The following is a 70,237-nucleotide window of genomic DNA, read 5'->3' as shown; positions in this document are numbered from 1 at the left end:
AGGTGGAGCAGCGAAGACTTGCAAGTCTTCGAGGCCATCTAATGCATCACTTTTATCCATTTTACTATTACTAATTGAAAGTTTTTTTTCGAAGCCTCCACGTGAAGCAGTCTAGAATCTCGGTTGGATATTCTAAAAATTTAAAGAAATTCTCACAAAACTCAGAACCATCCGGTCATCAATCCGACAACTCTAATAATAAAAGTCATTTGATCTAATATCTTTTCCAATAAATTACCCACTTTTGCCATTATAAAAAATATCTGAAGTAACAACTAATTTTCGTATAAATTACCCACCTATCCGACAACTCTAATAATAAAAGTCATTTGATCTAATATCTTTTCCAATAAATTACCCACTTTTGCCATTATAAAAAATATCTGAAGTAACAACTAATTTTCGTATAAATTACCCACCTATGCTATTATAAAAATAATGCAAATAACTCACCTAAATTTTAAGGTAAATTATCTAATTCTATCATTATTAAAAGTAAAAGTAACCCCTATATTTGAATCTAAATTATATGATTAAAACAAAATATTAAAGTGCACAAACATAAAATTCTAAAATATTATTTCTATTATTATTATACTATTTATGTTATTATTTATATAAAAATAGTGCCCCCCAATATGTATCACCATGTATTCACGTACGATGTAAGAGATACGAATTCCAAGTTACAAATTGAAGCGTCCCCTCATAAGAGAAGACTTAAATGTGTTACAAACATCAGTCCCAGGAGGTTGATGACACATTTATTACATCAGATGGTTCATTACCGTACAACTCTACGCGGTAGTGAGCAGAGAAACGCCACTATCGCGAGGATTACAATCCACACACACGCAACGATATTAAAAACAAAGAGAAAATCTTCAGAGTCTTGCGCCATGCGGTATCTCCTGCGGGTGACCCTAATCCATAGGCAAGGCTGGGTGCAGGACGGTACCCCTACTCAACGTCGTCGGGTACAAAGTCGGGATCTTCTTCTGTAGAAATAAAGAATGGGGTGAGTACAAGCGTACTCAGCAAGTCCAACCACACCCACGGAGGGGGTTTAAACAGAATATCATGCACATGGTAAATCAATGATAAGGCCAGGGATTTGATTTGCGGAAAGCAATATTTTATGCAGGGTTCAATTGAAAGAAAGCATTTTCCAAAACCAGTTTTCTTTCACCGAGTAACACCAAAGGTTGATCCTCACAGGATCCAAATTTTAAGACTGCTACCAGACTCCTCATCTGTCGTAGCACACGGCACAACTGCCGGACACATTTCCAAAACAACTCACGCCAACCCATCCCAAGGTAAACACTAGTTGTGAGACCACACCGTAACTCGCCCAGTACCGTGGGCACGGACTATTCGAATAGGTTTCAACTCAGCAGAGGTGTGCAACTTTACCCACAAGCGGGGTACCGCAACTCGATTACCTTAGTGTCGGTGCAGATCCCAACAAAGCCATTACCCACCTTAGCTAGACCTGACTAGCCATCACGGGATGCACCAAGGGGTCATCGACCTTTCACCTAGGTTTAACCGGGCATAAGACACTCGGGGCTTATCCCTTTTCCTTAGTCACCCGTTGCTCTCAGCTCTCCTGATGGCTATCAGACTAACTAGTGGGATTTATGCTAAGCCGTTGCCCATACAACGGTCGAGTGGTTTGCACGATAGTGGAGTTAGGTGAGATGTAACACCAACTCGGTCCTTAGGGGTGACAAGATGGATATCTCCCTTCCTTGCTCTGCCACACAGGCACAAGCACACCAAACGGCAAATCACACAGAAATGCCATCGATCCCGTCTAAACTCATCTTTCGAAAATCCACTTTTATCCCTTCCCACACGCACACCTTTTCTTTATAAAACAAGTTGTATAAAGTAGCATGTCCTAAGCGTTCTAGTATCGATTAACGTCCAAGCAAAATCAGTCATTAATCTAGGTGGTCAAGGAATGGTTCTCACAAATCAAGGGGTGGCTATCCAACCGTGTTTTCAAGCAAGAAAAACATATGCAATTTTGTAAAACAGGCCAATGGGTTGTGTTTATAAAAACTAGGACAAAACATGCATCAAAGGATGGGATTGAACTTGCCGTCTTCGAAGCCTTCGGGGAGATCCTGGTCGAAGCACTGTCCTTCGGGCTCGGGGTCGCGAAGCTGGTCCTCGTTCACGGGCTCGCAGTACTGCTCATCAACGGGCTCTCCTTCGTTCACACCGTAGTCTACGACACGTACAAACAAACACACAATCAAGAAAAAGAAATAAATGTTTTATCGTTGAGCTCGAATCGGGAATGATTAAGATACGGAGTTTAGAGTAATGTTTTCATGTGGTTTCCTAATAGCATGGCCGAAACTAGGTTAAAAAAGGCATGGTAAAGTTTCGGGCCGATCAGAGTTCGTTTGGTGCATGAAATAATAGATTTTACAAGGGTTCAGGGGCTAGATCAGGAATCAGGGACCTAGTTGTAATCATTCTCGAGAAGGTAGGGGTCTATTTGTAATTTCTGGAAAGGTTTGGGTCATTCAGGAAAAGAGTAGGGTCCTATTTATAATTAAGTTTATGTAGTGGAGTTTTTGTTTGTAATTACCATAAAGGACAGGGTTTTATTTGAAAGAAAACCAAGGGTGGAAGGGCTCTTAATTAATTAGGAGAGAGGGGAGGGGGTTCTGGGCATATTTGCCCTTCTTCTTCCCCCTCCTCGCGACCAGAACAGGGGAGGCGGCCGGAGGCGTCGGCGGCGGCCGATTCGGCCGTTCTGGGCCACAGCGGCGGCCAGGAGCGAGGGGGAAAGGGGCAGGGAGGTGCACGGGTGTGATTCCCGGCCTCACCTTGGGCTAGGGCGGCGCGCAGAGGCGGGGCGACGGGAGCGGGCGGCAGCGGCTCTGGTGGTGCGTGGCGGCGACGCTGGCGCTAGGGAGGCGAAGCTATGGCTGGGGGGTAGAGCTGTGGGGATGGCGAGCTACGCCGGGTGCCTCTTCATAGGCGCAATAGGTCGGTGGGGGATGGGTCGCGATAGGGGAGGTCGGCCGGCGAGCGATGCGGGCGGGAGTAATGGCGGGCGGCCGTGTCGAGTTGTCGCGGAGCGGCGTGCAGCGCTCCGGGCACGTGGGTGCTGCTGTGGCCGACGTCGGCCTCGGCTCACGCCCCCCGCGTCGAGGCGGCACAGGCGACAGTGCACAACTCACTCGGCGGGCGGCGCGGCGGGGCTGGCGTCGTGCAGCGACGGGCGGCGGGGCGGCGTTCCGGGCATGTGCTTTGCGTGCGCGTGGACCGGCACGGCGGGTCGTGCGCGTGCGTGGGGCTGGCGAGCAGAGCGGCTGCGACGAGCGGCGCGCGGTGCGCACGTGGGCACGGCGAGGCGCACGTTTACGTGCACGAGGTGGGGCAGGGAGCAGCGGCGTGTGCGCGGGCACCGCGGTGTGAGCAGCGTGCGCGTGTGCCGGGTCGGTGCGCGCAATGCGGGCGGCGGTGGCGTGCGCGGGGCCGGGGGAGCGCCAGTGGCGGCCTTGGTGCGGCGGGTGCGCGCGGCCAGGCGACGCAGCTCTGGTGTGCGTGCGGGCCGGGCAGTGTGGGTGCATGCGGCCGGGAGGGGAGGCGCTCGGGGCAGGCGGCACGGGAGAGGTGGAGGGGCGGCGTGGCCGGGCGTGCGCGACAGGGGAGGGAGGGGCCGGGCAGGCCGAGCCGAGCCGTGCTCGTGGCAGAGAGAGGGAAGGGAGGAAGGGAAAAAGAAAAAGAAAAATAAGAATGGAGAAAAGAAAAGAAAATGGGAAAAAGGGGGAAAGAGAAAGAAAAAGGGGAGAGGGAAAAGAGAAAAGGGGGAGACGCGTCGGCGGCGACCACGGCGATCGGTCGCGCGTGGCCGATCGGCGTTCGGGCGGCGTGGGATGAGACAGCGGTGAGGAAAAAGAGAGAAGTACGGTCAGCGGAAAAAGTGTGGAACGATAAATGAAGTCGGGTGCCGGGACGGCGGAAAGCTCTGGGATGTTCGGCGTTTGAGCTCAACGATGAAAAGAAAATTTAAGTTTGAGCTCAACGATGAAAAAAATGATTTTTGAAAATATTTAGCGTATGATTTAATTTAGTAAATTTTGGGATGTTACAAAACCTACCCCACTTAAATTGAATCTCGTCCTCGAGATTTGGCTGGTTCCTAAAGAGATGGGGGAACTCCTTCTTCAGAGCATCTTCTCGTTCCCACGTAGCTTCCTCAACTCCGTGTCTGCTCCACTGGACTCTGCAAATTCGTACTTCAGAATTTCTTGTCCTTCTTGTGACAGTGTCCAGAATCTTGACCGGTATTTCCTGATATCGCAAGTCTGGCTGCAGATCTATTGCTTCTATTGGCACGTGTTCTGTCTCGGGTACCTTTAAACACCTTCTCAACTGCAAGACATGAAATACTGGGTGTATGTCTAATATTTCTTCTGGTAGCTCTAGACGGTACGCTACTGCTCCAACTTTCTTCAGAACTCGGTACGGTGCAATGTAATGAGGGGCCAACTTTCCTTGCACTTGAAATCTCCGAGTTCCCCGGATGGGTGAAACCTTGAGATAGACGAAGTCTCCTGGGTTGAAACTTATTTCCCGTCTTTTCTTGTCCGCGTAGCTCTTCTGTCGAGACTGGGCGGCCTTCAACTACTCGCGGATTTCTGCTACTCTTTCCTCGGCTTCCTTTATGAGTGCAGGTCCGACTAGGGCCCGTTCTCCAACTTCTGACCACATTAGGGGAGTTCTGCACTTCCTCCCGTAAAGAGCTTCGAACGGTGACATGCCTAAACTCGCTTGATAACCGTTGTTGTATGAAAATTCTGCATAAGGTAAACTCTGTTCCCAATCCTTGCCATAGGTGAGAACACATGCTCTCAACATATCCTCCATAATCTGATTCACTCTTTCTGTCTGGCCGTCTGTCTGTGGGTGATAAGCGGAGCTGAAATCTAACTTGGTGCCCATGGCTTTATGCAGACTCTTCCAAAACCTAGAGGTGAACTGGGTCCCTCTATCTGAAACAATGCGGCTGGGCACACCATGCAACTTCACAATGTTCTCCACATAGAGCTTGGCTAGCTTTTCTCCACCGTAGTTGGTCCGTACGGGTATGAAGTGAGCCGTTTTAGTGAGTCGGTCCACTATTACCCATATGGAGTCATGTCCTTTCTGGGTTCTGGGTAAACCCACTACAAAATCCATTCCTATCTCGTCCCACTTCCAAACCGGGATGGGTAGGGGTTGCAACAGCCCTGCTGGCTTCTGATGTTCGGCCTTGATTCTTTGATAAGTATCACAACGGGCGACAAACCGTGCAATATCTGCTTTCATCCCGTTCCACCAGTATTTTTGTTTTAAGTCCATATACATTTTGGTGGATCCTGGGTGAATGGAATATGCCGAGTTGTGAGCTTCATCCATGATTATTTGCCTGAAGTCTCCTTTCTGGGGCACACAAATTCTATCTTTATACCATAAGGTTCCCCTAGTATCCACCCTAAAATCTGGTGCCTTATTTTCTCCAGTCTGCCTCCGGATTTCCATCAGCCCCTGGTCCAAACTTTGTGCCTTTCTGATTCTGTCTTCTAGTGTGGATTGAACGTTCAGCACTTGGCTGGAACCTTGAGGGACAATGTGCATGTTTAATCGTGCCATTTCCTCTCGTAAATGGTCATCCTTGGACCCATAGGATTTCCGACTTAGGGCATCGGCTACTACGTTTGCTTTCCCCGGGTGGTAATGGATTTCCAAGTTATAATCCTTAACCAATTCCAGCCATCTTCTCTGTCTTAGATTCAGATCCGGCTGGGTGAAGATGTACTTCAGGCTCTTATGGTCGGTATAGATTTCGCACTTATTTCCAATCAAGTAATGCCTCCAAATTTTAAGAGCGTGCACTACGGCTGCAAGTTCTAAATCATGGGTCGGATAGTTCTGCTCATGAGGACCTGAGCTGGCGGGAAGCATATGCAACGACTTTCCCGTCTTGCATCAGTACACAACCCAACCCTTGTCGGGATGCATCACAATAGATGACAAAATCCCGATGAATATCTGGTAGGGTCAGTACTGGAGCGGTAGTCAATCTATTGCTTCAATATCTTAAAACCTCCTCTCACATGACTCTGTCCAGGTGAATTTCTTCTCCTTCTTGAGCAGCTCTGTCATGGGCCGGGCTATCTTGGAAAATCCTTCAATGAATCTCCGATAATACCCAGCTAATCCGAGAAAACTTCTGATCTCACTGATGTTGGTCGGTTGCTGCCAGTTGGAGACTGCTTCGACATTCTCTGGGTCCACTGCTACTCCTTCTGCGGTCAGAATATGACCAAGGAAAGCTACTTTCTCCAGCCAGAACTCACACTTGCTGAATTTGGCGTATAGCCTATGCACTCTCAGCTTTTCCAAAACTACTCTCAAGTGCTGCTCGTGCTCCTGAATGCTCTTCGAGTAAATAAGTATGTCATCGATGAAGACTACGACAAACTTATCTAACTCGTCCATAAACACCTTGTTCATGAGGTTCATGAAATAAGCAAGTGCATTTGTCAGTCCAAAAGACATCACTGTGAACTCAAACTGCCCGTATCGGGTGACAAAGGCCGTCTTCGGGATATCGCTTTCCCTAATCTTGAGTTGAAAATATCCGGACCTCAGATCGATCTTGGAGAAGTACTTGGCCCCTTTCAACTAATCAAAAAGGTCATCGATCCTGGGGAGGGGGTACTTGTTCTTGATAGTGACTTCATTTAGTGCCCGGTAATCCACACACAGCCTCATACTTCCATCCTTGTTCCTGACAAATAAAACTGGGACTCCCCAAGGAGACGAACTTGGCCTGATGAAGCCAATTCGTTGTAGTTCCTCTAGTTGTTTCTTTAATTCTGCCAACTCGGAGGCTGCCATCCTATAGGGTCTCTTGGCTATAGGGGCGGTTCCAGGGACAAGGTCAATAACAAACTCTACATCCCTATCCGGTGGCATACCGGGAAGTTCTTCAGGAAAGACATCTGGGTATTCATTCACTACTGGGACTTCTTCCAAGGACTTGGCTTCCATGCTAAACACCATCGGGTTCGATCCACTCTCGCGGGTATGACAGGTCACTCGGACTCCTTCCGGGTTCGTGAGGTGTACCACCTTGTCAGTACATCCTATGAGGCCATTGTGTCGACTTAACCAGTCCATTCCAAGGATCACGTCTATTCCCTTGGACTTTAGTACTACTAAGTCTGCTAAAAATTCTACCCCACTTAAATTGATTCTTACCCGTAGACAACCTAGTTGGCACTTGATGTCACCTCCAGGCGTCTGGGTTATTAGGGGTGTTTTTAGTAGTACTATAGGTATTTTGTGCTTTTCCACAAAACTCGAGGATATGAATGAGTGTGATGCTCCAGAAACAAATAATACTGTTGCAAGGGCTGAGCTGACCAGGTACTCACCGAGTACTACGCCCTGAGCTCCTTGAGCCTCCTATGCGTTGATGTGGTTGACGCGGGCTCGTCCGAATGACTGCTGGGGCTGCCTCATCTGCTGACTGTTGTTGTTGGCGTTGCTGTTGTTGCGGATGGACACTTTGTTGGCACCTAACAGGACTAGCCTTGGTCCATTCACTGTATTGGAGAAGGCTGACGTAGCAGGCTTGTTCTTGGCATAGGGGCAGTTGGCGATGAAATGTCCCGTCTCACGGCAGTTGAAGCAGGCCCTCACATTGCTGTTGTTGGTGGTGACCTGGCTTGCATTACTTTGCGGGGCCCTCATGGTGTTCTGGCTTCTGGGCTGGGTGTTAGGGGCCCGTGGTCCTGTCACTTGAGACTGAGTTCTGTACTGCATTGGGGCTTGGGACCTTGGTGCGTTGTAGCTGAAGCTTCTGGGCCTCTGGAAACATTCTTGCTGGCGGGACTTACTCTCCAGGAACTTGCGCTTGTTATCCTTTCTTTCATCAATCTTGGCCTTCTTTGTGAGGATCGCCTTGTTCATCAAAGTGTTGAAATCAGGATAGATCTGAGGGGTGAGCAGGGTCCTGAGTTCTGGGTTTAGTCCTTTCTTGAACATATCCTGCTTCTTCTCGTCGTCATTTATTTCTTCTGGTGCATAGCGAGCTAGCTCCATAAATTGGTGTGTATACTCTTCCACCGTCATACTTCCTTGCTGTAGTGCGCGGAATTCATCCGCCTTGCGCTTCATGGTGGCCGAGGGGATATGGTAGCGGCGGAACTCCTTCACGAATTCATTCCAAGTGATGGTGGAGGCATCTTTGGCAGCAGTGCAGTAATTCTCCCACCTGGCTAAGGCAGACCCGGTGAGTTGATGTGCTGCCAGCAGAACTTTATCTCTATCCTGGCACTCGAATGGCTCAAGCTTCCTCTGGATCACACGCAGCCAGTCATCTGCATCCAAAGGGTTGCTGGATCCAGCAAAGGTGCGCGGCTTGGTCCTCAGGAAGGCTGTCAGCTTATCATTCATGGTTTGTCCTCGTGGCTGCCTATTGACAAGGGCATTGGCCAGTGTTTCTAGGATGAGGGTCTGATTGTGGATTATTTGTGCCAGCTCCCCGAGGGGTGGTGGTGGTGGCAGTGGCACTTCTTGATTTTCTCCTCGGTTCTGGCTCACTTCTTGTTCATACTGAGGAGGGTTCTGTCCATTCGGCTGCACTCCTACATCAGCGACTGGAGGGTTTCGAATGCGGGAGGCCCTCATAACGCTTCGGGAAGCCATCTGTAAATTGAGTAGAGTTTTTTGTGAGATTTAGGATTAAGTTATGTTTAAGTTATTTAAATCGTTTTTTTAAAAGGCAGAATCTAACTTCTGCCGATAAGCACACAACTAATAAGCACACAAACATGGCAAACAACAAGCACAACACTTCATAACTGCAAGGGAGGGTACAACACGAGGACAAAACTAAAATGCGTACTACACGACCGGGTACAGGTTCACACTAAGGGTACAACTCAAGCCAGGGGAGCTGGGAGGGTACAACACTAGGATGGCGTCGGTCAATCTACTCGCAGGGCGAGCCTTCTTCTGGGGCGGAAGGTGCTTCCAGGGGAACAGACGACTCGCCGTCTTCTAAGTTTCCGTTCTCCAGGGGTTTGCAGCAGCTTCTCTTGCGGCGGTGGTGGTAGATCCTCCAGGGTTCTCGGGTGGGGCTTGTGGGGTTATCACGAGTGGTCCCCATCCTATGACGGGTGTCCCGAGTAGAACTTGGTCTTCCCCAATTGCCGGGACCGAGATTCCGCTTCTAGTCCATTCTTGCATATGCCGGTCTCGGGCTTGCCTAAGGCTCTCCTGAGCGACTGCTTCACTGCTAACCGCGGCTGCGGCTCTTGCCTCGGCTTGGGCAGCTCGTACCTGTTGCAGTCTCACCGCGAGCTCTGCTTGCTTGGCTCGATGGGTCTGCCCCCTCAGAATGTTGGCTTGTTCGTCAAAGAGCTGATCCAAGGCGGCTAGGTAGGTAGCCACTTGGTACAGAGGGTCCACTTCATGGTGGCGCCGTTCCAGACTTCTCATGCGTGCTTCCCAAACTGGGGTTCTGATGGCCGGTGGAAAGAACCTCATTGGCGTGGGAGCTAGGTGTTCTTCAAAAATCTGGCACAGGTAACAGAGTGCCTTCCTGATGGCCAAGGGATAAGTGTCCTGGTGCCTAAATCCCGTAGCGGTCACTCGCCATGACTGGATGTCGGGGTAGCGATCACTTCTGGCGATGACTATGATCACCCTGCAACGGAGAGTGCCATGATGCTCGTACTCTCTGTTGTAGTACCTTGGGCGTTCCGTAACGCCAAGGCTCTCCAGGGCATTGATCAACAGGCTGGGGAAGCCAGTTGCAGCTTGGCAGTCGCCCTGGGTCCATCCTTCCTCAGCCATCTGAAAACAAAGATAAGGTGAAAAACTTGCACAATTATTTGGGGTACACACAGGGAGTAGGTGATATTTATTATTACAACATGGTGGGGTACAAACTTCATGGTTACACGATTATTAGGGCAAAGGTTCTAGCTTGGGATGCTACTCCTATCATGGGGACTCTTCCTCGATCCTAAGAGGGCGCTTCTTCATTGGAAGATACTGATCCATCGTGTCATCTTCGGTCTAAGTACCTTTATCCCAGTGGGTTTCTTCGGGTTCTTCTTCTTCTGTCTGAGTACCTACATCCCAATGGGTTTCCATGGGTTCTTCTTCTTCTTCCTCTATCCATCCACCTATTCCTCTGCGAGCCTCGTACTCTCGCATTTGGGCTTGGAGGGCTGCTAGGGATTCCTCGGCGCGTGTGGCTCTTGCCTGTTGTTCTTCCAGTTCTGCCTCTTTTTCTTGCATTTGGACTTGGAGAGCGGCTAGGGAATATTCGGCGTGTACGGCTCTTGTCCGTTGTTCATCCAGCTCTTGGGTTGCCTTCTCTGCTCTGTGGACTTGTTGCTTCAGTTGTGCCGCTTGTTCGCGGTAGAGCTCATCCAGGCCGGTGAGATAGATGGATAGGTGAGAGACCGTGTCTTCTAGGTCTTCTTCTTCTCTTCCAAATCCTCTCATCCGGGCAATCCATGGGCGTCCTCTTCCTTCAGTCGGCGGGAAAAATCCCATAGGAGTCCGCTGAAGGTGATGTCTGTAGATCACGCGTAGGCATCGTAGGGCTTTTCGGGCGGCTTTTCGATAGGTGTCCGAGAAGCGGAAACCAGTGGTGGAGATGAACCAAGGGTCCACATCTGGGTAGTGGGTGCTCCTTGCCACGAAGATCATCAGGTCGCACCGAAGAGTGCCCTTGGAGTCGTACTCCCGGTAGAGAAACTCTGGTGGGTCCACAACTCCGATGCGTTCCAGGCTGAGTATCAACAACTTAGGAAGGCCGGGCTCTGCGTGACAGATTCCGCCGATCCATCCATTGTCAGCCATCTGGAACAGGGCAAGAACCAGTGGTGAGTGTTTGTGTGAAAGAAGGATCAAGGAAGGAAAAGTCCTAGTGAAAAAGGGCCAGAAAAAGGGTTTCGCTCCTAGGGTCACGTCCTACGGCCAACCTACGGCTCTGATACCACCTGAAGCGTCCCCTCATAAGAGAAGACTTAAATGTGTTATAAACATCAATCCTAGGAGGCTGATGACACATTTATTACATCAGATGGCTCATTACCGTACAACTCTACGCGATAGTGAGCAGAGAAACGCCACTATCGCGAGGATTACAATCCACACACACGCAACGATATTAAAAACAAAGAGAAAATCTTCAGAGTCTTGCGCCATGCGGTATCTCCTGCGGGTGACCCTAATCCACAGGCAAGGCTGGGTGCAGGACGGAACCCCTACTCAACGTCGTCGAGTACAAAGTCGGGATCTTCTTCTGTAGAAATAAAGAATGGGGTGAGTACAAGCGTACTCAGCAAGTCCAACCACACCCACGGAGGGGGTTTAAATAGAATATCATGCACATGGTAAATCAAGGATAAGGCCAGGGTTTGATTTGCGGAAAGCAATATTTTATGCAGGGTTCAATTGAAAGAAAGCATTTTCCAAAACCAGTTTTCTTTCACCGAGTAACACCAAAGGATGATCCTCACAGGATCCAATTTTTAAGACTGCTACCAAACTCCTCATCCGCCGTAGCACACGGCACAACTGCCGGACACATTTCCAAAACAACTCACGCCAACCCATCCCAAGGTAAACACTAGTTGTGAGACCACACCATAACTCGCCCGGTACCGTGAGCACGGACTATTCGAATAGGTTTCAACTCTACAGAGGTGTGCAACTTTACCCACAAGCAGGGTACCGCAACTCGATCACCTTAGTGTCGGTGCAGATCCCAACAAAGCCATTACCCACCTTAGCTAGACCTGACCAGCCATCACGGGATGCACCAAGGGGTCATCGACCTTTCACCTAGGTTTAACCGGGCATAAGACACTCGGGGCTTATCCCTTTTCCTTAGTCACCTGTTGCTCTCAGATCTCCTGATGGCTATCAGACTAACTAGTGGGATTTATGCTAAGCCGTTGCACATACAATGGTCGAGTGGTTTGCACGATAGTGCAGTTTGGTGAGATGTAACACCAACTCGGTCCTTAGGGGTGACAAGATGGATATCTCCCTTCCTTGCTCTGCCACACAGGCACAAGCACACCAAACGGCAAATCACACAGAAATGCCATCGATCCCGTCTAAACTCATCTTTCGAAAATCCACTTTTATCCCTTCCCACACGCACACCTTTTCTTTATAAAACAAGTTGTATAAAGTAGCATGTCCTAAGCGTTCTAGTATCGATTAACGTCCAAGCAAAATCAGACATTAATCTAGGTGGTCAAGAAATGGTTATCACAAATCAAGGGGTGGCTATCCAACCATGTTTTCATGCAAGCAAAACATATGCAATTTTGTAAAACAGGCCAATGGGTTGTGTTTATAAAAACTAGGACAAAACATGCATCAAAGGATGGGATTGAACTTGCCGTCTTCGAAGCCTTCGGGGAGATCCTGGTCGAAGCACTGTCCTTCGGGCTCGGGGTCGTGAAGCTGGTCCTCGTTCACGGGCTCGCAGTACTGCTCGTCAACGGGCTCTCCTTCGTTCACACCGTGGTCTACGACACGTACAAACAAACACACAATCAAGAAAAAGAAATAAAAGTTTTATCGTTGAGCTCGAATCGGGAATGATTAAGATACGGAGTTTGGAGTAATGTTTTCATGTGGTTTCCTAATAGCATGGCCGAAACTAGGTTAAGAAAGGCGTGGTAAAGTTTCGGGCCGGTCAGAGTTCGTTTGGTGCATGAAATAATAGATTTTACAGGGGTTCAGGGGCTAGATCAGGAATCAGGGACCTAGTTGTAATCATTCTCGAGAAGGCGGGGGTCTGTTTGTAATTTCTGGAAAGGTTTGGGTCATTCGGGAAAAGAGTAGGGTCCTATTTATAATTAAGTTTATGTAGTGGAGTTTTTGTTTGTAATTACCATAAAGGACAGGGTTTTATTTGAAAGAAAACCAAGGGTGGAAGGGCTCTTAATTAATTAGGAGAGAGGGGAGGGGGTTCTGGGCATATTTGCCCTCCTTCTTCCCCCTCCTCGCGACCAGAACAGGGGAGGCGGCCAGAGGCGTCGGCGGCGGCCGATTCGGCCGTTCTGGGCCACAGCGGCGGCCAGGAGCGAGGGGGAAAGGGGCAGGGAGGTGCACGGGTGTGATTCCCGGCCTCACCTTGGGCTAGGGCGGCGCGCAGAGGCGGGGCGACGGGAGCGGGCGGCAGCGGCTCTGGTGGTGCGTGGCGGCGACGCTGGCGCTAGGGAGGCGAAGCTATGGCTGGGGGGTAGGGCTGTGGGGATGGCGAGCTACGCCGGGTGCCTCTTCATAGGCGCAATAGGTCGGTGGGGGATGGGTCGCGATGGGGAGGTCGGCCGGCGAGCGATGCGGGCGGGAGTAATGGCGGGTGGCCGTGTCAAGTTGTCGCGGAGCGGCGTGCAGCGCTCCGGGCACGTGGGTGCTGCTGTGGCCGACGTCGGCCTCGGCTCACGCCCCCCGCGTCGAGGCGGCATAGGCGACGGCGCACAACTCACTCGGCGGGCGGCGCGGCGGGGCTGGCGTCGTGCAGCGACGGGCAGCGGGGCGGCGTTCCGGGAACGTGCTTTGCGTGCGCGTGGACCGGCACGGCGGGTCGTGCGCGTGCGTGGGGCGGGCGAGTAGAGCGGCAGCGACGAGCGGCGTGTGGCGCGCACGTAGGCATAGCGAGGCGCGCGTTCGCGTGCACGCGGTGGGGCAGGGAGCAGCGGCGTGTGCGCGGGCACCGCAGCGTGAGCAGCGTGCGCGTGCGCGTGTGCCGGGTCAGTGCGCGCGGCGCGGGCGGCGGTGGCGTGCGCGGGGCCGGGGCAGTGCCAGTGGCGGCCTTGGTGCGGCGGGTGCGCGCGGCCAGGCGACGCAGCGCTGGTGCGCGTGCGGGCCGGGCAGTGTGGGTGCACGCGGCCGGGAGGGGAGGCGCTCGGGGCTGGCGGCACGGGAGAGGAGGAGGGGCGGCGTGGCCGGGCGTGCGCGATAGGGGAGGGAGGGGTCGGGCAGGCCGAGCCGAGTCGTGCTCGGGGCAGAGAGAGGGAAGGGAGGAAGGGAAAAGGAAAAAGAAAAAGAAGAATGGAGAAAAGAAATGAAAATGGGAAAAAGGGGGAAAGCGAAAGAAAAAGGGGAGAGGGAAAAGAGAAAAGGGGGAGACGCGTCGGCGCCGACCGCGGCGATCGGTCGCGCGTGGCCGACGGCGTTCGGGCGGCGCGGGATGGGACAGCGGCGAGGAAAAAGAGAGAAGTACAGTCAGCGGAAAAAGGGTGGAACGATAAATGAAGTCGGGTGCCGGGACGGCGGAAAGCTCTGGGGTCGGGTGCCGGGACGGCAGAAAGCTCTGGGGAGGAACTAGGGTTTGAGCTTAACGATGAAAAAAAATGATTTTTGAAAATATTTAGCGTATGATTTAATTTAGTAAATTTTGGGATGTTACACAAATAAATGGTTCAATCAAATATATGTCACACAGGGAGGTGTGATCCAAAATAAAATGGAAACAACAAATGAGAGGGAGATCTAACGAAAACAATACACCTATGGCAATATACGAGGCCCTCCCGTGCTTTGGCAGATATTCCACGCAAGGTCCACTGTACCCTTTGTGAACTGGCATGTGAACTCACGGTATGTTATTTGGATTAAAAAAAACTGAGAAGTGTTAGGCAAGATGCCAAAATCCAATGAATTGATATTATTGGAATTATGGGCTTGGCCCATTTATTCTAATCAATACAATAAAAGAATTTAAAGCCAAAATCCAATTCAATTGCTTAATTCCGTACCGGGATTTTAGGAGGATCTCAACCGACTAAAAGGGTGGATTTCATGTACACCACTTGTGAAGCCGGTAAGAGGAGGTCGGTGAACCACACGCGCGCGCTCGCTCGCCTCACCGAGCCGAGGCCGAGGCCGTGGCGAGGCGCGGCCGGACGTGACGTGACGTGCGGTGCGGTGCAACGTGATGTGTTGAGAAGAACGTTTTGCTGTTAAGAGCATTAAAACAGAGAATAAACGTTGACAGTAATGACTGGAGAATCACACCAGTAACTGCCCTCATCAAAGCTCTTTACGACGTACAGGTTCGTTAAACCTGAGGCACCTCCACACCTATATAAACCACCCCTTCATCCTCTCATCAACACACACTTCAACACTTGATCCAGGTACTCCTGCTTAGAAGACCTCTCCCTTCTCCCTCTGCTGCTTTCTGTCGTTCCCATCGCTAGTGCTGCGCGCACAGCTCTAGCGAGAGCATGCCTCCGAAACCTCTGCTCGCTGAAGGTCCTACACGGGACGCGGGCAATCAGGTTTTTGGGAAGCGTCTTGACGCGACTGCTCGCTCCCTGATCGACTACTTCGTCTACTTCCCGGCGTGAACGAACGACTACTTCGTCTACTTCCCGGCGTGAACGAACGACTACTTCGTCCGCTTCCTGGTGACCGTTCGTGAGACTGCACTGCAAACCTCTTCCTGCATCGACATCGTTCGGCTACTTCAGGCAAGGCCAGTCGAATAGCATGTCTATTCCAGCTGGTAACGGCGCAACCGGTGCCTCCGGCACTGGTCCCGCCTTGGGGTACACTCTAAACCTATTCTGGTTTAACTTTTTGTTCATGCTTATTAGTAAGAATAACATGAACACATGCACATATCTTATTCACACATTATCACTCATTTATGCCATGAAATTGCTAGTAATATTTGGAATTAAAATATACCAAAAATTGCCTAGTTATCTAACAATACAAAAACCTGATTTTGTTAATAGGCTTTCGGTATCTAGCTTTGCTGCATTAATCAAACCACCACCTTTTGATGGTTCAAATTATAAACGTTGGCAAGAGCGGTTTATACTATGGTTAACAATATCGAGAGTGATTCATGTAAAAGAGGGTAAGCCTGAATAGTTCACTCCAGAGGAAGGGAGTGCGTTCGATGAGGCTGATACCCTCTTTCGAGGCTTGGTCATTAGTGTTCTCGGTGAAAACCTGGTGGATTCCTATGTCCGGCTGCCAACTGGCAAAGCGTTGTGGGATACTCTTGAGGCTCAATATGGAGTGTCTGACGCCGGCAGTGAGTTGTATACGATGGAGCAGTTCCTTGAATATAGGATGGTCGAAGACCATTCTGTGGTGGAACAGGCTCATGAAATACTGGCAAAAGATCTCAAAAATTGTAGCAAAAATTCCCCATGTGTGTTACCCAATAAGTTTGTGGCCGGATGTATTATCTCTAAGCTGCCACCTTCTTGGAGGGACTTTGCTACTTCTCTAAAACACAAAAGACATGAGTTCACCATAGATGGACTCATAGGAACTCTTGATGTTGAGGAGAAGCCGAGAGCAAAGGACATATGTGGGAAAGGAATTGTTGGTGCTTCTAACGCCAATCTTGTTCAGAAGAACAACTCCCACAAGAACAAGAAAAAGCCACCGCAGAACCAACCAAAGACTAAGCAGACAACCACCTTCAAGAAGAAGAAGAAGAAGAAGGGAGCTTGCTATGTGTGCGCTAGTACGGAACACTTTGCTGCAAAGTGTCCGAACCGCAAAGGCAACGACTCTGCCAACATGGTCATTAGCGAGCCTGGAGGAACATCGGGGTACGGTAATTTATTACCTATAGTTCTTTCAATTTTTTGTTCACCCAAATGGTAGGTTGGCACTGGTGCTAATATTCATGTTTGTGCTGATGCTTCTTTGTTTTCTTCTTACCAGGAAGGCGGGACTTCGTCCTTGCTGATGGGGAACGGATCGCATGCGCGTGTTCTTGGTGTTGGTACGGTAAATCTGAAGTTTACTTCGGGGAAGACCGTGCAACTGAAGAATGTGCAGCATGTCCCCACCATCAAGAAGAATCTAGTCAGCGGCTCTCTACTGTGTAGAGATGGTTTTAAATTAGTCTTTGAGTCCAATAAATGTATCTTGTCTAAATTTGGTACTTTTGTTGGAAAAAGTTATGAAAGCGGAGGCTTGTTCTGTCTTTCTTTGTCAGATGTTTGTAATAAAGTTGCATACAATGTTATTAACGTTGATGAAACAAATGTTTGGCATTCGAGGCTTTGTCACGTTAATTTTGGTTGTATGATGCGCTTAGCTAATTTGAGTTTAATTCGAAAGTTTACTTTTGTCAAAAATTCTAAGTGTCATGTATGTGTTGAATCAAAAGAAACTCGCAAGCCTCATAAGGCTGCAGAGGCGAGGAGCTTGGCACCCTTAGAATTAATTCATTCCGATTTGTGCGAAATGAATGGAGTGTTGACAAAAGGTGGTAAATGATATTTCATGACTTTGATTGATGACAGTACTAGATTTTGTTACAATTATTTGTTGAAGTCAAAAGATGAAGCTTTACACTACTTTAAAATCTATAAAGATGAAGTAGGAAACCAACTTGAGAGAAAGATCAAAAGAGTTAGGTCAGATCGTGGTGGCGAGTACTTCTCAAATTTATTTACTTTATTTTGCGAGGAACATGGTATTATTCATGAGAGGACGCCTCCCTATTCACCTCAGTTAAATGGGGTTGCCGAAAGAAAGAACCGCACTCTAACGGATTTGGTTAACGCCATGTTAGATACAGCGGGACTTTCCAAGGAATGGTGGGGTGAGGCTATATTGACTGCATGTCATGTCCTAAACCGTGTTCCTACAAAGAATAAAGAGATAACACCATTCGAAGAATGGGAGAAGAAAATGTCAACACTTTTATACTTACGTACATGGGGTTGTTTGGCAAAAATGAGTGTGCCAATAACTAAGAAACGTAAGTTTGGACCTAAAACTGTGGATTGTTTCTTTCTAGGTTATGCTATTCACAGCGTTGGGTATAGATTTTTAATAGTGAAATATGGAGTACCTGACATGCATGTTGGTACTATAATGGAGTCCAGAGATGCTACATTTTTTGAAAACATTTTTCCCATGAGAGATGAAACAAGTTCATCTAGACAAGAGTTCATCGAGGATAATAACTCTGCTGAGCCGATAGAACACAATAAACATACACTTGTGGAAAATCCTGAGGAGGATAACAATGATGCTCCGAGAAAGAGCAAGAGACAAAGGACTGTAAAGTCTTTTGGTGATGATTTCATTGTATACCTCATAGATGATACACCTAGAACCATTGAAGAGGCATATTCATCTCCTGATGCTGACTATTGGAAGGAAGCAGTGAGGAGTGAGATGGATTCTATTATGTCTAATGGAACCTGGGAGGTCGTTGAATGTCCTTATGGATGTAAACCGGTTGGATGCAAGTGGGTGTTCAAGAAAAAGTTTAGGCCAGATGATACTATTGAAAAGTACAAGGCTAGGCTTGTGGCCAAGGGTTATACCTAAAAAGAAGGAGAAAATTTCTTTGACACTTATTCACCAGTTGCCCGATTGATCACAATTCGAGTGTTACTTTCCCTGGTAGCCTCTTATGGTCTTCTCGTTTATCAGATGGACGTTAAGACGGCTTTCCTCAATGGAGAATTAGAAGAGGAGATCTATATGGATCAACCGGATGAGTTTGTATCAAAGGGTCAAGAAGGAATGGTTTGTAAGTTGTTGAAATCTTTATATGGTCTTAAGCAAGCGCCTAAGCAGTGGCATGAAAAGTTTGACAGAACTTTGACATCTGCTGGCTTTGTTGTGAACGAAGCTGACAAATGTGTGTACTATCGTTATGGTGGGGCTGAAGGAGTGATTTTGTGCTTGTATGTGGATGACATACTGATCTTTGGCACTAGGCTTAATGTGATTAAGGAAGTCAAATAGTTTTTATCTCAAAGTTTTGAGATGAAGGATCTGGGAGAAGCTGATGTTATCCTTAATATAAAGCTGGTAAAAGAGAGCAATGGTGGGGTGTTTCTTACATAGTCTCACTATGTGGAGAAGGTGTTAAGTCGCTTTGGTTATAGCGACTATAAACCTGTCTCAACACCATATAATGACAGTTTAATTCTTAGGAAGAACAAAAGGATAATGCGAGATCAGCTGAGATATTCTAAGATCATTGGTTCATTGATGTATTTAGCTAGTGCTACAAGACCTGACATCTCGTTTGCTGTAAGCAAACTGAGCTGATTTTTTCAAACCCGAAAGATGATCATTGGAAGGCTCTTGAAAGAGGAATGCGCTATCTAAAGGGGACAATGAACTATGGAATTCACTACACCGGGTACCCAAGGGTACTAGAAGGGTATAGTGATTCAAACTGAATTTCTGATGCTGATGAGATAAAGGCCACAAGTGGATATGTGTTTACACTTGGTGGTGGAGCTGTTTCCTGGAAGTCTTGCAAGCATACCATCTTAACGAGGTCAACTATGGAAGCAGAACTCACAGCATTAGATACCGCCACAGTTGAGGCTGAGTGGCTTCGTGAGCTCCTTATGGACTTGCCGATAGTTGAAAACCCGATACCGGCAATTCTAATGAACTGTGACAATCAAACGGTGATTGTCAAGGTGAACAGTTCAAATGATAACATGAAGTCATCTAGACATGTGAAAAGGCGGTTGAAATCTGTCCGAAAATTGAGAAACTCCGGAGTTATAGCCTTGGACTATGTTCAGACGGCTAAAAATCTGGTATATCAGTTTACAAATGGTCTTTCACAAAATGTGATAGACAATGCATCTATGGAATTGGGCTTGAGACCCACGTGAGTCATTCTATAGTGGAAACCTGTCCTATGTGATCGGAGATCCCGTGAATTAGGATGGTGAAACAAACTAAAGTCTGACTGAGAGAAGAGAACCTTTGTGAAAAGGGCTCATTCCGTGTATAAGGTGCATTTCTCTTCTAATCTGTATGGCAGGTTGGTCTATGCCTTAATGTGTTCCAGGTGGTTTCTTTAAAACAAATTAGTTGTTTTCTTAAAACAAATATATTGTCCTACAGAACATCTGAAAGGTACACACCTATATGAGTCTGACTACTAGTCATGGTCTATGAGAACTGGGTATTCTCTAGAAACTCATGAAGGGCCTGGAGTATGACTTATAAGCTCCAAACCACGGGGATGCTTTTGCAGCCTAATACCAGTGTAGGGCTCTGGTCAAACTTGTTTGCACAAGAATGGCAATTCAAGGCATAGTCTATTGTACAGTTGTGAATAAGTGTAGCTTTTGTCCTAGATGGATGTTCAACTTAACAGTCTCTGTCAAATACTGGTATATCATTGAGGGAATGAGGGCATTTCTAGTGTGGCTTGAATTTCTTGGTGGGGATTGTTGGAATTATGGGCTTGGCCCATTTATTCTAATCAATACAATAAAAGAATTTAAAATCCACTATTAAATGCTAGGGAATCAATTGCTTAATTTTGTACCGGGATTTGAGGAGGATCTCAACCGACTTAAAGGGTGGACTTCATGTACACTACTTGTGAAGCCGGTAAGAGGATGTCGGTGAACCGCGCGCGCGCTCGCTCGCCTCGCCGAGCCGTGCCGAGGCCGAGGCCGTGGGCGTGGGCGTGGGCGAGGCGAACCGCGGCGCGGCCGGACGGGCGGTGCAGTGCGCGTGCGCGGCCGGACATGACGTGCAGGTGCGGTGCGACGTGATGTGCTGAGATGAGAAGAACGTTTTGCTGTTAAGAGCATTAAAACAGAGAATAAACGTTGACAGTAATGACTGGAGAATCACACCAGTAACTGCCGCTCATCAAAGCTCTTTACGACGTCCAGGTTCGTTGAACCTAAGGCACCTCCACACCTATATAAACCACCCCTTCATCCTCTCATCAACACACACTTCAGCACTTGATCCAGGTACTCCTGCTTAGGAGACCTCTCCCTTCTCCCTCTGTTGCTTTCTGCCGTTCCCATCGCTAGTGCTGCGCGCACAGCTCTAGCGAGAGCAGGCCTCCGGAACCTCTGCTCGCTGAAGGTCTTGCACGGGACGCGGGCAATCTGATTTTTGGAAAGCGTCTTGACGCGACTGCTCGCTCCCTGATCGACTACTTCGTCTACTTCCCGGCGTGAACGAACGACTACTTCGTCTACTTCATGGCGTGAACGAACGACTACTTCGTCTTCTTACTGGTGACCGTTCGTGGGACTGCACTGCGAATCTCTTCCTGCATCGACATCATTCGGTTACTTCAGGCAAGGCCAGTCGAATAGTATGTCTATTCTAGCTGGTAACGGCGCAACCGGTGCCTCCGGCACTGGTCCCGCCTTGGGGTACACTCTAAATCTATTCTGGTTTAACTTTTTGTTCATGCTTATTAGAGCCAAAGGTACGGCCCTTGAAGCTAAGAACATTCGTATCTAATCTTATATAGATGCCGAGGGTTGAAAATCTTTGGTGTTGTTATATTAATAAATCCGTAGGGGTACGGTCTTGATGTTTATCCAGTAAACGATGCTCAAACAGTCAAACTAGCTTGCAAGCATACAAACACATATCTATTTGTTCATGTTTGGTAGAACTTTGTTCCATACTTCTGTGAGTGGCCAAAAGCTCGCTTTTAGGAGCAAAAAGGGCCGGGGTAATCACTAGCAGAACTGAATCAAAGATTGTATTAGTCTGCTTAAAGGTGGAGCAGGGGAAGACTTGCAAGTCTTCGGGACAATATGGTACATCCCTTTACATTGTTTGTGTAGCTTACATTATTCATGCATCTTGCTTGGTCTTAATTGTGTGTTTACCATTGAATTGCTCTGCTTCTCTCTTTAAAACTCGTTAGACTTACACACACTGATGTTTTTTGTGTGCTACTTCTTTAGTTAGCTAGATGTTCGTCTACTTAATACATTTACCTATTAATTTCCCAATGTGCCATGCACCGGGTCCGTCCTAGCATCTGCCGAACGGATACATCTTCACCGACTTGGTCTTGCGCGCCATGGGCCATGGCGACCGCGGAGGCCATTGCTGATAGGTGTAGAAGTTGATTTAATTTAGGGTAAATTTTTTACTAGTGAGTAATTTAATTTGGGACAGAAATCACCCAGCTTCAAGGGAGGTTACCAGATGGAAAGATGGTATCACACTCGGTAATTAATGTTTTAATTTCTTCGAACAAAATAAAGTGGGCTTACACATGGACTGCCCTGCCCCTGCTTGGACATTCTTACTTGGCTAGTATTTTCTACTCGATGATTCTCTCAGAGTCTTAAAATCTTACTATTACTAATTGGAGGCTCTTTTGAATCCTCCAGGTGATGCCACCTAAGATCTTAGGTGGACAGTCTAAAAAAATAGAGAAATCCTACAAATACTCACAAAAATCAGAAACATCTAGCCATCAATTCGGCAACTCTAATCGTAATAGCCATTGGATCTGTTATCTTTTTCTAACAAATTACCCACCTTTGCCATTATGAAAATAAACTAAAGTAACCCCCTAAACATGTATCTAAATTATCCACCTCTGCCATTATAAAAAATAATCTAAAGTAACCCCCTAATCTTCATGTAAATTACCCACTTATGCCATTATAAAATAATATCAAGTAACCCCTAAATTTTCATATATATTATCCAATGATAAGATAATAAAAGTTAAAATCAATTCCAAATCTGAAAAAAATTATGTTATTATAATTAAATCTTAAAGCGCATCAATATAAAATTCTAAATTACTATTTCTATCATTATTAATACATTATTTATGTTATTATTTATATAAACATATATACTAATCATAAGGTGTTAGTCACCATATATTCATGTACAAGAGAAGAGATAAGAATACCAATTTTCATGTTGTTCACATAGCTCAAACAAAGTGTTCAATTAAACACATATCAAACATATATGGAGGAGTGATGTAAAGTGAGAAAATTATTAGTAACTAAACCTATCACATTTATTATAATTATATAATAATAAATATATATCTTTGCAGTACTGGATTAGAATATTTAATTGGTTAAAGAGAGCGTGAGATATCTCTAACTAGCCCGTGCGGGAGTACGGGTTGATAGACTAGTAAACGAAAAAAAGGTAGGCCGCTCTTCTCAGTAAAACGTGGTCATGGATATATCGTCTGATACTCTCTTGAGAAATAAACTTGAGCGCTGCCGTGTAGCCTTTCTGGCCCTGGCGCACTGCGCATTTGCTAATAAGCAAGAGTTATTTGAATACCAAAACGTATGCCGACATAGGGCCATAGGGGGGATACTTTTGAGGAACAAAGACCGGAAAAATTCAATCTAATGATGATGTGCGTTTGACAGTGTGTCAGCGTCAGCTCTTTGCGCGCACTTCTCTATATCTATCCCTTCTTTCCATAGCTTCAGCTTCTAATAGAAGCTCCGATCTGGATCCCAGCTCATCCCCTGTTTCGTTGCCTTTTCTTGGATGTATGTATGTAACCTATCAGCTTCCCTTCCCTTGTGGACTTGTTTTTAACCAAATCTACTTTATTTTAACTCTACATTGCAACTTGAACAAACAGGGGGCATTATTGAGTCCACTCCTCCTAGTCGGCCACTTTGTATAAATACGCATCACTCCGCCACTGGCTCTTTCACGTACGTAATAAGTGCCTTGCTTGATCTTCTGCTAATAGGCAGTGGCTGTTCATCGCCGCCGGTGCCTCCGATCCTGAGCTCCACTGCATGATGGGTTCGGACGATGAGGTATTCGCCATCTCAGGACCCAAGCATATGATGGCGAGAAGTGGTACCCGTTCTACTCCGACGATGACGACGGTAAAGGTTAACTGGTATGCGTGCACTGTTATGTTAGCTGACGGTGATGCATCAGCTTATTGTTGTTGATTAGTTGATATATTACTACTTTCTCCGTTGTAAATTGTAGGTCGTTTGGTAAATCTATATATACAGTTTTTGCTATGTATCTAGATATAGCACATACACGCACCTACAATTATGCATCTAGTTAGATTTGCTAAAAAGATCTACAATTTGGAACGAATGGAGCACTTGATAGAGACTACTAGACATGGCAATGCACACTATCTTACTGCTTGTCTTAACATATGGCGTGACACTTTAATCAGTATAGACGTCATGGTTCTAAATAGCAGGTTAAGGGGTTTAGCGGCTAGACTCTAAAAACAACTAATAGCAGGCTATAGCGACTAAATTACACATAAGTTCAAATCAGTACTATACCTCAAATAGCTATAGCGGGCTAGAGCGGAAGCTATAACGGAAGATTTAAAACCTCGCGTACTAGCTACTATGTGGCATCACTGGTTTTCATAAAAGCTTTGTTTTTCTAAAGAAGAGAACTGCAAAAAAAAAAAAGGATTGAAAGCATGGCGGTTAGATACAGCTGTGGATCGGAATTTTATAAAAATTCTACCATCGATTTTCATATGGGCCCGAAATGCACTCGTAAACATTTTTTAATAATCGAAAAACCAGCCGTTTGGGTCTTTTGTATCATGGATGCATATACAGTTAGTGACAAGATCCAGGAATTGACAATTGAGCAAAGACGCTGCTATGTAATCACAGGCTAAAAATCTCATTAGCTTTAAAGTTCAAACTAAATAATGATATTTATATATAGACTTGACAAGTGGCACAACAAACAATATAGAAGTTAAAAATGCACGAGTGGCATGCCAAAAAAAAAGAAAAACGGTGTCATGCATATCTTTGTCTGAACAACTTCGTTTTGAGACATCTTTCTTGTCATTGTCAACATAAAACTTTTTAGGGGCCGTTTAGTTCCCAAAAATTTTCACTCAAAAATTTTCACCCCCCCTTTAAACACATGTATGAAGCACTAAATGTAATTAAATAACAAAACTAATTACACAGTTTGGATGTACATGACGAGACGAATCTTTTAAGCCTAATTAGTGCATGATTAGCCATAAGTGCTACAGTAACCCACATGTGCTAATGACGCGGTCAAATGCCTCAAAAGATTCGTCTCGTGGTTTCCAAGTGAGTTCTGAAATTAGTTTTTTAATTAGTGCCCGAAAAGCCCTCCCGACATCTGGTCAAACAATCGATGTGACCTTTGATCCAAAAATTTTCACTAACTAAACACCCCCTTAATCCCAGCATCCTTCTCCCTTGTTGCATCATTATTTCTGCCATATGGTGTTCAGCATCTCAAGAGCAGCACACATACCAATCACTAAACCTCCGCTCATATTGGTAAAGAGTAGCTAATACTAATAGCCTGATGAGCCGTCGTCTTTTCTGATTTCAGGGACAGCAGCGAGCACCGCCGGTGCATCGCCGCCTGCCTGGTCAAAGGGACTTACGTTATGGAGAGCGACCGGACCAAGGGCAGGCTGGGCACCTGCAGGGCGCTCGCGTCGGCGTGGTGGGAGAGTTTCCACTTCCGCCTGCACGACGTGCTCCACTGCGAGTGCGACTGCGTCTTCTGCCGCAACCCGTTCAAGTTGGGAGCCCAGCGCTGGTCCATCTACGGAGCCATCCTCGAGCACGTGCCCACCGCCGCCGGCGGAGAGCTCCGCCGCAACCCGTCGGCTCCGCGCTACATCGTCGCCTTCCGGGGCACCATGCCGCCGTCCCACCGCGGCGACACGCACGCCAACGTCGAGCTGCTGCTCAACCGGCAGCACGGCTGCCGCCGATACCTCGACGCGCGCCCCAAGGTCGGCGAGCTCCTGGACACGATCGCCTACTACGACTACACCAACTACGGCGTGTAACACTCATATGTTAATCCACTAGTTAATTAAGTTAATCACGGTCATTAGTTTCAAACCACGCGACAAATCACCAAACCAAAGATTTTTCCTGTCAGCCTGGGCCGGACCGGTCTGACCGGTCGGTGAAACCGGTCTGACCGGTCGAACCTGAGCCAACCGTTTTTAAGGGCCCCATTTCATTTAAATCACTCTCTCTCTCCCTCACCGACTCCTTTCCTCCCCACCGTGTTGAGCCCGAGCTAGAGCTCTCTCCCTCTCCTTTCCTCACCCAAACCCTAGAATCCCCAAACTCTCACTTTCCATTTAATTCCAAGGTCAAGGAAGGGTCAAACCGGCGTGGGGAGTCATCTTCTCCGCGATCTCCTCCCTGGGAAGCTTGGGATTCAAGTCCTTCGCGCGGATAGGAGCTCATTCAAGGTATTTTGCTTGTGATGGTCGATCTCTAGTTCTAGGTGGTTTCAGGTGATTCCCTCCGGTTAGAAACGTCCAAAGGTATCCCTGAATTAGTTCCTAGAAGGGTCTTAGGATTGGTGGACGGATTTCACCACGACAAGGGTCTTAGGTTCTAGTCTGGTCAGGACCGATCTGACTGACCGGTGTCACGGTAGGTAGAGTAGGACCGGTCTGACCGGTCGGGTGGACCGGTCTGACCGGTATAGCAGGGTTGAGAAGGATTCGATTAGGGTTAGTTGATGCAAAAAGATAGAATTGTATTTGGCTATGGGTTAGTTGTATTTTTTTTATAAAATCATGCATGTATTCTCATGACATACGCATAAGCATACGTGTAGTAGCCGCGGCGGAGGAGGTCGTATACGAGGTGGTTGCGGAGCCACAGGAGCCGCAGGGGCAAGCCCCGCAGGAGGAGGTTCGCGAGGAGTCGGCCGAAGGCCCGGCTAAGCCCAGTGTGGTGTAGCAGACGCAAAGCAAGCACCGGTGCATGTCCTATTATTTTAAATTATGATTCACTATGTATATGTTTTATCTATTACGTGTGCATTACATATTAGGGATTGATTGGAACCCTAGCTGCATGATACCTATGTTTCCTTGAGTTTTTACTAGTATGTCTAGATCGATAGCGGTGTCAGGCTAAATAAGTCCGGTAGAAGTCGGGTGACTTCGTGTCACTCGCGAGACACAGGAAACTTTAGAAGCCGAGTAATTGCCGGTTACTCGCGAGATACATTATTATCTTTATACTTCAGTATTCGAGAAATGGATTGAAATGGATAGGGAGATGTGAGACCGGGCGGGATGATGGTATTAGGTTTGGCAGCAGGACAGGGTTCCTGGGTGTCTTAGCCCCGTCCGTGTCGGTTAAGGGCCGGTCGTTGTGGCAGTGCTGATCGGGGATTGAATTGTACTAACCGCATGCCGGGAGTAGGAGGTAGTCGAAACCGGTAAGCCGAGTACTGCTTTGCTTCGAAAGTATAGGAACCCGCGCCCAACTCCTGGGGCGAGTCGAGTAGTCGCGGGGAATTGGGATGCATATGTTACTTTTGGTGGTCTCACATTGAGCTCAGCTGACCATATGTCGTTGGGCTGGTACCTGTAGTTCGAGGTGGGGAGGGGAAAGATTAGTGCGTGGGGTCCGACGGGGTTTTTGCGTGCCTTATTGGTTAGGTCCACTTTGCAAGGTTAAATCGGATCGATTCGCCGTGTCACGCGGATATGAGGGTCTTGATCTCTTTGTCACCTCGTAGCAAATGAGTTAGGATATTAGAGATATAAAAATGGATACAAATTCTAAATATTAATTGGATGCTCCACATGCGTGTGTAGATAGGCAAACATTAGTGAGAGTCTATCTATATAAAATATGCGGCTAAAACATTGAAAGTAAGGATACACCTTTAGTTGCTATTTCTGCAAAACAAACCACCAGCTAAATGCCGTGCAGGTCTAGATATGTGGGCTAAGGTATACCCACTGGTCGGATAATCCTTGCTGAGTATTAGAATACTCAGGGTTTGTTGCCACATTTATTATTACAGGACACCCGGACATCGACTTCTGCCCATGTTATCTCAAGTTCATCCGCCGGGATGCAGAGGGGTGGCAGATCGAGGAGCGAAACTCTTAGGTCAGGGCGTTGTCGAGTTGTACACTTGTGGGCTGAGTGTGCAGCCCTTCTGTTTTGCGTAGACCGGTCTGACCGGTCTGTGGGACCAGTCTGACCGGTGGAGTCGGCAGCATGGAGCCGACCGGTCCGACCGGTTGGGTGAACCGGTCCGACCGGTCGAGAAGGATCAGAACTGGTGATAGTTGGAATAGATGTAGGATCTTTTGATTTCGAACTTCAGACCATCTATTGTAAAGTTTTGTAAATTAATTGCATATATTTGAACTCGGTTTGTAAAACTTATTGTTTCGTTTTCATTGAGTTTATATTTTCAAGTAATATGCCGTGCTTGTACCATCTGCGCCCATCTTCGCGTGAGACTACCGGTGATGTTTCGATCGGGCCGTGGGTAGAGAAAGGATCGCCAAATTAAGCCGTTAAGCTAATGCGCCCGATGTGTTCAAATGACGGCCATTACGTTTAATTAGAGTTTTAATTTGGCGGTTCCGTGACACGACGCCCGCTCCGCCGCCGGGAGTGTGTCGCCGCCGTTTGGCTCGCCGGGCACTCGCTCGGCGCGTCGATCGCGCTGGACGTGGGCCGGCACATGATGACCGACGACCGGCGGCGCAACCTCCCGGCCTTCCTCTTCAACCCGCCGCAGGTGTCGGTGGCGCCGCTGCTCAACGCGCTGCGCGTCCCCGACGTGGCGAGGAGGTTCCTGTTCCGTGTCAGCTACGCGGTGAAGGCGAAGCTAGGGGCGACGACGGAGCTGAGGCCGCTCGAGAGGAAGATGGAGGAGCTGTTCGAGCGGCTGGCGCCATGGGCACCGGAGCTGTACGTGCACGAGAGGGACATCATCTGCTGGGGCTTCATCGACTACTTCGAGCAGCGGCAGAACATGCTGGTGGATGGGTCCTCGCAGGTCGCCTTTTTTTTTTTTTTGAAGCAAATGGCAGTAGCTCTGCCTCTCGATTAAGAAGAAATAGAAGTTTTAAGTACAAGAGAGGTTAGCCAAACCACACTGAATGACTAATCCACCCAAGTGCCGCAGCACAGCACAACACACCACTGCATCGAGTCATCATTGCCGAGCTGGATAAGCTAGCAGCTCCGACTTCCCAAAGTAAAACACTAGACGACCACCACCGGACAAACTAGCAAAAGACCGAGGTCACATAGGCAGTGGCGGAGCCCTGTAGGGGCCATACTGGGCTCCGGCCCCCCTTGCCTCCCAAAAAATTCTAAACACATCATGTTTTGCAGCCCAGCTTATTCAGCCCAGTACCACGTTAGCCCATGAGCCATGACCTATTGACCTGTAGCCTCAACCAGAAGCCAACTCAACTCAACGTCGACTCCTCGTATCCTCAATCAGACCTCAACCATCGTACCGTCAAACTACCGTCAACGGCGGCGGCCGGTGATCGGGCAATGCCTCTAGTCCTCCGCATCCATTACGGTTGATTCGTCGTCTCCACTCGCCACTTTGCGAGGAGCAGGGCCAGCGCTCAAGCTCACCGCCTCGACGGCCGCGAGCTCTCAATCTTATCGATCAGGCCATCACACTGGGTCTGCGTACATGTATTCTTTTGTTCCTCTATTTTTCTCCCAATTTCATAGATCCGTAGTCAATGCAGCCTAGAAGTGGCTAATTGAGTGATAATTTATTGTCAATCGAGATCTGTTGTCATTTGTTTTAGATAATTTGAGATGTATAGCTAGTTTATTTACCCTAATCTCCTAACTGCACAGTTCTTACGATTTGCTACTTCTACATCACTCTTGTACATGCTGGCTCAAATCTTGGAAAATGCCCCCCCCCCCCCCCCCACACACACACTTTGCTGCACGCTCCGCCACTGCACGTAGGTCATCGTTGCCGAACTCAAACACGGCGCGAAGAGCAGCTCCGACTTCCCACTGCAAACCAAGGCCCCGCCCCCGGTGACTACCCAAACACACCCGCAACAACTCCAGGGTCGAAGGACAGCCCGCCCCGTGTTATTGTTGCCAAGCTACATCCCCTGATGCAGCAGCTCCGACTTCACGTCACAAGATTTGGCCCCGCCCGCCAGGCGGCTGCCAGAGGTGAAGGGCGACCACCTAAGACAACAAACGTTGAGGCCATAACGACTTTCAGATGCGACGCCTTCAAGAAGCGCATGACGTCGAAAGCGTCACCGTCGCACGTCCAAGAAAGACAGGGTTTTCACCCCTGGAGGAAAGATGCTAGAGGGCAGGGACGGATCTAGCGTGGGGGCTGAGGGTGCGCCAGCCCCCCCTACGTGCTTGCACATCAAGGAAAAATAGGGGAGGAATGAGGGGAAGAAGAAGAGAAGAAAGAAGGAGAGGGGGGCTGGAGGAGGAAGAAGGATGTCCCCCCTGTCCATGAATCCTGGATCCGCCACTGCTAGAGGGGGAGGAAGCACGACGCCCCCAACAGAAAAAACGGCGCCCACAGGCATCGCCATCGTCAAAGGTTTTCGCCCAAAGTACCTCCCCCTCCGCACAAAGCGCTAGGCCCCGAAGACCCCAAAGCCAACCACCACCATCGTCGAAGACGTGCCGCTCCACGACTGCATGTCCAGAGGGTGTCGACGCGCTAGCTGCGCATGGCAGCTGCACAGCTGTGTCGGCAGCCACCCCCTCTGAACGAGCAGCACGCTGCACCAAAGACGCTGCTCCATCACAGCCAACCACTCCCCGGACGTCACCTAGGCCACGCAGCCCGCCGACGCCAGCCTCAAGGTGCAGCGAGCAGGTAAGACCTGCCTATCGAAGGCCTGGCGAAGCCAGCCGCGCCGCCAAGGCGCCGCCAGCCGCCGCGCCTAGTCATCACCAGCTAGCACCTCCACGGCGCAGCCAGCTAGACCAAGCTGGCCACCGCCGGCCGCGTCGCCACGGCGCCGCCGGCACACCCGCCGCGCCAGCCCCTACACTCCGTCGCAGCGGAGGAGGAAGGAGCCCCGGCCGCACCTCACCCAGAGTTAGCTGACGCCGTCGCCGACCGTGCCTCCCTATGGATCCAGTACTGTGGCCACCGGATCCGGTCATGGAGGCCCCGGATCCGGTCTCGCCGGAGCCGCCCGCACCGCCTCCGCCTGTCCGGCGGCGAGCCCCCCACGGCACCTCTTGCGGCCGCGCCCGCCGGGTGAAGGGGAGGAGAAGGGCTGCCCCGTTACTGCCCTCCTCGCGGGCCGCGCGGACTTCCGGCGGCCGGCTCTGGCGGCAGCGCGGCGAGGGAGGGATGGGGGAGGGGCCGGCGGCGGCGGGTGGCCAAGGCGTCCGCCCGAGTCGCCCAACGCGGGGGCGACGCGGGGGCTATCCTGTCTGTTACTAGGAAACAACTCCATATAGCGTAATCCAACCCTTCATGGGACAAAACTGTCCCTCCGTGACATGCTCCTGTTCCTGCACGCCGAGAACAAGGAGGGGAAGCAAGTGCAGCCACACCTCCTGCCGTCGGCGAGGCTGTGGAAGACTTCGGTCCAGGGCCATAGACACGGTCCACACGGGCTCTTGCAGTGGTTGGAACCGGACTGGATGCTGAACTTGAGCCCCAGGATTTACAGGTATCCGGGAGCATAAACTGCCACTGGGGTAGTGGGGTTAGGTCGTCAGAGTCTCGGTGTCTCAGTCTTTGTAGATGGATTCCCTGGGTAGTATGGAACGCCATCTTATGTTGACCATGGAGTCCCACAGTTTTGTGGCGGACAATTAAAATGGGAGCTCAAATAAAGGGGAAGTTTGCGTTTTAGAAGTGCGGTAATAGTTGTACTCCTACACCAGCCAGCTTCAAAAAAGTGCGAGGTTGCAGTCAACTTAGTGTTTAGATCCAAAATTCTTAGAGCTGAACCCAATCATGGTGCAAGAAGCCGAATACACTAGTATAATATTGGCTTCTACATTCTAATCCATTCATTCAAGTATTGAGACATGGGCATCAGCTCTAGACTACTGTTAGACAGAAGGTCATTTTTTCCTCTGTCGATCAGAAGTTAGAATCAGTGAGTTCAGGGAAAAGGCGAACATTTTGTGCAACTTGAACAAGTTTTTTATATACAAAACATGCAACTCTTTGAAAGAAATGGATGTTACACCAAGGCACACTATTGTAGTTCTCATCATAGCAATGCCAGCAGAAAGATGAAACTGTAAGTAAATACCATACCAAGCATCCTACGAAAGAATAGACAAGCAAAATTGGAGCCAACACCTATTGTAAGACGGCTCCTTGTTTCCTGTGGCAAGTGGGTCTTGAAAGCTCCTCTCCAGCCTAGTCGCTGCTTTATCGGCATAAACAAGAACCATAGCTGCCAACTAGACGGGTTGCGGAGCAATAGGGTCATGAAAGTAGACATGCAGACCACAATGGCTATCCGCTGGCTGACAGGGCTTAAAACAACATATGCGCCCAATGCGAATCCTATAACCATACTCCTCGTTGCCTGCTCCATCGAAATTACAGAGAGGAACATGTAGATTGCACGAAGCAGCGGATGAACGTGTTCTGACCCAGCGTATGTGAGCCAAATGGTGGACAGCGTGGAGCCAACAAATGCAAGAGTGTTTGCCATCACGAACGCCTTGAAGGTATATCTTTGTGACAAAATTGGTGCGCCAGCATGTGGATGTCCATCTGATATGTAGCCACCAGGCAGAGTGAAAACTGCTGCAAATGTGACTGTCGAGACAAGCACGGAACCAACAATCAAATTCTGTGCAATGTTGGTAAATTTCTTTAGCTCGTTTCCAGAAGTTTTCCCAATGCCAAACTCATCAATGAAATGATCAAGGCGACGAGGACTGAGAACAGCTCCAGTCCATGCCAAACAGCGGAGAATGATGACCTGTGGATTCTACCAGAAGAAAATCAACCTTTCAGGAAGGCAAATTATACAAGTTAAATTGAAACAAATTTTAATATAATGCAGTCTTGGGTGATTAGGTGAAGCTTACCAGTGTATAACTTATGCCTTTGTCGGTTGTCAGTACTGCAAGATCTAAGGCAGTGAGGCCCTGGTTGTTCACTATATTTGGCAGTACACCTTTTGTTGCCATTAGAAGGCTCACTATCATCTGGTCTGCATTCTTGACAGCAAGATGCAGGGGTGTGTTGCCTTCAGAATCCATGACATTTGCCATTCTTACAAGCTCTGCAGTTCCAGAGAAACGCCAAACAACTTTCCATTTCTTATGCTCAATAGCAATATGTAGGAAATTTCTTCCTCTACTGTCAAGCAATTCATCACAATCTGGGCAGAATCTACAGAGTTCGTAGATGAGTTGACCATACCCCATTTTAGCAGCAATATGTACAGGAAATAAACCATTTGAATCCGAGCTATATGCTGGAGAAGTGTCATGGCGCAATAAGAGCTTCATTGCGGAAATATTTCCAACAGATGCAACGTAGTGAAGAGGAGTACTGCCTGACTCGTCAACTTCTTTCACAAGAGCTGGGTTCCACTGCAGCAATTCCTGTGTCATTTCTGTTATGAAAGAACTTCAGTGAATATGGAAAGTGCATAAAGTTTACATAATACAATTCACTCCCCGTGGTCTTGAAAAGGAAGGCACTTGCTCTGGAGTCCTTCTAAACAGCTTTTAGGACCTCATTTATCATTTGAGGGCAAAATTTTATCTAACATATCTTATCAAAAAGAAGCACAGAAGAATGTTTGAGAGTGAACTCGACCGGTAGATGTGCTAGGATGTCAAGTCCAACAAATTCCACCAAAGCACAGTGAGGGCATATTTTCTAGCTCTCTAGATGCATATCTGACAAAATTCTATCTCCAATGTCATTTCTCACTCGGCACCATTGATAACATTGAATTTTAACCTAATTAACATTTCATGAGAACAGTTGATGCAGCAATCGATAGACCAGATAAGATGCTGCGCCCTATGCCAAAAATTATCACAATTAGAAGGTATGTATTATTGCTACGGTTTATTCAATGTTGTAAATGATGGTCCTATTCCTAGTCCATATTTGATCTGGCCAAATTTGCAAATACTCACAGGCAACAGAAGCATTTAGGGCAGTGTGCAAATTGCCCATCAACTAACTATATGGGGCCAAATATCATGTGACAGGAGGGCAAGGGCACTGTACAAATTCAAGAAGCTGCCTTGCTTGTAGAGAGGTTTTAATAATATTGGATAGGCAATTATTAAAAAAATAATATTGGATAGACCTCTGTAAAATGGAAGTATGAAATAACTATTCAATGTCGTATATAATATTGGATAGGCAATTATTATTTTTCCTTTTTCTCAAACAGAAAATAAATACAACTATACACATGCCTCATATTCGAATATAGATAGTAACTAGAGGAACTTCGAGATTGACGCAATGACTTCTTTTGGGACTTTGAATCCGAATCGCATAATGACATCATAACACCTAAATTTGACCCACTGCGAGTAATTTTGACACAACCGGTAGGTAAAAGTTCTATTGCTTTTGAGTTTTGTCAGCCTGTCAACTCCTCAGTCCTTGAGCAAATAACTAGCATTAAAAAAATCAATAAAACTGCCCACAATATACCACTTAGGCATATGTCCTTCCATGCTTACATATCCTTTTCAACAAGATTTCTTAACATGTGTCCCTTCTTTATCTTCTACCTCATGATTCACATGCAGGACAAATATACAAATATGCCACCCTGGCCATTTGATGACTGCCCAGTGCCCACCCAAAATTCAATATTAACCAGAAGCATTCGGGCCAAAAATCTGTTGGATACCCTGTGCTGGTGTGCTGCCAAGACAACCCTAACCAAAATCCCTATCACTAGCTTGATAAAGTGAACGTGAATCATCACATCAAACAGAGAATCAATCATTCCACTCATACTCCATCCACTAGCTTTAGGAAAAGGTGCATCCTTTCTTTGAAACAAAGAAGAAACATCCGAACTGCTAAATTCAACTCAATCCATAAATCCAACCACAGATAGTTCCGTCAGGCAAGGTTCCAACAGTACCTCAATCCCCAATTAACAAACTAGCATAGCTAAATTTAACCACCTAGATCTTAAATGCACTCCAAATTGCTCATTAACTCGTCACAAACAGACCAACATAAACTAGTAGGAGTACTAGTAATCAGGAGGAACTCACCGATGCTCGTTAGCACGGCGGCGTGCATCACCGTTCGGCCTCCCGGACCGGTGGTGGAACATAGTGCGGGCACCTCCTCTTCCTCCTCAGCGCTCCTATATGTCCTCAAGAGCACGCGCACCATCGCCAGGGACCCGGCCGCCGCCGCCATGTAGAACGGCGACTCCCCGGCGCCGGCGCACAGCCCCACGAGCCCCGGGTCCGCGGCGGCGAGCGCGCGCGCCGCGGCCTCGTGGCCGCCCCGCACGGCGTCGTGCAGCGCCGTCTCCCCGCGCCTGTTCGCGGCCCGGGTGAGGGCGCGCAGGGAGGACGCCGGGGAGGGCGAGGTGGAGGAGGCGACGAGGAGCGCGACGACCTTGTGCGCCCCGGCGCGGGCCGCGAGGTGGAGCGGGGTGTCGAGCGCGGCGTTGCGCGCGGCGAGGAGGCGCGGGGCGCGGCGGAGGAGGAGCGACGCGAGGTCCGCGTGCCCGCCCGCGGCCGCCACGTGGAGGAGCGTGTTCCCCCCGGCCGTGGCGGCGGACTCGAGGTCGGGGGCGGCCGCGTCCGCCAGGAGCGCCTTGACGAGCCGCCGCTCGTCGCCGGTGCGCGCCGCGCGGAGCAGCGCGGGGCCCATGGTCGGCGGCGCGGTAGCAGCCAGCGGGCGCGGGGTCGGGCAGGGGGACGCCGTGGTGGTGGGCGTGGACGGCGGCGATGCCTCCGGCGAGGCCATCGAGGGAGCGGGAGTCGGTTGTGGAGCAGGGGAAGGAGAGGAGAGTGGGTGTGCGCTCTATTTTCGAACTTGGTGTGAACTGTGAAGTGTACTAGTACAACGCATGGGTTTATTTCTTGTTAGACCCTCGATTATGTTTATAATCATGCTGAGGGTCCAATTTCTACGTCTTATTTTTGTCGAAAACATAGATGCAAACACACGTACGTTCGCGCACCCGCTCCTACCTTAGGTAATTGTAGTATTGTACACACTTTCTATCTCTATAAATAAATACAGTCGAGATACTAGAACTGCATATCCCAATATTGATGAAATTACCATCACGTGCCATAGAAAAATCTATTAATCACTAAATTAGATCAAGAAAAAAATACGAACATCTATACCAACCCTAACCGTGAACTAATTTCCATTACAAGAAACTTTGTATGTTCCTTTTAACTTTTTTATTTTTTTTAATTTGGAACAGAGCAGAGTAGCTGATGGCGATAGGTCGCCAGTTCCGGGGCCATGATCCCCGACATCCTTTGTGGCTTTGGACTGAAAGACTACCTCATCATTCTTGACAAGCGAATGCGGAGTTAGTTTAATATTTAGTGCCAAAGCAAGATACGTAGTCGCTCTCTTCTAAATTTCAATCCATTTTAACTTTTTAGGTACATAGTTTTTACTATATATCTATATGGCGTACATAGTAAAAATATATGTATCTCAAAAGACAAAGTAAATTATAAATTAGTATAGCGGTAGCGTGTATTTGATAGCAGTGGGATTAGATTACGTTCTCTAGTAGTACAGAGGGTCCCGGAGGAGAGCATGTCTTTTCCGAATAATGAAAGGATATAAAGCCGGAGAATGTGTTTTTGGGAAGTGGAGATCGATGCGATGCGCCTAGCAGGACGCTAGACATACGATTCCAACAGTGTTGGACACGCGTCCTGCTCCTCGCAATACTAGTAACTAAATACAGTCATCATGATAGCACAAACAGAGAGAGCCCATGCACAGATACAGAACACTCGTACTCTTTTTTGTTTTTCTTTCGGATGAAAAGCGATACCTGAAAGCTGAGGCCCCTGTGAATTCGGATTTTTTTTTTGGACCTGAAAGCTGAGGCCCCTGGCATTTTCGGGTCGTGCGCGATGCGATCCGATGCGATGACCGCTGTTGACAAGAATACGGCCGGCCGCCGGAGGCCGGAGGCCGGATCGCGGACGACGGACAGCGACGCAAGGTCGGGAACAGCGGGAAGCCACGTGGTTTTGTTCTCCGCACGCGCACAAGGCTGTCGTGCGTGCCTTTCGGCTCCTCGATGGCCGCCCGGCCGCGGCTGGTGCGCGCTGCCGCCCGGATCGGCAGGGGAAAGAGAAAGACGGCACGCAAGTGCACGAGCTCGACCCTGATCTGCGCGCCCGATCAGCGCCGGAGCACGCAGGGAGGGGGGTGTCGCCGTGTTGGTCTCCTCTCCGCTTTGTTGCAGCACAGGACCCCCCGCACGTTTCCAGCGTGTTCCGGCCGACGCAGCTCCGCCGCCTCCTCCCGTGTCGTGGAACAGCAGTTGGCCAGTAGCCTTCCCTGCCGCTATGACCAAGCGCCGTGCCGGCATTGCCAGCCGCCCGCCCATCATCGGACTCAGGTGCGACGGCCCAACCGCTGGCGACGCGAAGTTTTCAACCTGGTCCTCCATGCCTCCTCCCGACTTGTGACGCTCGTGTGACTCGTGCCCCGTCTGCAAGATAATCGTCAGGTGCTCTGCAAAAACGTGGCACGATCACGACGGACGATGCTTGTCTGCTACTACTCTGCTTCCGCTTAGCAACAGAGTTTCGGGCTTCAATCGGAACCACCCGTTGCCCATAAGTGTTGGGCTAGGAAGGCCCTTAGTGTAGCCCACCAATAAAATTCTGCCGGATGGGCTCGGCCCATCATAGCACACAAAGTCTGAACTCTGAAAGTCGCGTACAAAACCCAACCTGCCCGTCATAACGGGTTGGCGTTCCCGCGCCAATCCCGGTGTCCAAATGCGGCCGGCCGTGTGACTCGGGCTCCCGTCTTCCGCAAGCAGACAACGCAACCCAGCCGCAGGCGCAGGCGGTGGCAACCATCAACGGGAGCAGGAGGGCGCGCGCGCGCTCGAGAATCTCTCCGCTCAAATTTAGCAAGCTCGCACAAACACCTGCATGCCTAATTATACCTTGCTGCGCCTCCTCCCCCGTTGGAACGCATTTGCTTCCCGGCCACCACGCCTGGCCCTGGCCTCCCCCGTCGATCAAGCCACCGAGGGAGCCGCCTAGCTAATTCTTGCCTCCGACGATCCGATCCACCATCGTTTGTAGCCGATCCCTGGACCGGCGATCGTCGGGCTGAGCGGGCCATGGCGGCGGCGCCGAAGCCGCTCCGGCGGCGGTGGGCGCTCCTGGTGCTGGTGACGCTGCTCGCCGCCGCCGCGGCGCAGGACTACAGCGACGGCGACGAGGAGGACGAGAAGAAGAAGCCGCAGTACAAGGCGCAGGAGTCGTGCAACGGCGCGTTCCTGTCCTACACCTTCATGGAGCGCACCAAGGAGTACCCGCACCTCAAGAACGCGACGGCGCAGCCGTACGCGTTCAAGGCGACGGCCACGGTGCTCAACACCATGACCGAGGACCTCAAGGCGTGGCAGCTCTTCGTGGGCTTCCAGCACAGGGAGATCCTCGTGTCCGTCGGCGGCGCCGTGCTCCTCGACGGCTCCGACCTCCCCGCCAACGCATCCGGCGGCGTCACCTTCGCGGGGTACCCGATGGCCGACCTCCTCAACTCCATCGAGACCGCCGGCGAGACGTCGCTGATCGAGAGCAAGATCGAGATCACGGGCACCCAGTTCGGCGTCAAGGACCCCGGCACGCCCATGCCCAAGACCATCAAGCTCACCAACCCGGCCGGGTTCCGGTGCCCGGCGCCCACCCGCAAGGGCAGCGTCATGTACGCGTGCTGCGTCAGGGACCCCAAGTTCAAGGCGAAGAAGGCCAACAGCACGCGGTACCAGGCCCGGCAGAAGGCGGACCTGACCTTCGCCTACGACGTGCTGCAGGCCACCACCAACAACTACCAGGTGCAGGTGACCATCGACAACTGGAGCCCCATCAGCCGGCTGGACAACTGGAACCTCACCTGGGAGTGGAAGCGCGGCGAGTTCATCTACAGCATGAAGGGCGCCTACACGCTGCTCAAGGAGGGCCCCGCCTGCATCTACAGCCCCGCCGCCGGCTACTACAAGGACCTCGACTTCACCCCTGTCTACAACTGCGAGAAGCGCCCCGTGATCGTGGACCTGCCGCCGGAGCGGGAGAAGGACACCGCCGTCGGGAACGTGCCCTACTGCTGCAAGAACGGCACCCTGCTGCCGCCGACCATGGATCCGTCCAAGTCGCGGGCCATGTTCCAGATGCAGGTGTTCAAGATGCCGCCGGACCTGAACCGCACGGCGCTGTACCCGCCGCAGAGCTGGAAGATCTCCGGCAAGCTCAACCCGCAGTACACGTGCGGGCAGCCCATCCGGGTGAGCCCCCAGGAGTTCCCGGACGCGACGGGGCTCCTGTCCTCCACCCCGGCCGTGGCGTCGTGGCAGGTGGCCTGCAACATCACCCGCCCCAAGCGGCGCGCCTCCAAGTGCTGCGTCTCCTTCTCCGCCTTCTACAACGACTCGGTGGTGCCCTGCGGCACCTGCGCCTGCGGCTGCGGCAACGACACGGCGACGTGCGACCCGGACGCGCGCGCCCTGCTGCTGCCGCCCGAGGCGCTGCTCGTGCCGTTCGAGAACCGGACGGCCAAGGCCCGGGCCTGGGCCAGGATCAAGCACTGGCGCGTGCCCAACCCCATGCCCTGCGCCGACAGCTGCGGCCTCAGCATCAACTGGCACGTCATCAACAACTACAAGTCCGGGTGGTCGGCGCGCATGACCATCTTCAACTGGCAGGACTACACGTTCAAGGACTGGTTCGCCGCCGTCACCATGGGCGACCACTACAGCGGCTACGAGAACGTCTACTCCTTCAACGGCACCAGGATGGACGCCCCCTTCAACAACACCATCTTCATGCAGGGCATCCCGGGGCTCACCTACCTGGAGCCCATCACCGACGGCAGGTCGCCGGCGGACCCCAGGGTGCCCGGGAAGCAGCAGTCCGTCATCTCCTTCAAGAGGAAGGACGCGCCCAACATCAACATCGCCAAGGGGGAGGGCTTCCCCAAGAGGGTCTACTTCGACGGCGAGGAGTGCGCGCTCCCCGACAGGATACCCAAAGTGGCCGGCGCGCACCGCCGGGCTGGGGCGCCGCCGAGCCTCGGGCAGGTGGCCATGGCGGCGGCGCTAGTCATGGCCGTGGCGCTTCTGGATTCCGTACGCCTATGATGACCTGGACTGGGGATTTGTTTGTAGAGAAATTGGCGTCCTACTCTTACAGTGCTGCACTGCTGCATTTGCTGAACATTCCAATTGCATTGGAGGGCCGGCCGGGTTTGTTTTCACTTCGTCAGTTGAGAGATCCATCACAGTAGTGATCCCTCCCCCAAATGAATGAAGGAGCTGCTGCATTTTACACAAGCATACTAGCACATGTTAAACACAGGTGAAGGGTGGTGGGAGGCTGGAGAAGATGAACATGCAGGTTTGGATCGCTGCAAGAAATTGTTGCATCATTATCAGGGTCATACATATGGAATGCTGATGTGTAAGGGGAGGAGGGCATGTAATGTAACATTTCAAGGCTGTGGTATTCATTGAATGTTTATGTCCAATTGGGTTTCCATTTTCATTTAAGTTTTCCTTTGGTGTACACAAGCTTATAAGTTCTTTAAGTATAATTGTGCAAAATTAGTTCACATTATGGCATTATGCAACAAACATAACCATCAAACCATACTTGAACATTCTGCTTTTCCTTTTCCTCCTAAGGCCCTTAACTTCCGAACTCGATAAAGCATGACCAGCGCGTGGCGCGGCACGTCAGCGACGCGAACGCGACGTCCTCATCCGAAGGGTTGATCCAGGGGTCATCGTTGCCCGCCCTGCCCGGCCCCGCGTCACCAGCGCCTGCGAAGCGCGGCCCACGCGTCGTCGTAGGCCGCTCTGGCACGAGACGGTACTCCACGGACATTGGCGCGCGGGGCGAGGGAGGTGGCGCAACGGTGGTCGAGACTCTCTATATGTATCCTTATTATTAGAAATGGAGATTTTGATATAAAAATAACCTCCAACAGCTCCTCTAAGGGGCTATCTAAATGTAGCCATCCTGATGACTGAGCGTAGCTCAGATGGCTCGCTTGCCAGGTGTGCGAGCGGCCGGGCGTGGGTTCGATCCTTGGGATTGCCACCCGCATGCCTCATGGGGGGTTTTCCCTCAGTTTTCAGGTGGCCATCATCCGACCGTGCTTCGGCACATGAGCAAGCAACAATGGAGAATAGGTTGTACTAGGTCTTAGCTTACTTGTAGGGAGTGTTGTGTGAGGTGTGAGTGGGTGCGTGTGGTGTGTGCTACTTGTGAGTTCAGATACTACAACTTATACTCTAGCATAGGGCCCCTCAAAAAAAATGTAGCCATCCTCCATTCCACATTTCTTGCTAGCCAAAAATAGATAACAAACATAGCTTTCTAGAGAGCACACAAGATATAGAAAAATTGTTGGAGAGTGAAAGCAGCAGATTTTACGCATAAGGCTCTTCAAATGATAATTTAGAGAGTGAAATTTAGAAAGACTCTTGGAGATTCTCTAAGATGCAGTTATATTTCAGAGGCAAGCTAACATAATGGTAATAGGCTGACAGCAGATATCAATGCTCGTGCACATCTGGTTTACCTGAAAAATTGTTATTAGATCGCACCCTGAAAATGTTCAAAAATTGGAATGAAATGATTGTGCCAGAGGCCAGAGCAGTTCTAAAGCTGACGAAGGCTGAACAAGGATAACATGGTCTTCTCGTAGGTGCATCTTTGGTTATCTTACAAAATTATCGGTGATCCCTTTGCATAACAAGGAGATTAGTACATAGGGCGGGACATCATTTTTTATTTAGCAAATCAGGCGATAGACAAAGGCCTTAAGAAATAAAATTAACAGAGGAAATTGTTCTCCAATAGATAGATTACACGAAATTTACTGTGGTCATATGGCGTAAGCGCTGCCACTGCAGAGGATTCTCAACCGTGGCACATCTGCAATCTTTTTTGTTTTTTTTTGGCGTCAGTGCGTGTTGTAAACCATTTTCCTTAATATGATACACAACTTTCATGTGTATTTCGAGGGAAAGAAAGAACATTCAAGATGAACTCTTATAATATGGGCAGAACTTTCTTGAAACAGAGTTCAGCAGAAAGGTGTTGCTCATTTCAACTTGTATTGAAATAATTATGTAGGCAAGGCATGCTACCTTCTGTCTGTACAGCCAACAAAATTCTGGAGTACAAAGAACGTTACATACATACAGCCGGGTGCACTCATCCTGTACTCAACCCGCTAGCCCGGTATACGAGGACATGTTCAGATGATTATCACCTGTGTCCTGTGAACCTTCACTCAAAATTGTGTGTGGAAAACGGTCGTGTATTTTCAAATGGTAAGAATAACCCATTGGGGAGGTATGTTCTATGGCGCCTTCAAGGTTTCTTTGCTTGTACCTGTCAAATGAACAAGAATAACGTACTCAGTCAGTTATGCTAGAAAATTATTGGACAACGTATGTTATCACTTTGTTACAGCCTTCTTGTTCTGAAATAGACATGCTTTGGAAAAATAAGTTTAGCCAACTTCTAAACTAACTGACTTGACTGCTAACATGACAGCCGCTTACCTTTTTCAAGTATTTCTTGTGAAGTTTCAATGCTCCGGCGCAAGCCTTCTTAGCATCTAAGTTCCCATTTACATCATTCAATATCTGAGAGGAAACAAAAGCAAGAGTTACATTGTGGATGCAAAACATAGGAATAGATTGAAGTTGTCATTTGCCAACTCCAGATGTAAAGAATGATGAAACTTGGGAAGGAAAGGAATAGGTAGATTGCTCCTCTTACCCTGATAAGATCATCCAGTCCTCTAGCTTCTTGTAACAGCTTTTCCCTCTTTTCTTTAAGAACACTTGCAACCATGAAAACTGAAATTGGTACCGGACCATCTTCACCATCCTCGGATTCATTCTTTGCATTTTCCTTATCCTTATCCCACTTGCCAAAATGGCGCAGCCCTCTAAGTTTGGATTTAGAAACTTTATTTTTGTGTACTGCACCTTGTTCTTCACATGCTGCGAAGAATATGTCAGGGTCGTATTCCAGAGCCCACATCATCTGTTGTCAGGTTTCAGAGAGAGAACATGAGTTAAAAATAACAGACTCATTTGTATGCTTATAATATACAGCTGTCTGTGGTACTGCATGCTTATCTTTTAAAAAAAGAATATTAACTATCGGAAACAAACAGGAGATGTGCTTACAACCCATGAGATACCATAACAATGTTATGTTCATGCAACTATGCAAGCATACACAAAACACACAACCATGCAAACAAATGAAGGCATGACATTGCGTTCATTGGTCTGATGACTATGTATGATATGTAGAAGGCATTTGCTACGGTACACCAAAATGACTGTGGACCGTTGATTTTATAGACTATTACCTCTTAGGAGGTAATAGTTTTAATATTTATTCTATGTATTTTAAATCTGAAAATTAAGGATTAGATCTAATTTGCATGCATGATTAGTTGAGATCTGTCATCCATGCACTGGTCACATAGTAAATGTGTCAAGGTTAGTTGAGATCTGTACCACCTAATGTGCCATGACGTGACATTTGGCAGATGCATTTTTTGGCCGCTCCATGCCATGCACGTCACATATAGGTAGAAAATTGGGTGTAACTTTTTTTTTGCCATGGCTTGACATTTGCCAACCAAATTTTTTTGTACCAAACGTTCTTGCCGGCCATTAAATTGAGACAGAAACATTTTTTGTCCCCTCTAAGCGTTAGATGTGACATCAAATTATCTCTTAGAAGCATTTGAAACAGCATATATTTTTTTAATTCATTATTATAGACATGATTCATACATCAAAATTTATCTTGTGAGTCCAAGAAAATAGCACAGAGATGGTACAGAATACAAGGTAAATCCAAATTTTGAGACATGTTATGAATTCTCTAAAACAAATTAAAACATGTGTTGCAATAGGAGGTAGGACTACAATTTGATGACATGTTAATATTTATCAAATCTATCTAAAAAAAGGTGAAATAATTGAAACTCTTTTTCACCAAGATTAGGCCCATCTTACCCTAAACTAGTATCATGACACATAAAAGGTTGAAATAATTGAAACTCTTTTTCACCAAGATTGGCACATATGTATCATGACACAATCTAGTGTTACGTTAGGACTTGGTCTAACGTGACATGCCTGTAACAAATGACTTGAAGAGAGAGAGATGTATATATGTAGCGTTAGATCCAAGTGTTTATTTTCTATAGTGTGACAAGTGACATAAAGATCGTGCACATGTTATTGCTATTTTTGCGTGAGAGGCGTGCTATATTTTTTTTCCATGCAGGTACATGCATGATTTAGGTAAATCGCTTGCATGGATGATTAGAAAATGAGATTTAGCACATTTCCATGATTTTCGGATCTGCATGCATGCAAGATAATTAAGTACATATATTTTTTATGTTTAAGATGGATTTAATCCTTGAAAATTCAATGGCTCAGATTCATTTGAACTCTTACCTCTTAAGAGGTAAATGGAGTACCGTAGCAGTGCCCTATGTAGAAAAAGGTATATGCATGTAAAGAAGAATGGAATGCTTATTCGAAGTATTTTCCACAAAGGGACATGACTTATAACCATGTGGATCAAACATCGTTGGGAAGAACCAGAAGACATAATCAATGATCTGATGCGGCATATATTCATAATATTGTATTGCTATGGTAGCTTCATACCTCCCACAGGTATAAGGAGTCCCCAAATGATACTTCACGCCGAAATAGCACCATAAACATACGGAACGCAAAAAGGTAGTCACCTCCACCGAGAGTTTCTGAGTTCAGGACTCAAAACTGTTAAAAACTGTTGGCAAAACTGGATAAAAGAAGATGGACTTTTGAAAAATTCATTGCTACCCAATTTTCTTTTACCTAGATGGTCATGTAGCTTCGGATCAAGAACCTGAATAATAGACGCAAGGTGTTGAAGTTGGTTGGCTACTCCCACAGATTGATCCGTGCATTTGAAATTTCCGCGCTTTAAATTTCAAACATAAGAGTAATTAGAATGATGTTAAAGATGAAAGAAAGTTTCACAAGAATATTTACAAGAAGAAAGACGTACCAATCTACGCATCAATTTCTCAAAGCACCAAAATGCATCTGCTTCATCATTGAGTAGCACTATCATTGGTGAGCATAAATCACTCATTCCTGTTTGAGGTATAAACATTAGTACACCTGTAACCTTATTTGGAGTCTAAATGAGTTTCCTCTGCATGTCAGATGTAGCTAACCTTGACAGTAACCGACATCCTTGTCAATCCATGCATACACAGCTAGAATATCCCATAATTTGGAAAGGTTCTCTTTGTTCTCATAGAATACCATGGTGCGATCAGTGCGTAACACATCAAGCCCTATATTGATTTTCAAAGGTCAACAAAAATAGGGAGAAAGAAGTCCAAGGAAGTAAAGAAAAAGAAAGAAAGGTTAAAGCATACCGATTTGATGTAATGTCAACTTCCACTCAATAATTTGCTTATCTGTAATGCGTTCTGCAGTTTCATCTATTTCAATTCCATTATTTCTGCTGGTAGCTGGAGCACCTTCTGAATCGTTCTTGTCGGCAGTAGCCTCAAGTAAAACCAGAGGATCCTTAATAGGTCTGCCATCCTCAGTGATAAGTGGTGCTGTGATAATTTTACCACTACCAACATGAGAATCCATCTCTCGACAGTCTTCCTTCCACCTGGCATACTGTAACCTGTGTGATTTGTAAAGGAAAATTTCAGGCTGAGTGAACATCATGTTTTATTGATGGTTCTCTATTCCTAAAAATAAAAATTGTAAGAAAAACTATTTTAGAGATATTGAGGAAAGGGTCTGCATTTCTGCAATGCTAGGACAATAGAAGGGAACTGTTGAAGAACAATTATTACTAAGTAAAAACTGAAGCTTACCATCCCAAAAGGGGTAAGAAAACCTGAAATACTACTAATGACACCAAAATTATTTCTTTGCATATACCATAGGGATCACATTAACTTTACTTGGGAAGGAATAATAAAAATGATGGTCAAATATGGAATAAATAGTTGGAAAAGGCAACTGTTTAATAGGTGATTGACAGGCATTACTGTCACTCTTTAACTCTAATGTGGCAAGTACTTACAAATTTCTTAAGGAGAACAAAAGAAAAAAAGGCCTATCAAACAAGAAATGGCCCACATATTCTTCTAAGGAAGTAAATACCTGCGTATTTGCCTGATCTCTTCCCTCTCATCAAAGGTACTTCTGGGATCGAAACAGCCAAGTAAGAATTCCCAAACCTCCCCCCTGACTGTTGGATGCACACCCTAAAAGAAGATAGATCATATTGATTGGTGTAAACATTACTGAAAGAATGTAATTCGACATCTGTAGGACAAGGAGCATATATGAAACTGAGAAACAAGAACTCCAAAAAATAAGAAATCTTACTCCTCTTTGTATCCGGCTTAGGACTGAGGCAATATCCAGACAGCCATCGGGACTAAATGCAGCATGCCATTTCCGAGCACTTAATGTTTTGCCAGCCTGAAATGAAGCAAAAAAAATCAAGAGCCTGCCATCGAATTGCTCGGAGCAAGAAAGGATTGTGCTTTGTGGACAAAAATCAAAAGTGACATTAAGCATCAACAGTTCTGCTGGCATTCTAAAAGGCCACATTTTCTCCAAGTAAAAAATGCTACGAATATTTCAAGCAGCTATGGTATGGGAATAGGAGCAAGTAAGCTTGCACCAAGTCTCCACCTTTGATTTTACCTAGCTAACTATTTCATAAACTGAGCAACTTGACTTCCGCAACAAAAAAATTGGCTACAAAAGAAATATGGCAGAACTGAATGTATTGAATGAGCTCATTTGTTAGGTGCTAACGAAGCTTTGAAAGGAAATGAGATTGCATTAAGACAAAGATGAAGCTTGATGGTGGTAACATTGCAAAAAACAATAAACAAGCTTCATATTGTTTATCTCCTAATTCTAATGTTGCGTGGTCACGCAGCAATAATTTAAATTAGCAGATAGAGAACAAAAGAAAAGACGGATGAAGGGGGATAAAAACCAGACCTTGATTTTGAACTTGCTCTTGGGCACATCGTCCGTGCAATCCGACCGGACCTCGTAGTAGGAATCCGCGGGCGTGCCGCTGCTGAGCCCCCATTTCATCATCTTCGAGCTCAATCAACGGCAGCAGACCACAAGGCGAAGAGGTCAAATCCAACGAAGACGCTTGGAACGGCAGTGCCACCTTTGCGGTTCAGGAAGGACCCCCCAACAAATGATTGGCCTTCCAATGTTGACCCCCAAGAAACGGCCGAAGCAACCAGAACCCAGCGGAATGGCGCGCGACGGAGCAGAGCCGGAGCCGATCCCCCCTCGAACCAGCCTTCCTTCCTGCCCACCTCCTGGGAGTAGGGACCGCAGGAGGAGGAGGGGAGGTTAAGGGGGGACGGGTTCGGCGGGAGCCGGGGAGGCCGGGTGGGGTTAAATTAGGAGGAGGTGAAGATCGAGAGCGACGGGGAGGGAGGGGTGGGAGGAGGTGGAGGACCGGTTCCAAGCTGCCGCCAGGGGCCAGCTCGCCGGCTTCCCCGGGCATTCTTTGCCCCCCTTCTTGGATGGTCGGGAATGGACAGCAACACGCCATGACCACAACGCCAGATTTCGTCGGTAGGTATGGCAGTTAGGGGCGTTAAGTACTTTAACTAACAGGTCAGGCTTTGCTTTTCAGCTTGAATGACCGGTGGTGCTTTGCTGGATTTGTGAACTGAGATGGAGTTGACGGCTGGATTCAAAGGTTGGGAATTGGTCCAGGCTAAATTGCATTCAAGAACGTTTGAACGGGTCGCGTTTTAGAGGACTTTGGATAGCGATGCAGTCTGCTCATATCATGGAATCTGCAGTGCTCCTGCATTACTCCCTCTGTTTCAATGATAATAACTAATACTAGTTACGTAGTTTGTTGATGTGAAGGTGAGAGATGGAAAAAAAGACTATTTTATATTATTAGACTCACACACTCTTCTCATATGTTTTTGGACTACGTAAAATAGACTAGTTATTTACTCGTCGCTAGTGACTATTATCTTTTCTATTTTTTTATTATCATATCAGATCTAACTAGTTAGATAGCTGGCCATTGCGAACCCCTGTCCTATTTAGTCCGAGAGCGGAGACCAACAGGAAAATTAACTCAGCCAATACTACTCTATCTCTCAGTGCATGGCTGCATGCAAGTCAGTCCCGAGTTCCGCACTTGCATCAGACTTAATTGTTTAGAAGAAAACGATGCATCGGACCAAAATAGAACATCTATTTGCGACTTTCTCTCAAAACAAAATACGACACTAAAAAAAATGGAGAGAGTATTTCAAAAGGAAAAAAAATCATAGAATCATGGATACAAGCATGATGTGCACCCTGAAGACAGACGCCCATACAGATCTTCACTGACCAAAGATACATGTTTATTAATAAAGATCTTCGTTGGGCGTAGATTTATGTTTCTTAATAGGCTTGATTAAGTTTTGCTCTTTGCTTTAGATGTGCTATTTTTTGCTTGCAACTTGAGAACAGCCTATATATGGCTGATAATTGAAAAGTGGAGCCTGCACACATGCCCAAAATAAATATTTTTTGTTTGAAAATCTATTATTTCTAAAGCAATGAATGTTTTCTTAGTCCGTCAATTTGAATTCTAATCGGAGTCCACACAAATCAATCGGAATTATAATCGGAACTTGAATAATCAATGTCTCGCACAATCATAACATGTACATAAAGTGAATAAACACAAAGTTAATGGTATTATTTAGATCTGTTATATCACCCATAGCAACACACGAGTACTATGCTAGTAAAACCAATTTAAGTAATTGAGTACCGTTGATATCATACTCTGGTTAATTCAAAGAACAAACCATGTTATTAGAGTTTGTCTGTCTTTTTTATTAGAGTTTCTCTGTCTTGTTTTTTTTTGTTACTAGCACAGTATCCGTGCGTTGCTACGGGCAATATAAATTTTATCCAGATCAACATGAGACCACCAATTTTCTATTTTTTGCTCTTTCACTCCATATACAACTCATGTTGTGATCGCGCGAGGTATTGATTGTCCTAGTTCCGATTGAGATTTAGATTAATTTGTTCAAGTTTAACATCATTTAAATTAAAGAATGAACTTTAACAAGATTTTATTTATCCTGTTCATTGCATCACCACGATGAACGACGACGAGCTCACGATCTTTGCGAGAAAATCCCGCTAAAAGGCCATGAGAACCGGTGCCTCTCGCCGCCGCGCACATTGCCACTGGCCACATCGCCAGCGCGCCCACCGCTGCCGGCCGGCTCCTCCGTGGGCAGCTGGTGCCTGCACACAGGGCATGAACTGTGCATGTGCGTCTCCAGCCACGGCACTATGCACGGGTCGTAGAACTGGTGCATGCACGGCATCTTTCGCGCCTTGCCCGTCGCTACGATGAGTTCGGCCCACGAAATAAATGCAGCCCAAGTCCAAAACGTATCAAGGAAATAATTTTTATTTTATAAATAGATAAAGATAAAGATAAAAATAAATATTAGAGTTTGTCTGTCTTGTTCAATAAAGAAAATGATATAGTCTTAGACTTGGCCGGCCCATTTTGTGGGGCAACGGCCCTTCGTGTGGCCACAGCAGGCCGGGGCGCGGGGTGACAGGCCGGCCTAGTGGGTCTGCAGCAGGCCGAAATCAGCTACCTGGGCTGGTTTGGGGGCAGGCCGAAAATGGACTTAGGTTTTAGGGTTTAGCTGGGCTTCGGTTAAGGTTAGAGCCGGGTGAGGACTAGGCCCCAGGGCTCACTCAAGATGGTTAGCATTTAAATTTAAATTGAAGGGCATATTTTAATTTAAATTCCACACAATTTTCAATTAAAAAATTAAATTCAACTTGAGTTTGCATAAATAATTTAGATGAAACTAAATCCAAATAACTCCAAATATTCCAACACTATCATTTAATCTCCTTAATTCAAGTCATAAATTTTAATTACTAGAAATTTAGAAAGGCAGAATTTTACTTAAGTGGTTGAAAATACAGCACTGCCATAATTATTTTTGAAATTCACATTTTTCGACTTTCTAACATTCTGAAAAAAAATCGAGATGTTACACCAAGCCCCACAAAACTAACTCGATGGCACAACGGGCGGCGGCGGAAGCTCTGGTGGGCTGCTGATGGGCCTTGTGTGATTGGACCGCTCGCGGTAGCGCGCGTGACCCTTAACATTTCCGCTGCTTACCCAGCTGACTCACGAGCCGACCTGGGCTGTACCGACGGGTTATTTCGGCTGCTCTTGCACCCAACAATAATGGCCTTCCCTAAAAGAAAACAGAACCTAATAATAATGTCCAATTTTTATTTACTTTAACAACGGCAAGAATCATCCTCGGCCAATCTGATCGATGCGTGTCGCTGTACTATAAAATCTCTCTGATCGTGAAACGCGAACAGGCAGGGGCACCACCTTTTCTGAGGCACGCACGATCCTACCCTGCATCCACCAGCGGAAACGAAAAGGCGAAAACATAGGAATAATTAAGCTGATGACATACCATCAGTCCATCACATATGTGAGGTCCTCGGATGGAATATTCCGCACATTGTTCCTTGATCCTGGAACCTAGCTAGTACTACTGCTACTACTCACCAGCTCGGTCTAGCGTATTATTGGATCAAATAAAGCTTAACATGATGTTAATGTGTGTATTGTCCATGGCTTTGATGCTAGTCTTTGCTTATCGAGTACTATAACCATCTCTAGTCACCTCGTCAACTATATAGAACGAAATTATTAGGCAAAGTAAAAGGAAGCATGCACACTACTCAGCCATAACTGTTGGACTAATTGGGCTTGGCCCACTATTAGTCTAATTTAATCAAAAGAACTCCAAAGGCTCACAATAATTGCTAAGAGGAAAAAGGATTAGTACCACATGGTGTTTTCACCATTTATGTAGTAGTGTAACATACCTTTTGTTTTGAAATAATTATACCTTTTTTTTCATGCATGACAACCCAATACTCCTAATACTCAAGCTATCTCTGTTCATTTCTACTAGGATGATATGCATGGAGCGCTGATGATCTCAACGGCAGTGGTAAAAAAAATGTTGATCCGATAGTCTAGATTGAAGTTTGCACGGAGAGATTGGTTTGCACATGATATGTTGTCATAATTCATACAATCATACTATACATCACAGGTGGCCATAATTTTGGAGTCGATATAATTTTGTTTTGATGCCACATTAGGCTCATTTATTTTTTTCCCATAAAGAGAGTAGATGATCAATATCCGCCACTTCCTTCAGGGTTGTTGTGCATTCATCAAAATAGTTACTTGAAATGTCATCGCTAAAGGCTTCTTTTATAGTGTGATGTAGTCAGTGACATAAGTGCTCACGGTGGTAAGCAGGCAAATACCCACCTACCATGCACTACCTTCCGTCACTATCTTTCCTAATTAAACTGTGAAAGATCAGAATAAGCCTCTTAATGGCTCATGTAGCCTAGTGGCTACAAGTGTCTCAGAAATATCTGAGGTCCTGGGTTCAACTCCTTTGGGAGCGAATATTCTGGGATTTAACGGCATTGTGCATTCAGTGGTAGGCGACGTTCCCGTCGACAGCGATGCGCGTGTGGTGACTTCGTCAATCTCGAGTATTTGCCGGCCTAGTCTTCGAAGATGCTCATAAGGGTAGGGTTTGCGTACGTGTGTTCATAGGGGTATGAGTGTGCGTGCGTTGTGAGTGTCTGAGTTGTACTGTGTAATTTCAAAAAAAAAAGCTCTTCCTTTCCCTTGTTTAATTTCATCATGGGCGTGGCATGGTGTTCTTTAAGAGAGAAGAATTGCTGCATAGACTGCACATGGTTTTGCTCGGATCGCGCTCTGGTCATGAAAGAAAATAAACGAGATGTTGGCACACGACACATAACACCATACTATCTTTCACGTGTTGATGGTTTAACGTGTGAAAGGCAGCACATCCTTTTTATTTATATCAACCGCATGATACTCGTCAGTTCAGGTAGTGTTGCAGCATTTGTTCTTAGCTATAGGGCTTTGCTACTGTACTCCAAATTAATTGTGGACGGTTCATTTATTAGTTAGATCTGGATGTCTAGAATCACTTGTTACCTCTTAGGAGGTAGTAGGAGAAATCTATGTTTATATTTTTCATATAGAAAACATGATAAAAATAGAAAATATCTTTCAACTAGATCTGTTGTCTTTACATGTAAAGAGTCACCTGTCATGTTAGTTACAAGTTAAAGTGTGGATATGGTGCACATCACAAGATAAATTTTCATATGCCACTTTATTGTAACGTGTTTTTTTAACCTGAATGTAGCATGATATCCTTCTGCTCTGGTATTTAATCGAAGGTCTGGTGCCTCTACTGCATGTCTGCATCATAATATATATAGGTAGAGAAGTAAAGATTTACTGCGATCGATTTGGTCGTTTATGTGATCTATTTGGTTTGTAGGCCGTTAGATCGCTATGTTTAGCCAGTTGCAGCTTTCTCACAAGTAAGATGCTTCTAATCTTGGCACTCAAAACTCTTTTGGAATATGCAACTGTCAGAGTTGCAAGCAGTATCACGAACAGATCGTCCCAAGTTTTTGGCAACTAGACCAGAGAAAAACAGCCCCATTGCCTTCGATATCACGGAACCACCTCAAATTACGTCCTGCAGAAGCCCAAAAAAGGAACACCCTTCTTCCACTAACACTTGCCTGGCCAGGCGAGATGCATATCCTCAGTAAAGTTCAGGAGTTCTAATTATATAATCTAGGTGCAGTCCCAACCAAATTTTATTGCCTTCCTGATCACATCTAACCTACTACTCTCTTAATAGCTTTAGTTTGTTGGGAACTAGAGACGGACGCGTACACCACCACCACCACCATCACCATCTGCATAAATATGCTATCCAGAAAGACCTGGTGCAGTGTTGGCGAGAGAACATTCAGATCGAACCAGCACAGCATGTGCACTACCATTTCTGCTGTGGATCTCCACATGCTTTCAACATGCCAGATGGCTTGCTTGTCCCATCGGTCACTTCCTCCATCCCCTTGTCCTCCTCTTAGCTAGTCACCTGTCATCACCCAATGCAAGAACAAGGACAATATATGCAAAGTAAACATGTATATAAATACTAATGTTGACATGAAACAGTAAGCATATGCTTAGCTCTTGATCATACGCATCTGCGCGAAGCTTTGCACGCAAAGTAGTTAAGTAGTGCCCTTGGGGCTCCAAATGGTAACAGCTGAGCCACTAATGCTCCTACGCTGAATAATAAGTTGGGGTCGACTCGGATCGCTTGCTTGTCGTCCTTTATTTCTTTTTCTCCTCTGGCTAATCCCCATCAGTGGATGCTCCGATCAGCCGTCACTAAGCTGCCTGCAATCCCCGTGCTCCTCGCATGAGTCACCCCCAGTGCTCAGCATTTCCCATCGGCCTTCGTCCTCCTCCCGCATTGGCGCACCACTGATTAGCCGGCGACGGCGTACGTGGCGCACTAGCGGGCTCGACCGATCGCCGGATTATCCATGTCCTACTACCTGCCTGCACACCTGAACAAGGCATATGCTCTTACGAGGTTCCCGTGCCGGCTCCGGCGCCTTTTGCGACGCAGTATATATAGGGTTCCACACGTCTGAGCAGAGCCTCCACAAGCTAGTAGACTGCTTGTGGCTATCTAGCAATAATGCTTGCCAAGATGGGTGGCAGCGCCAAGGCCTACGCTGCCGTCGTTCTCATCAGGCTCATGTACTCCGGCATGCATGTCGTGAGCAAGGTGGCCTTGGATCAGGGCATGAACCCCCTGGTGTTCGTCTTCTACCGGCACACCACTGCCGCGCTCGTGCTGATCCCTATCACCTTTGTTCTGGAGAGGTCAGATTATTGCTATCTGTGCTGATGCCTTGGTGTCTACTTTTGCCTGATTGTTTCATGCTTGACTGGTGTTCAGTTCTGAGATGTGATCTTGTTGTCCTCAGGCGAAAAGCTAAGCCGGTGACGTTCAAGATTGGGTGGAAGATGTTCGTGCACGCCCTATATGGGTAGGTTGAGTTCTATATATTCTACTTAGCTCATGCAGGATTCCCTTGCCTGAGCAATAGTATTCTTCTAAGCTCTGTCTTTCCTTGTTGTATTTTTTATAAGTAATTAACAATCTTCTGTTTTTCATGTCTTGCACTATGTCTTTCACAATTCTTCCTTTGATTTGGTTCTGGTCATACTATCATGATTGCTTCAGCAGCAGAGCACGCTGTCACACTCCATGCAAACAGTGCAACTGGCCTTTAGATTACTTTGTATATGGTATTGACTCTGTTAAGTTACTCAATATCTGAAGTTCTGAATAAAGCTTGCAACGTTTGGACTGTAGTTCAATTTCTTATGTAAGGATTCAGCTACTTTTGTCTTTAAACTGAAATTTCTGATTTTTCTTTTTTGGTCAGAGTGACAGCATGTGGTGTCTTATTTAATCTTGGCCTCAACTACGCTTCTGCTACGTCGTCATCAGCATTGTACAATGTTCAGCCGGTGGTCACATTCATCCTAGCCGTTATATTCGGGTAATGAAAATACTATTTGATCCCAAGACTATATCATGTAGAAACTAGAATCAAAGAGACTGAAAAACAATCGATCAAAATAACTATCTGCACATCACAGAATTAAGGATCGTGTACTTCATCAGTTCATGAACTGAAGAAGAACACCCTACTACTTGTGACAGGATGGAGACTCTGAAACTGACGAGGTTCCATGGCAAAGTAAAATTCGCGGGTATCCTCTTCTGCATCGCCGGCGTCACCGCGCTGGCCTTCTACGAGGGGCCAATGTTCAGATCCTTCAACCATCACCATCTCTTCCAGAACGGCGGTAGCAGCAGTCCCGCTGGAGCAGCAGAGACGCCGCACTCCAAGAAGCAATGGGTGCTGGGAATTTTTCTCATGACACTATCCAACATTCTAGCAGGCCTGTGGACAGTCCTTCAGGTACGCAATGCTTTTGGATTTCAGACATGATCCGACCTCATTGTTCATGAGTAGCAGCAGCAACTTCGGTTGATGTGTTCTGTTTCTCAGGGGCCACTGATAGAGGACACCTCCAAGCTGATGAACACCACGCTCCAGATCTCGTGCGCGTCGGTCCAAGCCTTCCTCGTGGCCGTTGCAGCCGAGAGGGACTTCTCCAAGTGGAAGCTGGGCTGGAACGTTGGCCTCGCCGCGATAGTCTACAGCGTAATGCTTCAGCTAGCTGTTCAAGCTGATCCAAAGAAAACAAGACGCCCAACTAACTGATGCACAAGTCATTTCTCTGAAACTTAACATTTTCAGGGCGTGATCGTGACGGCGCTCTCGTACTACATGCAAATGTGGACGATCGCCAAGAGGGGCCCGGTGTTCCTGGCCATGTCGATGCCGCTCACCTTCGTGTTCACCATCGTCATATCCTCCTCCATCATCGGGGACGCCGTCAGCCTAGGAAGGTTGGTAGTACGTGTGCACGTCCTGACCAGTCACAGATGAACCCGTCGTGCTATTCAGCAATTTTCCTTGCCTTAATTCCTCCATCTGACATTCTGACGGTGATGAATCTGCGGCAGCATCTTTGCCGGAGTACTCCTGGTGGGGGGCCTGTACAACGTGTTCTGGGGGAAGAGCATCGAGGAGCGAGACGACCTGACCAAGATCAGCGCCGCCGCCGCCGGCAAGCCCGGGCTGGAGCTGCCGCCGGCGCAGAACAGCAAGGCGGACGTGCAGGCGCCCCAAGTGCCGGATGACGACGACGGCGCAGAAGCAAAGGTCTGATTCAGCTTTCGGCCCGACGACGTGACAGGAAAGATCGTGTGCAAAGCTATTGGGGCAGGCCACTAGGTTTCAGGGTGCTGGGAACACAATCGGCAGCCAGCAGCTGCGTCCAAATTGATTCGATCCAGCCAGATGACTGTTCTCTGTGCCATTGTATGTACACGCCCCGGCACGGTGTTCCTCGTCCACAGCACCATAGTTCACTTCACCCAACCGCATGAATGAATAAAAAAAAGAAAGGAAGCCTCGGTCGCTTTCAGCGAGCTCCTGTGCGGCTTCGCCTGTTCGCCATGGATGCATCATCAGGTCACGGTGTCGCTGTGATACGCCCCGGTTCGTGCGTGCGCTCCACGACGCCAGCCATGGCGGCCAAAGCGGCCGCAGCCGAGTGCGGTAGTGGAGTTCACGGCTCGACGCACGCGCATTATTGGCGCCATTAGGCCTGCCGCCGCATGCTTTGTACTACGAAAACCATTTGATCACCAATCAATCAGTACCTAATAATAAAATCTTTTAAAGAAAAAGATGGTGAGGAATTGCGCTGTCATTATCGGTACTGTACGGACGCCGGCGATCGTAGCAAGACAGATGTTGCAAGGATTTGTAGGATTGCAACAGAACTTTCGATAATGGGGTTGAAAAGTGAGGGGACAGGGACTTTGCCCGGAAGAGACAAACCGGCGACTTGCGTGGACGCACTCGGGTGCCGGATTCGATCGCCACCCATCGAATCGATCACCGGGCCGACGCCAACAGAGATGCCATGCCGGTGGCGGCGTGCCGTCTCTGCCCTGTTCGTGCGGCCGCCGCTCCAGAAAAAGTCGGCAACAGCAGCGCCGCTGGCGGATGCGCACGGCAGCCGCGCCGCTGCGCTGCTGCCGGCGGCTTGCCGGCCTGGGTCGGGCGAGCGGGAGGTAGCGGTATGATCCGGTGAGGCGGGCAGGTGTGGTGCGCGGAGCCCGCACGCGCGCGCGCGGTTGCGCCAGATGGGGCGCCACACGCGGGCACGCCACGACCAGGCGACCAGGCCGCGTCGCCGCTGCTCCCCCTCGCCTGTCTGCGCCGTGCCGCCACGGCACGTTGCCGGCTCGGCGCACACGTACGGGTCCGGCCAGGCGACACTGATCGGCGTCGTGTGTTGTTGGTTCTACTTCTTGCCCCCTTGTGAACGGACACGAGACGGGCGGGTGTCGACTTCGTGTGTTGTTGGATTTTCTGTCTTCGCTTTCTTTTAGCGTACACAAATACAGTACGCTAGCTTGTGTGGGCCACCGTCAGGCCTTTTCGCAGAGCAAGGGGTACCGTAGCTCGGCCCAACTGCCCTGGGCTCCATCCAGTAAAGGCTGCTGCCGGCTGTCTCTTCCTGGGCCAGAATAACGCGGAAACATATGTCGTCCTTATAGCGTCAGAATTGTGTGAGAGCCACGCACGCCGCAAGACCTAGGAAACTAGGGTCTGCCGACTCCGACGGCGATTCATCGCCAGTAGAGGATCTTGACACCTTGTTCGTCTCTGAGTGCTATTCCCTTTCTGCCACCTGTTCGGGCTGATAAAGGGACTGATCTGATTGGTTTCCCGGCCTTGGCAGGGTGACAGTTAGGGTTGCGCTTCCGAGGATGGGTGGAACCATGGCGGCGGAATAGTCGAAATCGCTGGGAAAGAAGGAAGTCTCGCTAAGGGACAGGAAGAAGCAGGAGAAGCAAGTTGACGATGACAAGAAAAAGAAACTGGCGGACTCCGCGGAGGAGGACCGCCGGGTGCAATGAGTTGCATCACGTGGAACTGTCGTGGCTTGGGCAACGCGGCGACAGTGAAGGAGCTTCGCGAAATTGCGAAGAAGTTTGCCCTTACCGTGCTATGTGTCGTTGAAACCCAAGTACATAAGGCACGGGTGAAAGGTTTGAAAGGTACTTTAGGGTATGATAATGCTTTTGTTGTTAGCAGCTCAGGTCGCAGTGGAGGGCTTGGCTTGTTCTGGAACAAGAATACTAAGGTAGAAATTTTACCGTTTTCTCAGTATCACATTGATTCAATTATTTCTGAGAACGGGGGTGAGCCGTGGAGATTTACATGTGTTTATGGCGAAGCTCAAATTGCTGAACGCCACAAAACATGGGATATGTTGAAGTTTATTAAAGCTTCATCGCCACTACCATGGGTCTGCATGGGTGACTTTAATGAAGTGTTGCATAGATCTGAACATGATGGAGTTCAAGAGAGGAGTCACGCTCAGATTGCTGGTTTTAGAGAGATTGTGGATGTCTGTGGTCTCTATGACCTAGGCTTTGAAGGACGCAACTGGACTTTTGAGAAGAAAGTTGCGGGAGGTTCCTACTGTCGGGTTCGGCTTGATCGTGCCCTGGCGACAGCTGACTGGTGTACGGGATTTTTGATGGCGAGAGTAACCCATCTTACTGCTGCAGCGTCCGACTATGATCCTATCATGCTAAGATGGCAGCAGGTTTCAGATCGTAAGGGGAGAAAGAAGAAGAAAATGTTCAGGTACGAGATGATGTGGGAAGCCCATGATCAACTCTTTCCCATGCTTGCGAGGACTTGGCTCGATGCGGGGGAAGCCCGTACTGTGAAGGAGCTGCAGGAAAAACTGGCATCGGTATCTGGCAGTCTCAGTGAGTGGAGCGTCAATTATTTTGGCAATGTTAGACGGGAACTGAAGAACCTGTACACAGAACTAGAGCAGCTACGTGCGGACCCCATGCGTGTTGGCCCATCGCATGCAGAAATCAAGGTACAGGAGAGGATAGTTGAATTAAATCATCGGAAGGAAATTATGTGGAAACAACATTCCCGAATTATGTGGCTGGCTGAGGGTGACAAGAACACACGGTTTTTCCATCTCCGTGCAAGCCAGAGGAGGAGGAGAAATCAAATTACGAAACTCAGGAGGCCCGATGGTGAGATCACAGAAAATGAAGTGGAGGTGGGCGCTCTAGCATCGGCTTTCTATAAGGATCTCTATACGTCTGAAGGGACAGGGGACATGGAAAGTGTGCTGTTAACAGTGCCGGCCAAGGTCACAGCTACCATGAACGAGCAGCTGATGAAGCCTTTTGAGAAGAAGGAAGTAAAGACAGCTCTTTTCCAGTTGTCTCCTACCAAGGCGCCGGGTCCGGATGGCCTACCGGCACACTTCTTCCAACGCAATTGGGAGCTGTGCGGTGGTGAGATTTCAGAAATTGTACTTCGGGTTCTAAGGGGAGACGATGACCTAGAAATAATTAACAACACATGCATCGTTTTGATCCCGAAGGTTGACAGTCCAGAGGAGCTTGGCCAGTTTAGGCCTATAAGCCTGTGTAATGTGATTTACAAAATTGCGTCGAAGGTGATGGCCAACAGACTTAAACTCATCTTGCCGGAGATTATATCTGAGGAACAGTCTGCCTTTGTGCCAGGACGTCTGATTACAGACAACATAATTACAGCTTATGAGTGTATGCACTTTATGAAACAAAAGAGAGCTCGAGACAATCATTTTTGTGCTCTTAAGCTGGATATGAGGAAGGCGTATGATCATGTGGAGTGGAGTTACTTGAAAGCTATTATGCTCAAGCTGGGTTTTCATCAGCTTTGGGTGGGCAGGATCATATGTTTGGTTTCTACAGTCTCATTTTCAATCTTGTTCAATGGTGACCGGCAAGAGAGTTTTATGCCTTCAAGAGGGATCCGGCAAGGTGACCCAATCTCACCCTATATGTTCTTGTTAGCGGCAGAGGGCCTTTCGTGCCTTTTAAATTCAAGGATTCAGTCATCAGTTCTCAGTGGAATTAAAGTGGCCTCGTCAGCTCCGGTTGTAAGCCACTTACTCTTCGCAGATGACAACCTGCTATTCTTCAAGGCAAATAGAAAGAGTGCTGAGGCGATAAAGGAGGCGTTGAACAATTACTGTCGTGCCTCTGGCCAGCAGGTAAATATGGACAAATCATCAATTCACTTTGCTAAAGGTGTTGGTGGCAGCATACGGGAGGAGATCAAGGTTCTGTTGGATGTCCATAACGAGGCTCTTAGTGAAAAGTATCTCGGCATGCCAACTGATGTTGGCACATCTTCGAATGGAGCATTCAAATATCTCAAAGACCGGGTCTGGAAACGGGTGCAAGGTTGGCTAGAACAAGCACTTTCAGTCGGGGGGTAAGGAGGTCTTTATCAAGGATGTGGCTCAGGCGATCCCAACGTATTCGATGTCATGCTTTCGACTGCCCAAGGGATTGTGTAAATATATTGATGGGCTCCTCTGAAGTTTCTGGTGGGGTAGCAAGGAAGGAAAGAGAAGAACCTGCTAGGTAGCTTGGGAGGACATGACGAAACCGAAGTACATGGGCGGGCTTGGTTTTCGTGACATTGAGCTGTTTAACTTGGCTTTACTCGCGAGGCAAGCCTGGAGAATATTACAAGAGCCGTCATCATTGAGTGCACGGGTCCTTAAAGCTGTGTACTTCCCTGAAGGCGACTTCTTGGAAGCTCAGATTGGTACATCGCCATCTAGAATTTGGAGGGCGATCATTGATGGCAAAGATGTGTTGTGCCAAAGATAAATTCGTCGCATTGGGACTGGTGAAGCAACTGACATTTGGGTGATGAACTGGATCCCAAGAGATGGGCTTATGAGACCTATTTCCAGGTTACAAGGAAACAACATGAGAATGGTGAGTGATCTTATTGATAACACGACTGGATGCTGGAATATGCAGAGGCTGAAACCAGGGGCGGAGACAGGGGGGCGGGAAGGGGCCAGGCCCCCCCCTAACGTTGCTACAACTCCACATAAAACCCCCTAATCTCATTGCTAATGTTGCTCATTAACAAGATGTGCCCCCCTTGATCTAAATTGCCCCCCCTATGTTTCAATCCTGGCTCCGCCCCTGGCTGAAACAATCTTTTTTGCCAATGGATTGGGAAGCAATTGCTAGTATTCCACTGAGTACCAGAAGACAAGTGGACTTTTGGGCATGGCACTACGAGAAGACGGGTGTTTTCACCGTAAGATCAGCCTATCAGATGCTTGTGAGCAACCGGGAGAAGCAAACGGACTGGATCGAGCACAATCCAGGTAGATCAGACTGTTCAGTCGTGCGCAAGGAGTGGACAGATATTTGGCAAGTTCAAGTTCCGTCCAAGGTGCGCCAATTCCTGTGGCGCCTCGCTCGGCAATCGATCCCAACAGGAGACGTTCGACGTCAACGACACATTGCCCCAGACAGCATGTGTGTTGTGTGTGGAGGACTGGACTCGTGGAAGCACTCCTTAATTGAGTGCCATCAGGCGAGGTGTGTATGGGCGCTGCAGAGTGAAGAGACAGTTGATTTCATTAGCTCTACACAGCAGCAAGATGCTCGAGGATGGCTTCATGAAGCGATGAATTCACTGAGCCATGATGTGCTAGTGAAGATGGTGGTCACAATGTGAGCGATCTAGTATGCTAAGCGGAAGATCATACATGAGAATAATTACCAGAGCCCATTATTGACACATTGTTTTGTGGAAAGATTCTTGGCTGATCTGGCCGAGAGCAAACTGGTGCAGAAAGAGTGGAAACCGGCCCAAGCCAAACAACCTGGTTGGATTCCACCACCACTCGGATTCGGGAAGATCAATGTTGATGCAGCTCTCGCGAAGAACACAACCAAATTCACGATGGCGGCTGTGGCTCGTGACGAGGCTGGCAATTTCCTAGGAGCCTCGGCACTGGTGATGGAAGGTATAACTGACCCGGAGATGGCAGAGGCGATGGCATGCCGTGAAGGGATGGCGCTGACTAGTGATCTGGTGCTCCAGAAATTCAAGCTGGCGTCGGATTGCCTGAACGTGGTTAGAAATTTGCAAGGAACCGCAATGGGAGCTTATGGACATATTATTCGCGAAATCAAAGCAAGAGCGGAGGACTTCACAGAGGTCAGATTTACTCATGAAGGTAGGGAATCTAATGGAGATGCTCATAGACTAGCTAAAGGGTCGGTGCATGAGAGTTTTGGTAGACATGTGTGGTTTATCACTTCACCAAATGGAGTTTGTACTGCTATAAACACTCTTTAATATAAGCAGTACGCTTTTCTCTCAAAAAAAATATGTCGTCCTTACCAACATTGTACCTTTTTTTAAGGAAAAAAGTCCATATGACTATGACCACATGGAGTATATGTAATGGTTTATCTAATAAAACGCTCATGGCATTGCAAAATCAAATCGATAACCCTATATATATGGGGGGTTTATATGTGGCTGTCACATGGTGTTGGGAAAAATATATAGTTGAAGCAGTGGAATGCTTGTTTTACATTTTTACCTAGCATTTTATTTCCTTGTCCAAGATGATGTTACCAAATAAGGATAGTTAGGTTTGCCTAAATTATACGTGTGACATGTCACAAAAGTCCAGGGGCATGTTTAAAATTCAAATTCATTTTTCCTCTTAAAGCGTCCATTTGTGAAACTTATTAGCCATTTATGTTGCTTGGAATTAATGCAACAAAATGAGATACAATGTGAATACTATTTTTGTTTTGCCTAATGCTGAAGTATTTTTTATGTTTTGTTGGAATGTTTTCTCGTGGAGCTATAATATATAATTTCTTTATTTGAAAGCTGTCCCCTCCCCCACCCCCCTCCCCCCTCCCCAATGCTGATTTTTCGGGCGCCCGTCCATTTGCGAACTCCCGGTCGATGACAGACCCACGTGGTGGACCCCCCACACCCACATGAATCTGAGTCCCCTCTCAGCTCCTCTCTCCACTCCTTTTCCCTTCTCTCTCTTCTCTCTCCTTTTCTTTTCCTCGTGGATCTCAGCTCCAAGGAGCTCCGCCCGAGCGGCGCGGAAGGCCGGCGGCGGGGAGTCGCGGCGCGGTGATGGCTCCGCCCCTTAGGAGCGCGACGCGGCGGCGGGGAGCGACGCGGCTGGGCGGGATGGGGCTGGAGGCGGCGTGGCTGGGTGGAGGCGGGGAGGCTCAGCGGCGGTGCAGAGGTGCGGCGATGGGCAGGCGCAGCGGCGGTGCGGAGGCTCCGCGGCGTACTAGCAGCGGGGAGGCGGGCGGCGGACGAGCAGCAGGGAGGCGCGTCGGGCCGGCGGCGGGGGAGCTCCTGGGTATTTTTTTCCTCTTTTTTTCTTTTTAATTTTTGATGCAAAATTTTCTACAAACTTTTTTGCCTGAATTTTTTTGGTTTTAGATGCAAAAGTTTTCTTCAAATATTTTTCTGAAAGCATTATCTTTCAAATTTTTCTCATCAAAATTTTATTCTATTTTTCTCTTAGAAAAAGTTATCTAGAAATTTTTTTGTGAGGAAACAACAAAAAAGTTATAGGAAAAGAAAAAAATGGTCGGACCTGTCTGCGGCGGACTGTCGGAGAATCGACCGTACGTTTCTCTCCTCACGGGCGACCGTAAACTATTCAACCCCCCACCCCCGAAGCTGCAACTATTTTAATTTGTTGTGAAGCTGGACCGTCCATAGGCATGTCAAATATAAATAAGGCCAGTTTTATGGAGGGTTTCATGGCATTAAATATCACCAATTTTGCGGATATGACAAGGATAGAGAATGATGAAGTTTCATGGAATGCGAGGAGAGTTTTATCACCATAAAACTCATCTGGCACAGTTACCTAGTTCTCAGTCTAGGTACTTGACCATGGAACTCTTACTAAGACTGGCCTAATAGTATTGTTAATTTCTTGAATAAATTCAGAAAGCTTTGAACACCGGTGCTGAACTTTCGACTCAAACCAGGTCGTTAGATCCCACCAAACGAAAGCTACCCATCTGATGTATGCATCTTGTGGCCTTTTTGCATGATAGAGCCACCATGTGTGAACAAGTCTACCTCTTTTGTTCCTAATAAAGCACTAGACTTCACTGCTTGACTCCAATTTTCCATAACATCAAAAGTCCTATGCGTTCTCACCATAACATACGATGCATGCATGAATATGCACGTCGGCATGCCTTAGCACGCACTACAAGAGTACAACTGCTAATTTATTTGGAAGGATCTATGGCCCTATTTAGTTCCCAAAAAATTTCCTACAGTATCTGTCACATCGAATTTTTGGACACATGTATGAAGCATTAATGCAGTTAAAAAAATAACTAATTACACAGGATAACTGTTTTATACGAGATGAATTTTTAAGTCTAATTAATTCATGATTGAACATAATTATCAAATAACAATGACATGTGCTACAGCCCAAAATCCAAACTTTTTCGTGAACTAGCCTATATTTGACGAATTCACGATGTGGTACATGCGCCCTTTTTTCCGAGGGAAATGCGTAGTGACACGGTTCCTGGTCCACAGCCAACGGACATGTCCATATTATTGCCAGCCTAATAGAGGTAAGGTGGTTTCCGTGTTTTTACTTCCTTTTAGCCCTAAAACCTTTTTTGTCTCCCTGCTGTTTGTCCCTTCCAGCTTTTGTTGGTTCATAATTCGATGCATGAGCATGACATTCCATAGCACACGCAACAACCGAGCAACTACATAGGATGGTGTCATGGTGATGAATCATGACCTACTACTCTCTGGGGTTTTTTTAGGGAAATATAAGCACACATTTCTTGACGTTTTGGTTACTACATATAGTAATTACTGCCGAGGTGTCCATTACCAACCCCAAGTTCTTAGATTACACAGTACAACTCAGACACTCACAATCAAAACGCACGTACACTTATCCCTATAACGCAAAGTACACAAACCCTACCACGAGTATCTCGGAAGAATGAGCGGTAAATTCTCAAGATTGACGAAACCACCACAGGCACCTCGCTGTCGACGAGAAAGTCGCCTACCACAAAATTCAAAACACTGTTAAATCCTAGAATATTTGCTCCTACGGGAAATTGAATCTAGGACGTAATAAGGTGCTACCGAGACTCTTGATTGTAACCATTATTAGGCTACATACCTTAAGGCGGTTATTCCCATGTTTACTCCTTAATTCTTCTTTTCTCTTGCTCCTGATTTGCGTTGTACTTTTATAGTGGCATTCTACTTGATTGATTTAGGAGAAGAAATGAACTGAATGGCATGCCACAGAGAACTTTGCGTCCTTAATCAAGAAAGTTACTACTAGTAAATATGTTATTGTTGTATTCAAGCTATATATATGGATTTAAAAAACGTGATACAAAAAATGAACTGGAAGCTTCATGTGGTACAATACATTATTTGCAGTAGTTTTTGTTGCATATATGGATCACTTGGTTGCGAGACAGCGAGAGGGACCTCTCTGATTTCTCTCTCTCTCTCTCTCTCTCTCTCTCTCTCTCTCTCTCTCTCTCTCTCTCTCTCTCTCTCTCTCTCACACACACACACACACACATCATTGAACCCCTCGTTGCAATTCTGTTAAACAACAAACACCCCACATTTCAACTCGACCTTATTAGAAAAGTTTGTGGGAGTCTACATGACACTATCGTCCTAACTTTTTATATCTATGGGATCGACTGTCAAAAAAAGTATTGGCTACAACAAAGAAATTAAACAAAAAGGCTGTGTCCTACAAAAAAGAAACAAAGTGTCCCACTGCAAAGATTTTTTTTTTGTTTTCTTGCCCTACAGAAAACTATTTCACGAAAAAAACAGTGTCCAGTACCTAGTAGTTAGTAGAAAATTTGAGAAATTTACTACACACACTATGGTTTTCATTGTTGAACAGTTCACAAACCTTTTCTGAATGATTCAATCAATCTAATGTGGTCGATTGATGGAGCATCCAAAAGCGTCCTGTAGGGGATATTCTCTCTCCGTGCACGATAGCTTGCCATCTCAAGGAACCAAAAGAAGCTTTTTTCATACCCCCATTCTCATCCCTGATCTCTTTTTTTTTTCCCTTCCAAAGCCGTTCTCCTTTTATCGTTTCCCTTTGTATGGACGCGGCCCGCTAGCTTTGCCAAGGAAGACTTGACTGCGCACACAGCGACGACATGCATGTCTGGTCTGTCGACAGCGTAATCCAACTTAACAATCCACACTAGCTAGATTCAGCATGCAGGGCATCATGCAATCTACTAGAAAAGAACTCTGAACTTTACTTTCAGCAAGAGTAGTGCCTTGTTACCTTGGCCGCCTACGCACGCCGCTTACGTCCTGGATTCTCAACCATTCTTGCATCATCGCATGCGTCTAGTTTTCACCTTCTAGGCTAGCTATATCCACCACTGACCATTCGTACGTGTCCGGCCGCCGGGCAAAAATATTCTGCGTCTACGGCTATTAACAACTCATTCCAGCATCAGTTCATCGACCAGGAGAAGATGCTTTCTTTTGATCTGGGGTGTGTGTGAATTACGTGCGTCGAGTAGAAAAAAAAAGGACGTCCAGCTTTGGGCGCGGCAAAGGCGCCGAGGTGGTCGCGCATCTTTCCGCAAAGGGAAAGGGAAGTTCACTGTTCACAAAAGCGACGAGCATTCGCATCCGTGAACAGGATACGTCTGGATAATGGCACGAAAGCTACCGATCGGTTAGAAATGGAGATACCCATGACCAGATGCCCAAGTGAGCTTTTTATCACCAAGAAATGGTTGCAGTGAGCGCTACTCCCTAAGTCCCTATAGATTTCCAAATGGGCCGGGCATGATGGGTGGCCCGAGGCCCGGCCCTAGGCCTGATCCATAGTGCCTCGAGCCAGGCCGGCCCGATAGGGGGTGAGTGCTTGGGCCGCCACCCCATCCCATAATGTTGGCCCGAAGCACGGCACGATAATGGGCCGGCTCGATAGCGGCCCGACCTGCAGCGCCCGACCCAGCCTCCCCCCCTTCGCCCCTTCGCCCCTACCCCCCGACCCTCTCTCTGTCTCACTCCCTCTCCCTCCACTGCTCGGTGCTCGCCGCCCCGCCTCTAGCGCGCCGCCGCCGGTCCCCTCTCCTCCCTCCTCCCTCACCGGGCGGTACCGCCTCCTCCTCCTCCCTCGCCGGGCCGACGGCAGCGAATCTGGCGCCCTCGACGCAGGTGCGGGCCGGATCCCGGCGGTGGGCTAGATCCATGGCCGCGGTGCCATGGCCGAGCTCCTGCCGCGTCGAGCTCGACAGCCTCGAGCTCCGCTGCACCGAGCTCGACTGGATCTGCGGCGACGGCTCCTCCGCCCCTCCACCCTCCCTCCTTGCACGGCGGCGGCGGCGGGGCGGAACTTCTCGGCGGCGGGGCACACCCTGCTCCCTCCGCAACCCCAAGCCGGGCCGGCCAAGCACAATGGGCCGGCCACATCATGATGGACTGGCCGTGCCATCGGGCCGGCCCGGCACGAAAAAGATGCCTTAGTGCCGGGCCTGGCCCGTCAGTTGGGCACGACACCCGACACGGCCCGGCACGAAGAATTTATTGGGCCTGATAGTGCCGGGCCGCTTCGGGTCGGGCCACATCGGGCTAGGGCCGGGCTAGGGTCGGGCCGCCCATTTGGAAATCTATACTACTCCCATTATATACCAAACTGTTCGGTACGTAATCATTGCGCATACGACCGTATAATAAGATACTAGACGATCGATTACATACGGGATTTAATTAATTTAAGGGTTAAGCGATACTTTCTCTGTTTTAAATTGTAGGTTGTTTTAGAAAAATCTAGATATAGATAGCTTTTACTGCACGATTAGATATACGGTATATCTAGACACATAGCACAAACTATGTATCTAAATTATTTGTCAAATTAACAACCGACAATTTAAATTAGTTCGGTTCAGCTTCCAACAAAAGAGACTGTGCACCTGCACTCAAACCTGGACGCTTGTAAAATAGGCACCTCAAGAAAAAAATGGCTAGCATGTCTCCTAGCCAACTGAATCTTCGCAGGGGCAAAAAGAGGAGCTCAGAGCGCGACCAAACATCCATAACACATCTCTGTTTCAGAGGACCTACTGCTGATGCTAATTTGCATGGCTTAAAAGAGTAACACATAACCCCCTTTATGAATGTTCATAATGAGTTGTTAAGCTCAGCCCAATGTTTCGGGCTTTGGTTGAGTCCAGCATACAGTTGCTTGTTCCCGACTGATACTTCCATAGTTTTATTACACCTCTGTACGCTACATCCATAGTTTTATAACTCAGAATGTCTAAGCGAAAGATTGCTTGTGATCCGCTCGGGATTGTTCCCGACTGATACATCCATATGTTTTATTACACCTCTACGCTACCTCCCCTTTTTATCAAAATGTCAAAGTGAAAGATTGCTTGTGATCCGCTCGGGACTAGTCCGGCTTGGATTGATGCGGGTCGTGCTTTCTTCTCCTCTTAATGAAATATATGTTCAATCACATTCATGAAAAACAAATGTCTTGCTTGCATTCCTTATCAATTAGTCATTTAAGTGTAGTCTTATCTTACTATTACTAATTGGGGGCTCATTTAAAGCCTCTACGTGAAGCCACTTAAGATCCTAGATGGACACTCTAAAAAAAATAGAGCAATCATAAATATTCTTACAAAGATAAAAAACATCCAGCCTTCAATCCGACAACTTTAATCATAATATCGTTGGATCTATTATCTTTTCTAATAATTTTGAGGGACCGAAACTGGTGACCAGAGGGGGGGTGAATGGGAGCCGATCAAAATTTATTCGAAATTTGAAACGTCGGCCTATGTCCCAAAATCACCGCAAACCCTCGAACCTAGGTCAGCGAGAATAGCTATGGACAAGCTATCTTGAAGCAGAAGACCCAGGTCGCAGCGCGAAAGCAAAGGCAAGAGAAACTCTTCTAACCGCAGCGCAGCACGCACAGACCGGTCTGACCGGTGCACTGGACCGGTCTGACCGGTCGGGCAGTTCAAACCCAGACTGACCGGTCTGACCGGTCTCGCGCACCGGTCTGACCGATGTTGTCCAGAAAACCCGCAAACAAACCTTCAAACCACGAATCTCGAGCAAACGAAGTCCAAATTCAACCAAACTTGGAGGAAAGCTTCGTAACTACCCCGTGAACATATCCCCAAAAGATCTCACCCAAAAGATTCACGGATCGAGAGAAATCGAGGAAAGATCAAAGAGGATTGGGGTTTTCACAAGAACACAAAATTGCCAATTCGTGAGAACTCTCGATTCCAGTAGGTTTAGCACTTGGCTAGAAGGATTAGAATCGTCACAAATAGTCCATCAAACCACGAATTCAAGGGTTGGTCTCCTCCAAACAAGAAACACACCAAAAGAGGAGAATTGAACCCAAAACGCAAGAGAGAAGGGGAGGACGAGATGCTCAGCACACACAACTGAATCGCAAACAAATTTCATCCATTAATTTTCAGAGGAATTCACCTATACAACAGCTAGAGCCATCCGCCCATCATCCACCCACTAGATTGGAGAGAATAGCTATAATCTAAACTCTCTTTGCGTTGGAGTCCTTAGCCCTAACCTAGAGCAGGGGCAGGGAGAAGGAAAAACGAAGAGAAAACAAAAGACTCAAGAGACTCAACCAGCCACGGGCTGATGGGGGTATTTATACCCAGCTGCTGCGGCCAGACCGGTCAGACCGGTCGGGTCTGCAGCAGCCCGCTGTACAGCCTTGATCGACGGCGGAGCTTCTTTCTTCGACTCAAAGTCTTTGCTGCGATGCCGCCATGTCGACGAAGTTCCGGTCCGCGGTTTTGGAGGGTCCGCGAAACCCGGGTAGGTGGCCGGTTTTGAGAAAACCGCCAAAACTTCACGCGCGGGAAGATTCCCGCCTCCACGCCGTGGCCCTAGACGCCGTTCCCGCCTCGGCCTCCTGACGGCCCTAGACGCCGCTCGACGCCCGTCACCTCCTCGCCCACAGCGAGGCCCTAGACGCCGTTGACGCCCGTCGCCTCCGTCAGTCCCAAGACCGACGCCCGTGCCTCCACGACTTGGCGTCTTCAACCGCCGTCCGCCTCCTTGGTTTTGTGGCGCAAACCAAGAAACCCGCCTTCCGTCGCCGCTTGCGCCTTCGATCCAGGAGTGGGCGCCACAGCTGCCGCCCGGCTCGAGCTCCTCCACGGCAACTCTCCGTCGACACTCGACGCCCGTGTACCTGCAATCCAAAGACCAAGCGCACGATCACACCGCACGGTTGACAATTCACTCATCACAGGCAGGATAGAGTACCCTCGTTCCTCAATCTCCCCCTTGATGAGTGCATTGTCAACACACCACCTGAAACCAGAGAAGTGATAAAATAGAAGCAAAAAGTGAAGAACTCAAGCAAGTGACAAAAAGCTCAGAAAGGCAAGACCAGTCACTTACTCAAGCACAGATCGATCCCCTAAGACAAGGGCAACGGCTCGACGCAATCGATCAAAAACAAAAAACATGACTCCCCAAAGACAGAGGTAACGCTCGACGCAGTCATGCTGGAAGTAGAGGAAAACCGAGAAAAACTCAAGAGCCAGAAACTCCCCAAGTAAAGCTTTTCCCTCTAACAAGTGCAACTCTCCCAAAATGATGCACTCTCAAAGCCCTGTGCCCAACAAGTTTTTCAAAAATCAAACAAGTCTTCCCCTTTTTCGATCACTTCTCCCAAAATTCTCCCCCTTGTTG

At 47.9% G+C, this 70,237-nt stretch overlaps 5 protein-coding genes across 6 annotated transcripts; 3 read left to right on the top strand and 2 right to left on the bottom strand.

Moving 5' to 3' along the window:
• Positions 1–23,690: 23,690 nt before the first annotated feature.
• On the top strand, positions 23,691–29,428 carry LOC120695513 (GDSL esterase/lipase At4g10955-like). Its single transcript, XM_039978742.1, has 4 exons — positions 23,691–23,713; positions 25,183–25,645; positions 28,255–28,641; positions 29,420–29,428. Exons 1-4 carry the CDS (start codon positions 23,691–23,693, stop codon positions 29,426–29,428), a joined length of 882 nt encoding a protein of 293 aa, XP_039834676.1.
• A 2,303-nt stretch (positions 29,429–31,731) lies between these two features.
• Positions 31,732–35,626, bottom strand: LOC120689902 (protein ACCELERATED CELL DEATH 6-like). 2 transcript variants are annotated; one of them, XM_039972357.1, is made up of 3 exons: positions 34,857–35,626; positions 32,679–33,211; positions 31,732–32,569 (listed from the first exon to the last, which is right to left on the bottom strand). In XM_039972357.1, the coding sequence occupies exons 1-3, from the start codon at positions 35,563–35,565 to the stop codon at positions 31,844–31,846; spliced, it is 1,968 nt and encodes a 655-aa protein (XP_039828291.1). In that variant the 5' UTR covers positions 35,566–35,626; the 3' UTR covers positions 31,732–31,843. The 2 variants fall into 2 exon arrangements, with proteins under 2 accessions (XP_039828291.1, XP_039828283.1); XM_039972349.1 differs by having other exon boundaries at positions 31,740–32,578.
• A 2,316-nt stretch (positions 35,627–37,942) lies between these two features.
• On the top strand, positions 37,943–40,278 carry LOC120695512 (COBRA-like protein 10). Its single transcript, XM_039978741.1, has one exon. It carries the CDS (start codon positions 37,943–37,945, stop codon positions 39,956–39,958), a length of 2,016 nt encoding a protein of 671 aa, XP_039834675.1. The 3' UTR covers positions 39,959–40,278.
• Positions 40,279–41,909: 1,631 nt separating this feature from the next.
• LOC120689882 (rab GTPase-activating protein 22-like) lies at positions 41,910–47,455 on the bottom strand. The gene is made up of 11 exons (XM_039972331.1): positions 46,919–47,455; positions 46,289–46,384; positions 46,061–46,164; positions 45,310–45,572; positions 45,103–45,225; positions 44,931–45,019; positions 44,738–44,843; positions 44,543–44,640; positions 42,615–42,884; positions 42,395–42,478; positions 41,910–42,221 (listed from the first exon to the last, which is right to left on the bottom strand). Exons 1-11 carry the CDS (start codon positions 47,018–47,020, stop codon positions 42,201–42,203), a joined length of 1,356 nt encoding a protein of 451 aa, XP_039828265.1. The 5' UTR covers positions 47,021–47,455; the 3' UTR covers positions 41,910–42,200.
• Positions 47,456–53,368: 5,913 nt separating this feature from the next.
• LOC120689893 (WAT1-related protein At5g64700-like) lies at positions 53,369–56,010 on the top strand. The gene is made up of 7 exons (XM_039972341.1): positions 53,369–53,795; positions 53,900–53,962; positions 54,365–54,481; positions 54,646–54,907; positions 54,998–55,153; positions 55,250–55,401; positions 55,519–56,010. The coding sequence occupies exons 1-7, from the start codon at positions 53,608–53,610 to the stop codon at positions 55,721–55,723; spliced, it is 1,143 nt and encodes a 380-aa protein (XP_039828275.1). The 5' UTR covers positions 53,369–53,607; the 3' UTR covers positions 55,724–56,010.
• Positions 56,011–70,237: the final 14,227 nt, after the last annotated feature.

Source organism: Panicum virgatum, chromosome 2K (assembly GCF_016808335.1).
Source record: "Panicum virgatum strain AP13 chromosome 2K, P.virgatum_v5, whole genome shotgun sequence".
Taxonomy (NCBI): Eukaryota; Viridiplantae; Streptophyta; class Magnoliopsida; order Poales; family Poaceae; genus Panicum; species Panicum virgatum.
Note: the sequence above shows the minus strand (reverse complement) of the source record. Positions and strands in the feature narration are given on the sequence as shown.

Excerpts from the sequence above, each read along its gene's own strand:
- LOC120689893 (XM_039972341.1), top strand. The coding sequence starts at position 53,608 with ATGCTTGCCAAGATGGGTGGCAGCGCCAAGGCCTACGCTGCCGTCGTT. Across the intron at positions 53,796-53,899 it reads ATCACCTTTGTTCTGGAGAG|GCGAAAAGCTAAGCCGGTGA; the intron begins GTCAGATTATTG and ends TGTTGTCCTCAG. Across the intron at positions 54,482-54,645 it reads ATCCTAGCCGTTATATTCGG|GATGGAGACTCTGAAACTGA; the intron begins GTAATGAAAATA and ends TACTTGTGACAG.
- LOC120695512 (XM_039978741.1), top strand. The coding sequence starts at position 37,943 with ATGGCGGCGGCGCCGAAGCCGCTCCGGCGGCGGTGGGCGCTCCTGGTG.
- LOC120689902 (XM_039972349.1), bottom strand. The coding sequence starts at position 35,565 with ATGGCCTCGCCGGAGGCATCGCCGCCGTCCACGCCCACCACCACGGCG. Across the intron at positions 33,212-34,856 it reads CGCCGTGCTAACGAGCATCG|AAATGACACAGGAATTGCTG; the intron begins GTGAGTTCCTCC and ends CTTTCATAACAG. Across the intron at positions 32,579-32,678 it reads AAGGCATAAGTTATACACTG|AATCCACAGGTCATCATTCT; the intron begins GTAAGCTTCACC and ends TTCTTCTGGTAG.
- LOC120689882 (XM_039972331.1), bottom strand. The coding sequence starts at position 47,020 with ATGATGAAATGGGGGCTCAGCAGCGGCACGCCCGCGGATTCCTACTAC. Across the intron at positions 45,226-45,309 it reads GTTGACATTACATCAAATCG|GGCTTGATGTGTTACGCACT; the intron begins GTATGCTTTAAC and ends AAATCAATATAG. Across the intron at positions 44,844-44,930 it reads AGAAATTGATGCGTAGATTG|CGCGGAAATTTCAAATGCAC; the intron begins GTACGTCTTTCT and ends TGAAATTTAAAG.
- LOC120695513 (XM_039978742.1), top strand. The coding sequence starts at position 23,691 with ATGACGACGGTAAAGGTTAACTG. Across the intron at positions 23,714-25,182 it reads ACGACGGTAAAGGTTAACTG|GGACAGCAGCGAGCACCGCC; the intron begins GTATGCGTGCAC and ends TTCTGATTTCAG. Across the intron at positions 25,646-28,254 it reads ACGACTACACCAACTACGGC|TGTGTCGCCGCCGTTTGGCT; the intron begins GTGTAACACTCA and ends CGCCGCCGGGAG.